The following is a 72,089-nucleotide window of genomic DNA, read 5'->3' on the forward strand; positions in this document are numbered from 1 at the left end:
AATATAAAATTATAACACAATTATACAAATTATCATTGTATCTGACCTTCTCAGAAATTTTTGTGTGTTTATTCCTACAATTTTTTTCTGAAAATGTCATTAGACCCATTTTACTTACAGGGGGCTGAGCCCCAAAGGGTCATGATGGAAACCTGGGGCAAAGGCAGAAGTTACAACTAACTTTAGGACGGCTGCGCAAAATGAATGGCTGGATCATCTTTTTTCTCTCCTGAAGTACTATATGCCACATATACAGGTAGTGAAAACTGATGTAGTTCTACTGAGATTAGGACTTCAGTGACAGGATATATTATTCATTTGTCAGGTCCCCCATGAGTCAGATATAAAGTAGGTTCATAAAAGAGCTAGCTGGTGAATGAGAAATATAAGACAAAGAATTATGAACCATGCTTCTGATTATTTTTTTTCAAATGTAACACAGTTAAATCAACAGCAGTTTTGTTCAAGGAAAGGTTATTGAATTTGGCAGCAGTCATTTAAATCAAAGTCATCTGCAGTCTCTGCTTTGGAGTGGCAGTATGTCTGAGTACTCTGCTATAAACTATATCACCCGTCTTAATAGCAGATGCAGAAAGCTTCCTGCAAAGTTCTGCTCTGCACTTTTAGGTATTGGGTGTCATGTATTTACATCCATCCTTCAGACTTCCTTTCTTCATCTTCCAGCTTTAACAGACCTTCAGAAGAAGCTGCTGTTGAGGAGCAAACACTGCAGTCTGTAAAAGAGAGAGATCTTTGTGGTATGTTCCTTAAGTATATTGGTAAACAATGCATTGAAAAAAAATTTAAAGGAGAGAGAGATTCCCATGTTTATATGTAGCTCATCAATGTTTACCTAGGTGCTTCTCCAGGTTGTTATTCTTTTCATGGAATTCCTTAGAGGAAATTTAGGGTTCTTGGCTCACTGAATACAATGAACAAATAACAGAAAACACAAATGGTTTCGTACAAGCTCTGGTCCTCCAGTGCAGTACTGTAAGCTACCCTGTCCTTTCACTCAATGACTTCAACTGTCCCTTTTTTGGATTAAAATAATCAGAAATCCCAGCTTTGCGTTTGATTTGGGATTAGTGTTAACGATCTAAACCAGGTAAGCTAGAAATTCCTTTAGAGTCACCAGGGAAAATGATGGTTCAGCCTGTACTAATATATAGTGATGTAGATAGGTAGCAAAGGTGGAATGGCCTGAGATACTTCCCTGAGGTACCACCTATGTTGATTGCTGAAGGAGCTGGTTTAGGAAAAAAAATCATATTGGTAAAGCCCTGCATTTTCTCAAGACAAGAGAAGGGGTTTTTTGTTTGTCAGCTGACATTCAGTCATGCAGAGCTTTAACATGAGTCTGGGACTCTCACCAGCAGCAGGGGCTTGAAGAAATATGCCAGATACCATCAAATGCATGATAAAATCTCAAGTTGGTGAACCTGCTAGCTGCATAGCAAATTACCAATTTCCAGCTGTCCAATGGCACTGAAAGGCTGCCAAATAATCTCTGTATTGAAATAAAAGGTTCTAACCATCTCAAAGAACAAACAGATCCTCCAAAGGAGCCTTGTGCACAGATAACTTGCAAACAAAACACAGTCTGTGTCTTCCAGTGGATTAATCACTACAAGTACTTGCCGTGTTTGATTCTGTAGCCTTAAGGAAAACAAAGCTTTCATTGCCTGCAGTGATGCCTGAGATGGTCTGTTTGCTGGTGTAAGGAGTGAAGGATTATTCCCAGCGATGCTTACTTGCACACATGCAATTGATCACAGATCCCTCTTAACGTTAGCTGGGTAATAAATGTACAATGTGCTTCTCGGTCTGACAAGTCCAGATATGATATTAAATAGTGGAGTCCAATGAGAAATCAATGAAACTTTGCCTTCAAAAATTGCATTTTTGATCGTATTATTGCAAAAGAACAGGTGTGTTTAGATATAGATAGTCAGGACTATTGATTGTGCAGTCACTTACACCAGGCTAAAACACAGATGGTTACAGTATTGTTTGATCTGCAATATTTCGGTGTGAAAAATCTCACTGGAACTACCTGGACAATGAAAGTAACACAATACCGCAGCTTGGTTTGGATAACTGAGTACCCAACCGATAGAGACCCATGAACTCTACTAGTTGGTGCTTCCACCGATGAAAACTCACTGAAGCAAAGGGAAACTGAATCAAAGCAAAATCTGTTCTTCTGTGTAAAAAACCAAAGTCAACGTGTCTACTTGGATTGCACGTGTGGATTCTGACATTTATTAAGTTGAGCACCAGATACTCTGCTCATTTTCACTGTTTTTGGTTAAACCACATATTTATGAATATTAGAAACCTTGATGACAAAGACTGAATTTGTCCCCCTAATCTTTCAATGACTATATTCTAAAGTGAACTCTGACATCCTGTGGGTGCAAAGAAAATGACCATTATTTAGCTACTGGTATTTAAAGAAATGCTTGCTGTCAGAGTTAACAGTATGAGTAGCTCTTGCGCAAATATATATATATTTAATATTTTAAAATAGATAGTATACTAACAGGAACTTAATGTTTGCTCTTGAGTAGGAATCTCAGAATCTTTCCAAAGAGCACTTTCATTTTTCACAGTTCATAGTGTCCCATTTCTGTATGGCAACTGTCTCATATCTTTTGTCATATCAGAGAAAGTAAGAGGATAACATGTTGGTTTTTACAGTGTTAATCTTTCGAGTTTTCTCTATAGAAGCAGAGTAAATAGCTTCATTTCTCCAATTAAGGCAAACTCTTTAAATAGTAGAATCCTTTGAGTTGCGTGTTTGACCACTTCTCTTATTTTTTAATTAACTGAATTCCTCTTAAGGTACTGTGAATAATCATTGCCAGCAAATTTACCATGACACAAACTGTAGGAAACACCGACATCTTGTGGAGAAAAAATTACTTTTCTCAACTGATGCTACTGTCAAGTACTGGGGACAGACAGCTTTAGTCAAGAATTCAGTAGAGCTACAGAAACCAGAAAGTATATAATTTCATATAGACATAAAATTACCTATAAGCACCTCATATACTTAATGTAGACTGTGTATATACATATACAAATATACACATACACATGTATACATATGCATGCACACACACACACTCTCTCTCTGAGAGGAAAAACAGTGCTTCAAATATTTATTTCTCTGTTTTTTTATTTGTTTGTTTCGGGTTTTTTGAAACAGTTGTTACTGCGACTTGTGACTACATTTCTGCTAACTTTATGAAATATAGTGAATGGTCTCTGTGATTCTCAATAGGGCTAATTCCAAATTTTCTTCTTTTTTTTTTTTTTCCTTCTTTTTTCTTCTGCTGAACCGAAAGAAATGACTGACCCTTTCCTCTCAGAAGGTATAAAAAATAGCATAACATTGAGCAAAAGCAGAACTATACAACGGAAGGAGCTGGTCTGCTGAATAAATAGGGTATAAAAATACACTAAATATTAAAAAGTACCACTGAAAATGTGGTTCACAGCCTATTCAATATTTCTCCCCATACCTCATATTTCAATCTTAAAATATATAAACTAGTACACGCAGCAATTCACGGATGGCAAAGCACATGCGGCGTCTGCGCCTCGGTGGCATGGAGCAGCAGTGGCACCTACTGGCCACAGCCATCTCCCAACGGCTAACAGGACCATCAGGCAGGAAAAAACACAACTGAGAAATGATCCTTGTGTGGAAGCCTTTCTAAAAGTCCTCTCATGTCACAGAGAGTCTCAAAGGTCTCTAGTGTCACCCTTTGATGAAGGTTACCTGGAAAAAAAACAACAGAAATGTGATGAGCCATGTCCCCAGAGTATTTTGCAATTCTGGGAAAACCAAGGGGCATTTATAAAAGTAGCCTGAGAAGGTTTGTTATGTGCCTCATAGTCTCCAAACTCCTGACACATAACCTGGGATGCATACAAATTTGATGTCCCAATTTTAGGTAGGGAACTGAGCAAATGTGAAAATGTTTCTTATTGTTTAACGGTGGGACACTTAAAAAGGTGCCTTTTTGTGAAGGAGAGTTTTCTTTACAAAGTTTCTGGAAATAAATGGTTTCCTACAAAGTTTGACTCAGTTCAGTTCACCCAATATCCTAGATACCTATTTTATGATGTGGGCTAAAATATTGATTTAATTCTTTTGGCTAGAAAATAGCCTAGGTATTTAGTTTTCATGTAAATATTTACATTGGAGATGTCTACATTTGGTGAGACGAATCTCATTTTAGATGTCTGGTTAATGCTAGTCATTTAGGTCTTGATTCAGCCATGAGCCATTTGAATCCAGCTGTATCTTGTCCTGGGAGGACCCAGTTCCCTGGTTAGCTCAGGGGTTGTGTCCTCCAGCATTGTGCGGCTTTCACAGGCAGCTTGCAGTGTCTCCAGGGACATTAGATGTTTACACTTAGTTGAATGGGGCCCTTAAACAACCTCCACAGTCAATAGAGAGGTACCTTCAGAGGACAGTTCAGAAATTTAGCAGCTAGGATCACTCAGTCTGACATACATGATCTAACTCTGTTGTTACTCAGGTTTCCACATTGAGAGTTTGAGGAACTGAGTCCTATGTCAATTAATAATGGGAGAGTTTGGATGGAAGGTAGATTTTTTTTGTTTGCTAAATATTAAAGAAAAATAAATGACTGAGCATAATGACAGTAATACTGAGTCAGACCAAAGATCCTTCTAGCCAACCATCCTGTCTCCAACAGTGGGCAAAGGTAGATAGCCACTCCTTACACAGAGGGGTTGAACTGAATTGTTTGTAACACCCACGCGGTACCACACCTTGTGTTATGAGTGTATCTAGGAAGGCGGATCATAAAGAGAGTTATAAGAGGTGGGTAAGTGTGTCGTGATATTTTCCCAGATTACTCTCCCAGGCTCCAGTACGCTTTGGTTCTGACACTTCTTGAGCTATAGGAGACAATTTCATGCATAAAAACCCCAAAACAAAACAAACACACACACCCCCCCAAAACTCTAAAAAATTTGATTTCTTCTTCCTTTAAATTGTCCAGGTGGTATTTGAACTCATGGTAAAAAAAAAAAAACAAACCAACAACCAACCAAAAAAACCCCAACAGGATTTCATCGGCATTTGTTCACTCAGGGTAGAATTGGGTAAATACTAAAAAACATTTCTGGCAAACTTTCATTCAGATTTCAAACAGGTGCTTTGTGGTTTTGATTCCTCTTTGCACTGTTGCTCATGCAGAGAAATAATTAGAGAATATTATGAGAAACAGCTGCATTCACATGCAAACAAGGGTACTTGCTCCTGAACCCAGGTATTCATTATCACTGTATGGTGAGCATTCTCCCCAACCCACCAAAGCATTTCTGCATGTGTTTAGTTTACATCAAAGAGATCATTTCTGTTTTAAAGCAAAGCATGAATATATTTTGCTGGGTAATGTTGCTTGTGCAACATATCGCTTTGTACCAGGAATATTCTTCAACCATTCCGCTAACCTTAGTGGGCTAGTCGCGCAAAGAAAAGAAGACAGATGAGCAACAGATAGTAACCTACTGCAGTCTTAACTGCAGGGAACAGCTTGTGAATCAACATAGCTGCTAGTTATACGACCTCTGCTAATTCAAAGAAAAAGGGAAGAGTGACATCATAAAACAGAAATCCCCTGAACTCAGAAAATCCCCTGCTGCTTTCCTGCACAGACAACACACCAACCTTCAATGTGATTTATATTCTTCCAGTATTAGATGCCTAAAACTTGGTTGTATAAATCTTTGTTAGTCACCTAGGTGGTTTGTACTGTTATAAATCAGCATCTTCCACAGAGGAAACAGTATGGGTTGTTTGAGGAAAAAGAAAACAAATCTTTAGGGCAATAAATCAAACACCTGTCCTAGAAATATTTAATATGATAATGCCTAACGCTCCATCAGAAACTAGACCTACAATAAAATACATAATCTTACCTGCCTATTCAGGAAGCCTAAGCAGGACACATTAGCAAGTGCCTGACTTTTTGTCTTGTTTACTCTAATTGCAAATTATTTGGTTTCCCCCCTTATCATCAAACTTACTTGTAAATGAAGGTGCTGTTATCATTGCCTTTTCCCAAGTGGTTAAATTAACATGTTCTTTCTCTTATGGGGTGCATGTGCCTTTGTGGGATGAAAATTTTGGAAAAAAAAATTATTGTGATTTTTTTCTTCAGCTCTCATCATAATCATGGCAAGTTTTGCATCCAGTATCTTTCCCTTATTTACATCTATCTCTCTTCCCAGGAGGAATTAAGAAAGGTTAGGTAGCATTTAAATACTTAGTCTTAAAGCTATTGGTAAGTACAACCACAAAAATAAAGGTGTGAGTTTGACTCAGTTGCCTGAACACAGGTTCTACTACCATTTGAAATAATCTAGGGAAGACAGCATGTCTACGTGGGTTTGCATGCAGAACACATACCTATGAGAGATTAGTTTTCTTGTAGATGCCAACTAGGATATTCCAGGATACCCAGATGCCTGATAGATACTACATTTATGAAATGGGATCCTAACCAATGCATGTATGCATGTGAAAGAAAAGAATGAGGAGGGTAGTGTGCCCCTTAAGATATCAGGAAAATGCTAAATATGCTATGTACATCCTTTGCAGGAGGGAAAGTGAGTTTTTTGCAGAATTCATGGTACTGCATGAGGTGTTGAAGGTATACCTGTTGTCAAAGCTTATAAAGAAATGTGTTCTTGGTATGCCTTCCACTATAATCAATGGAAGGAAATAAGTATTCCAAAGGATAGTCTGTTTTAGGAGATTATTTTAGATGTTCAAGATTTTTAGGAGGTATTGCCCAATTGGAACTGCTGAGACTTGACTTGTAGAGTAGAGTCTAACAGGAATTTAGACTGCTAACTTACATGAACTTGAGCTCAGCTAAGGTGGTATTTAAGCCAAAATTAAAGGCTCATGTCTAAGTGCCATCTGAGAAGCCATAGCCACTGATAGCATCCACAGAAATGTGACCGATGTGATAACTGGCCTTTGCGAGACCAGTGCTCACCAGAGCGCCAGTAGCAGACCAGGCAAAACACCCTGGAATATTTCAGCTGGCACTAGTTGGGAACTGAATGAAGTCCTTAAGACACCTGCCTTTAGAGTCTATGTGTGGATGTTTACTGGCTTTCTGGGTGTCCAGCGTCCATTATAGCTGATGAAGATTCAGTCAATATCATCAAAGGAGCCTAAGGAGTGAGTCAGTTTACCCCACTGTGGATACCATCTTATGTAGAAACACCTACACATAGACACCAAGACCTCAAGTCAGTTGCCAAAACAAAAGCATATTAAAAAAACTCCTGGTATTCAAACCTCAACATGGCAGATAACACAGGCTCTTTGTATGCAAGAACCCTCCTGGAGCAGGAGATGGAGACAGCAGAGTCTCTGACACCCTCCAGCTGTGATACTTAACACTCACATGTAGGCAAAGCATTTCCATTAGGTGCTTAAATTTAGACAGTGGTAATGTTCCTGAAAGACACAATAATTGTTACTGTGAGGAGGAGTGTTCTTTGGTTATCATCTGTTGGGATTTTTATAGGCACTTTGAGGAAGAAGACTTGGAAGAACTCACACATAGCAGTTAGCATCTCTACTGCTGCAAAATTTTGAGAGGAACGATTTTTCCAATAACTCTTTCTTAAACACATTGGTCACCTCATCTCTAAAAGAAATTTATTCAGTGTAAAAAAAGACAGCAGTTTGTTTTGATGCTGAATAAAAGACATTGATCTTCTACTATTGTATTACTGTTTACTGGACCTTTCTCTGTCAGTTTATTATGCACAGTTATAAACTCCTCCAGCAGTGCTTTTGGAATAGCTAAATGTTGTTAGTGTAATAAACTTCAGTCAATAATTAAAATATTTTCACATTGAAGTGCTCTTTAGGCAATTAATTTAAAATAAACTTGTGAGCATGGAAGAAAGATCCTAAATGCAATGGGTTTTGTACGTGTGTTTTGGTTTGTTTTTTGTTTTGGTGGGTTTTTTTTTTAATATTGCTATTGCTTATTGAAAAATACAATTCAGGGACAGCTGAAACTCTTTACGAATTTGTGTCAGATTTTTCACATAACTTCAGCCATGAAAATTGCTGGCCTTGTGGAAAAGATCTGTTGTGGTGCTGAAGCAACTGTTGGTATCTAGATATAACTGCTATTAGATATCCAAAATGAAGAGCTGGAGGAAAACAGGCTCCAGCCCTTTCTATTGCCATTCTGCAGTTGAACAATCATGTGCCTTAGCCGCTGGGTTGCTGTGGTCTGCCTCCATAAACAGAAAGTTATTGATGCAATTTACAGGGAATATCCTACACGCCAAATACTTCCCAATTTAGCAGTTTGTCTACTGTATTGTGGAATTAAGAGCCCAAGGTTCTAGATTTTCCCCTGAATTAGGGAGGGAGAAGCTATTCTTCCCCTCAGGACAGTTCTGATTGACTTTGTGGCATCTAGAGCTAGAGTTAATTAAACTCTGGTTTCCATTCCTTGTCTTATACAATGCAATCTTCTCAGTTAAACCTCCTGTCTCAAAATAACACCTGTGATTTTCATCTGCTGCTGTGGTGGAGATTGTTGCAGGATTTCCATGATAATGTTGACTTTGACAGATATAAATGTTGAATTTGATAGATACATTTTAATTTGGGAAGCCAGCTTATGAGATGAGTGGTGCCATGAGTCTTTGATATGACCAGTGCTTTAAGACATGGCAGACTTCAATATGAATAAAACCCCAGAAGAAGGACTGAAAACAATCTAAGATATTGTCACCTTCAAAACAGTGTCAACAGTAACTATCTAGTTCTTGATAGATAATTGTTTAACCTGGTCTTAAAAGCCCTCTGTGAAAGATTCAATAGCATGTGTCAACAACCTATTGTGACTAACTTCTCTTCTCTTTAGAAAACTTTCCCTATGTAAGTTAGATCTTCCTTGTTTTTTATCTTACTCCGAGAGATCAGAGAGCACAAATTGCTCCTTTTGTCTTTGAAATACTTTTAGTCACATCTTCAAGCACCTCTTTTTCTATGAAAATAACTATATCTTGCCTTTCTCCCCAGCTGGGGCAAAATTTTTAGAATTTCTCCTGGCTTGGATTTTCCAAAATACTCATCCACTCTGGTGAGCACTTTAGGGAGCATCATCCATTCAGGAAGATGTAACTAACCAAACATTAATGAGAGCTGACAAAAATTCCCCTCTGAAAATTGAGTAATGTGCTGTTTACTGGAGTATGGAACTACTTTTGGTCACAATTAATGAAATGTTATTAATTATTTAATGCATCTTATTTTATCTTGTGATATTATAATTCTATTATATTTATTATATATTATATATACGAAATTATTTTATAATGGTATATTGTGAACAAGAATTAATGAAAAATAATTACTTTTTTTAAACTTCCTGGCGGTAACAGAATGGTAAGACCGCTTTTAAAGACAAGTCATGATGAGAAGATCAAGTGTAGTTCAGAGAGTGAAGTGTTCAGAAACTTATTTATATCTTCAAATAAAATAGCCAATATCTTTATTTTACCTACCTCTTTCCAGAGCAATGAATCACTCCTTCCAGCAGATGGTGATAAAGATCTTCCAAAGAAAGACAACAGGCTGCTGAGGACTTCCCTTCCCTTGTCTTTGTGGTTGTGTGTGCAAAAGTGGAATCTGACCCCAAATCAGCATCGAAATAAAGAGAACATTTGTTTAGTGGTCTCATGATGGGACAGCTTGTTGGTTTGTGAACTGTTTTATCCTTCCTCTAGAATTCTGGTTTTATTCCCTAGAAGTTCAGTTTTACAACATAATCTAGAAGGAAATATGAAACTGGAATTATTATTATGCTGAACAATTTTTGTCCAGCTTCGGTTTTAGGAAACATTTCAGCCTCTTCTCCTTCTTTTCCTCTGAGATGGCAGGATGGTGTAGGTTATCAGTTTCTTCATTTTGTTTCAGTTTGAATTCAGAGTGTTACAGAAATGCTGTGTTTGCTTTTAGTCCCAGCCTTCATGTAGTATACTTCTAAACAACTGAAATAAACATTTAAAGGCTTCAAATATGTAAGAATGAGGGAATTAGGTTTATTAATGCAAAATTCTATAGCCATCTCAAATAAGCCAGTAATTCTTTGTAGAGAAAAATGTGAATTTTGGACATGTCATATTTCACGAGAATTACCCTCTCTGAGGGGAAAAAAAAAAGAAAGGGGGGGGGGGGAGAACAAGAATAAAAAATGCCACTTCTTCTTCAGCAAAAGCTCCAAAATGAAAATATATTTATACATGGGATGAAACTGTGGTTTGATGTTTCAGCCATGTCTACTAATCTCCTTAGAATTTATGGACAAAAACATCAAGAGTTTATGAGCTTCAGAGGAAACATATCATTTTGCACAAGCTCAAATTTTGATAAATGCATCCAAGATCATCTCTTAGATGCTTGACTAGATACCTTGAAAACTATCTGCCAGAAATAATGTGGCTACAGGTGACATACAAGTACCAGTGACATACTCTAATGATTATAGCATTGATGAGGATGGTGGGAAAATATGGGCTGAACCTGAAAATCTAGTGAATCCATTTCACTCATATCTTAAAGTCACATCAGAACAAGACATAGTTGACTGCAGTGAAGGTACATGTCCTGGCCAAAGTGTCAATGCTGCCCTTATGGTGTTGTATTCACATGGAAATGATTATGTCTCTCTGCTTTTTGTTCATAATGCTGAGAAGTTATTAGGTTCTTATAAACTTTCAAAGGCCTGTTTCTGAACTTGTATAAAATCATCACCGTAAAAGAAGGATGTAAATTACTGTTGTTCACTGTAATAGAATGAACTGAGAAACATGGTGGATTTTTAGCTTGCTTTTCTGAAAAGAATAACTGAAAACTATTTCATGTTTGTGCAGATTTTCCTTAGAAACCTACAGTATTTTACTCCCGCTGAAGGAACTTCAGTAATCTTACCTCAAATCACTGTGATTTGGAAAAGATTATGGGAATACTTCAAAACAAAGATAAGATCAAAATAAGATCAAACCAAAATGTCTTAGTTTACCAGCCAAGCAGAAATGATTTACTTAAGGTCAGTCTAACACTAATCTCACTGTGCCTGAGGTAACCTTTTAGCATTATGGGAACAGTTCTTCATTGACCCAGCCTTCAGTTCTATATTATTGGATAGACTTACTAGCAAAATTATATCTCCTAGGTGCTGCTATATTTGTGTCTCTGAGGACAACGGCAGAGCATGATGGAAGAAAAAGGTTGGAAGGGAAAATGTTGACCAGTCATACTCCTGGTATATTTTTTCTTGATTTTTTTAAAAGTCTTTTTAATCTTATTTGCCTCCAGTAGTTTGAACACGAGGTTCTAATTCACAGGATCTTTTAGGGTGAGAATATACCTACCATGACTCCAAAGCATTTAGAGAGTTGCCAGGAAATGATTTAGCATCATTTTGAAGTGAGAACCTAATGCCAGGCTAAACTAGTTGAAAAACTTTCATGAGCAAAACTAAAAAAGCTGTTTTGCATACCTGAGCAGATTTGGAGAGCGCTTTAAGATTTCCACCCTGCATTATTAACTTCTTATTTGTTCTGATAAAAACCCAGCCCAAACACTCTGTTGTATTGTCCAGGGCTTTAACCACAGCTTGCCATGTTGCAAGCTGCCCAAGTGACAGGAGACCACTATTGCAGGTTAAAAATGTGATAATCTCCCTGCTCTGAACATCTTCATTCTCTTCCAAATTACCATAGGAACATTAATTTGATTGTGTACTTCCTACAGAACTGTTAATTAGTTATCTCATATTAATTATAGTAATTACATACACACCTATCTATAAGACTAGAACTGTCTATAGGCAGTTCATAGGAAAAAAATGAAACAAAGTGTTCTTGATGCAGAGCAGCTAATTGGCTAACGGCTGCTGTTGGTCCCAGAGTTGTTAGTTAACACTTCAAATACTGTATAAAGGGATACTTTCAAAATTCCAGCTAATAAAACCTTTTCAAGTCATTGCTAAAGAAATGTGTTCTGTCTGTGTGCTTCCCTTCATCTGCTAACGTAACCAGGGATCAGAATTAAATACTAATAACTAAACAGCAGCACAAAAATCATGAAAGGGGTGTTGTGAGGACATATTACCAGGGAACAAACAGAATGTTTTAGCGGAGGAAATGTAGCCTTTGCAAATCTAGGTCAATAAACTTACTTTTAAAACTACAAAATATGAGTTAAAGTGGTTTATCTGCAGTCTATGAGTAGTTTTGCTCTGAGAATCATTTCTGTCCTTGCCATGATTTTATACACTGGGGTGGGTGATGGGAACAGAGAGTCATTCTGCCACATGAGCTGTCATATGAAGTCCCCAAAACAGGATTTTCATCAATGGGCTGGAGAGCAGCGCATCGGCTAATGTGTGGTTCACAGGGGTGCCCCCAAACTGCCATCCAGAGGGTGATGTTCCTCCCCATCAGCCATGAAATGCATTCCTTTGTTTTACATAAGAATCTACAAAAAATTATGGACTTCGTTCATTTTTATGTTTCTGTTCCATGCTCTATTTGGTGGCCAGAATCACAGACCTGGTTCCTATTCCTTCATGTATTATACAAAGATGGCCTGATACAAGAATAATGCATTCTACTCCTGTAAAATTCATGGTCATCAGCTGTCGCTGCCTGTGGTGCTTGCGATTATGAGGCACTCAATGACAGATTCACTGATTTTAAGACCAGAAGAAACCATTAGATCATCTGGTCTAACTTCCTCTGAACTCTAGGCCAACAAGGTCTACCTGTGGACTCTTATATTGAGCTCATCAAGATAGCTCTCTCACGAAAGCATTAATGCAGCATTGAAAGCTGTGACGATCCCACATCCATTTTTCTCTTTTTTTTCACCAAAGCTACTAGCCTCCACTGCCACAAATGTTAAGCTTCAACTTCCAGTCTTTGGTTCTGGTTCTGCTTCCTCTGCTGTGTTACAGCCTCCCATCACACCTCATCTTTCCTTCCTGTGAAGGACATGGACCAGAGTAATTTCATCTCTATACCTTCAAAGCATCGAGTCTCTAGTGGAAGGATTTAATGCAACCATTTTAATTTTTGTGGCTCTTTTCCTTCTTACAAGGCAATTAAATTGTTTGTGTAAACAAATTGAATCCCCTGCTTTGCTTTTTATGCAAATCAGAGCTCTACCATGATGGAAATCACATTTATACTTATCACTAAATTCATCACACAGCTTCTAGCCTGGAAGCTGCATTGCCTTCCCACTCTCAAGCAGTTGCTGCATTGCCACTATTGCAGACCTTTATTTTTGTGTCTTCTCTTGACAGATCTGATGAGGATTATGCATATGAAAAGAAACATATAGTGTTTGAGGTAAAAAAAGACCACAAAATTGTTTAAGGAAATGTGAAATTGTTTGGTACCACTCAGGTCCAAGGCCCAAGTAAATATCCTGGTTGTGTTCCACTGGCTGCCGAGGAAAGTTAAGCCAACTCATCTTTAGCTGCTGGATCAGGAGTCTACAGTTATACTGGGGTCTAAATCTGGGTCTAAACCTGCAATAAGTCTAATTTTTCCTAGGTGAAGAAATGGCAATAATGACCAGTATTTGACATCCAGGTCCACAACTTTAACAGTTCCTCCTGAGTTTTGGAAAACATTACAACTTTCTGATTGTCAGAACAATATGTCTTCCTGACTGTATTACTTGTTTGTTATAATTTAAACCATTCTAGTTGCTCTTCTGAGAAGCAGATAAATACCATGAGAATTTGATGGTCACCAATTTGCAAAGCAACCCATGAGCTGATATTTGCTTTTCAAAAAATACTCAGAGAATGCATCAGAAGAACAAATTTACTAAATAGCTCAGAATGGTATTGGTCAAGTTGCACACTTTGCTTTCATAACTTCTGAAAGCCTAGCCATCAGCCTTATCATTCTTAAAAAAAAAATAAAAATTAAGTCCTTTAGAAAAAAAAAGCCTTTAACTTGTACTGTTTTAGAAAGCAAACGCACCGATTACAAGGGAAGTAAGAGGGAAGAACAGGGAAATTCCAACAAGAATGCATAGGACACACAAATGTTTGATCCATGCTTCCTACTCTTTGAAGGCATCTGTTTCTCTCCCCTGAATAGGAAGAAGTTCAGAGTGATTTCAGTCCCATTTTATGTACATACCTCAGTTACAGGCTGAAATGTAGATGGGGTGAAATCTGATGCATAAGGCTGTTTACACCCCATCAATTTCTCTCATTCCCTTTCAAAGCCAGTCCTCATTAAGAAACCTTTGTTTAAGTAAAATATGTTTAGTGGTATTATTCTGGAGCCATAACCCTTATCTTTAGCAAAATTAATAACAATCTTAACCAGGAAATCTTTCAGAAATGCAGCCAGGGTATATAGGCCTTTTAATTGCTCATGCCAGAGAATTACTAATGCAATTGAATGAATGCTGATGTAAAGCAGGCTGTGGGCACCATGACTGCAGCACAGTTCATGTAATGTGAACTAACTGCCAATCAGAGAGGGGACGGATTTAGGAGACTGCATTGAAGAAAAAGATAATTTCATATCATTCTCTGTAGGTAAAGATTAAAAACAAGCTTGTATAGGTTACTGAACTGTAGAGAGATTAAAAGAGTGTTAGAAAACAAACTTTCAAACTTTCAAGAAAATTGTTTTCTGTCAACTTTTTCTAAATTTATTAATTGTAGAGTACCCTTGTCACATTAGATGACCAAGGTAGGCTTCACTGACCTTGCCTCAGATGTCTGTAGTAGAGGGAGGATAGTGTCTACAAGGGTTAGCATCACCAGTGGTCAAAGTGAAGCTGCAGACAACAAAAAGATGTCTGGGTAGTTATAAAAAAATATTAAATAGTTTAAAATTCCATATTTATTCTAATTGGAGAATTGCACTAGTATCCAATGTTGTCTGAGGATATTGACAAAACCAGGCTTGTAGGCAGAAGTACTCCCTCATACTACCTCCATTAATATATTTGGGAAAAACAGATGGTCTTTTGAATATACAAAATCTGAAGAATAACATGTGTGCCTAACAGTTATTTTATTTTCTAGGAGCATGTCAGCTGGAGAAACTATAAAATAAGTTTATGACCTATATCTCTACAAGCTTCTATATCTCTATAAGCTTCTCCCTATAAGATTTGCATCATAAAGTTTCCGCAAAGAGATCAACTATTAATTTTATCCAAAGGTATAAAAACATTGGTGATGAAGTGGTATGAAAACCCCAGGTAATTTCAGTGTATTGCATTACATAAATACTGTTCTTAAACAGCAAAGTTCAGGTGAAGATTGCCTCTGAATACAATAAAAAGCCATTGCAAGAGTTAATATCCCACCTAATGTATTCTGAGTATTTAACTGGTGTTTAGACGGTGCTAAACATCTGTATGTGAGTTAGTTCTCAACTGTAAGCAAACCTGTGGACTTTCAATAAAGTCCTTGATTGACAGCATCTGAATTCAAGGATTATTTCTGAGAAATCTAGTATTCTTTGATGATGATGAATTTAGGTAGATTTATTAGATGTTGAAATAGTCATTACCAAAAGTAAGACACTGTAAAAATTTTTCAACAAGCAAGTAATCTTCTGATACTCAGCCCTTTTCTTCCAAGAGAGTAGTCACGGCTTTCCTACCAAAGAACAAAATTTTTCACATTCCTATAAAAGATACAAATGGAACAGGAAAGAAATGGGTGAAAATAAATTTCTGTTCTGTTCTCCCGTCTATCACTGACTTCCTTTATGTTTTAAGGCAAGTCTCTTAATCACACATGCCTTTTTTTCTGATAACAAAATAGCCAACATACTTTACAACAAGATATGAGGCACCTTGACTCGAGCAAATGCCTTGTCTTTATCCCATGATTCCCCAGGCACACCTGACTACAACTCTTGTGTAACCTCTCATTCAGGCACCTTCCTCTAACAACCTCCCTTCTCAGTCAATGAGAAACTTTTGAATGAGTAAACTGACATTATGACATTCGACAAATTTCAATTTTGTTCAGTCAATTAGCAGTAGCTTCAATCTTGTATTTCAATTGATTAGGGTAAAATTACCATAGTGAATTTCCATCCTGGAGGGTATTAAAAGCCCTCAGACACTGAGTGTACGTGTATCTCGTGTATCATTCCAGATTGAGTTGCTGTAGCTAATACACTAAAGAAAAGGTTATGTGAGGCAAACTGAATTTAAAAAAAAAAAAAAAAAAAAAAAATTGAAGACAGAAAAGTTAAATAGGTTGCTTTAAACTTGTTAATAGAAATGGGAGACTGTTTTTTTTTCTCCTTCTAATAGTAGTGAACGTCTTTCTGTAAGTGGCTTCTTGCAGATATTAAATATAACAAATACAGCAGGGAGTGCTTTTGAAATAGCTGATGAATTGAAACAGTGGGAAGAAAAAGGAATAGGAACGGGAAGGGGGATAACATACTTCAGACTTAATATATTACAGACAGAGATAATTCTACAGGCCAAAAATATCAATCTGCAGACTAACTTTGTGCTTCATAGAATGCAGAACTCCATCCTCAAAACAAATAAAAATGCATCCTCTGTCATTTTACATATTTTATTTTACTTTTTCACATGAAAAACAAACCCCACTTGCAACCTCTTTAAAAAAAGCAGGAGAGACTGTAAACTATACAGTGGGAATGTTGTCTGCTGTGGAATCCCGGATTTAAGAGAATAAACAATAACTCCAGGACCAAAGCCACTGGACAGAAACCATTCCCAAAGCTTCATTCTGGTTTAAGCAGTATGGAAGGTTTCTATTCATCGAGGAAACTTCCTAGCATGATTCTTTGTCCTTCCAACCCAACCAGAAGGACACAGGGATGGCTAGAAATTTTTCAAACCTCCATTATGGAACAAAGACAGGAAGAAGTTTAACTGGCTTTAAAAGTTGATGAGGCTTAAAAATTCAGCCTAGGTTTCTTCTGCTTTCAAAAGTACCTTTAATTCTTAAGAATAAATAGGAGCATAGTTTAGTGTAAGAATAGGAGCGTGTTGATCTTGCACCACCCTGCTTTTCTGATGTAGGTCCTCAGTTTTAACAGTTTAAATAGAGTTTAAACTCAGTTTGAAGTTCCTTTGGGATTGATCCAAAAAGAAAGGAGAATAAACTGACAAAGACAGCAGCTTAATAAAATACTCAAAAAAGGTCAGATATCCCTATCTACTAAAACATTTTCACTTAGGATTATTAGTCTTAGTGTTAGTGTTAGTGTGTTAGTGTTGTTTTGGGTTTTTTTTTATCCCCTGACATTCTGCTGCTCATTTGTGCCTGTTGACTTAATAGTATTGAACAACATAAATGAACTTCTCCTTACAGGGAGATTATAACAAGACCCTAAAGAAGCATATCAGGTGTTTATGAACTGAAGGAAATTCCAGATAGTTACAAACCTTGAAAAATTGTTTTCCCAGATTTCTGTTGCACTGAGGCAGGATGAAAATTACTTTTGAATCTAGCCACACCAGTTGTTTTTATATGATCTTTCATCTCAGAAGATGATCACATCCTTATTGTTATGCACTTCAGAGTATGTATGTGGTTACAATAGATGGGTTCATATGAGGAGCTCAGATAGCTGAACTGCATGTATCTGGAGCCATCATCGTGTCATTGTGAAAAAGTGCAAATCTTGTCTTCTACCTGTTGTAAATCATAAAATCATGGAGGGGGAAGGACTAGATTTTGACAGGCCACCTTGTTTACCCACTGCCAACACAGTGCTGATCCCTACAGCCAAACTGTCTGCCAAATTATTGTTTGCTGCTGACTTTTATAGGTTTTCCTGACAAATAAAAGGAAAAGCATATTGTATTTTTAAGTCAAAATGTAGCATTTTCCTAGTGGTATATATAACTTCTGAAAAAGGAACAGGATATAACCATGAAAAAGTTTCTGGTTTGGTTTGGACAAAGATTTTTTTCTTGCAATTTTATTCAAGGTTTGCTTTATTCTCACAAAAGATTCTGTCTCAATGACCAAGGTAGTAAAAATCTGATGTATCTGTTTTCTTCTTGGGAATTATTTGGCTCAGCTTTACAACGGTGTGGAGGAACAAAAGTATTAATTGGGATCTTAATATGATTAAACATAATCACATAGCTACAATGAAAAATGCCATTTCTGAAAGTCTCTTGGAGAATAGCACATCCTCAGACCAACATTACCCTTTGACAGTGCAGGTCCAGACTTTCAACTTATGTATAATGGGGTCATTCCCCTGAAATTGATGGAGCTTCTCTAATTTCCACCCATAAAAAATGGAAACCCTTTTTCCTCCTGTCTTCTTGGGTCACAGGAATAATTTCCTTTTTAGAGCATACCTTTCCTGTTGTTCAAATGATTTCATATGCTCTGTCTCACCCATCTTAGAAATGTATCATTAGCCATTATAGGCACTTTCAGTGCGTGGGTGGGTTGTGTGCCTAATGTTCATCTGTTAATATTCACACTGTCTTCTGTGGTGTTCCTGCCATGTTGCTAAAATCTGCTTTGAATACCATTAATTCAGCTTATATTTGGAGGTGTTTTTCAGTTGTCTCTATCCTTTATAAAAATAATGCTGTATTTCATTCTGTGGTTGCTGTGCAGGGTCTTTGTGCTGCAGACTATGGCAATGGAGTTTGCAGTCTATTCAGTTTCTGGATGAAAGCAGCATACATTGCTTGTTTACTCAGGACCTGGCTGTTTAGGTGACATTCTCACTCCAAGGAAGTCAAATAAGATTTTTTCCATTTGCTTTAGCAGAGATGAGTTTTCTCTATTCATTTGCTTAAGTGATGATAAAGCATTGCTCAGGAAGAGGAGAAAAATAAATTATATGTTTAAGAAAAAAAGTTTTAAAATTCCAGGGAGAGCCAAAGGTGATGATACCACAAGATAGTTAATTTGTTAGCATCATATCACATGGTGTCATTAAAACTTTGTGATCTTTTCTAAGCAGCTTGGTTTGGAGCTCCCCTCCCCTCCCTTCCCCTCCCCTCCCTTCCCTTCCCTTCCCTTCCCTTCCCTTCCCTTCCCTTCCCTTCCCTTCCCTTCCCTTCCCTTCCCTTCCCTTCCCTTCCTTCCCTTCCCTTCCCTTCCCTTCCCTTCCCTTCCCTTCCCTTCCCTTCCCTTCCCTTCCCTTCCCTTCCCTTCCCTTCCCTTCCCTTCCCTTCCCTTCCCTTCCCTTCCCTTCCCTTCCTTCCTTCCCTTCCCTTCCCTTCCCTTCCCTTCCCTTCCCTTCCCTTCCCTCCCATCCTCTCCTCTCCCTCCTCTCCTCTCCTCTCCTCTCCTCCTCTCCTCTCTCCTCTCCTCTCCTCTCCTCTCCTCTCCTCTCCTCTCCTCTCCTCTCCTCTCCTCTCCTCTCCTCTCCTCTCCTCTCCTCTCCTCTCCTCTCTCCTCTCCTCTCCTCTCCTCTCCTCTCCTCTCCCTCTCCTCTCCTCTCCTCTCCCCTCTCCCCTCCTCCCTCCTCCCCTCCCCTCCCCTCCCTCCTCCCTCCTCTCCCCTCCCCTCCCCTCCTCTCCTCTCTCCTCTCCTCTCCTCTCCTCTCCTCCTCTCCTCTCCTCTCCTCTCCTCTCCTCTCCTCTCCTCTCCTCTCCTCTCCTCTCCTCTCCTCTCCTCTCCTCTCCTCTCCTCTCCTCTCCTCTCCTCTCCTCTCCTCTCCTCTCCTCTCCTCTCCTCTCCTCTCCCTTCTCAGATTCTCCATTTCATTAAAGGTATATAAACAAGCAACGCAAGGTTCCTTCAAGTTTAGAAAAAGTTCAGAATTTCTCTTGGAAAGGGAAGAAAATGAATGTGGATAAATTGGATGTATTCTCCTTCACCACCTACTAGGCCAGCTGCTCTCTTGTTTCCAGGAAAGGTTGATACCTGTTGGATGCTGAACAATGTCAAAAAGAGACATGCTATGTTTGATATTTCTCTAATGAAAGAATAACTAAAGAATCAAGATGGAAATAGATGCGCTGAACTTGTCATCCTGGCCTTTTATTTTGAGATTGTCACAGAGAAGAAACAGAGAAGGATACACTGCAATGGTGGTTAATAAGAAATGATTCCTTCCCTGTTCTCCTTCTTGTCTTTCAAGCTGGCATTAATATTATATGAATTACCTTTTTCATATTTTCTCAATGACAGGATAACAGCTTGTGCACAAGTATCCACAACATTAAGTTGCGAAGTATCAGCCGTAGTCCTTGCTTCATGTTCTTGGCTGAGTACCTTGGTTTCCTTTCTGCCTTCCAAGTTGTCTCTCTGCTTCTCCAGCACAGTCACCATTGCAGCTTGGTTTCCATAGCCTAGTATCACTGAGGAAGCCTTGGCATTGACAGTAGATAGTTCTGGATCAAACCTTTCCAGAAGCTGTGAAGACACATATCTGAGATCCAAGGCTATGGCATTATTACAGGAATCCAAGCCTGTTCTGGGTTCTGCACAGCAAAGACTTTCTTCAGTCTCTGTCAGACCATGTGGGTAATCTGTAGTGTTCACCTAGCAGCTTGGCTGCAATATTTTATTCCATAAAAGATAGGTACAAAGGATTGCATGGAGAAGGGAGAACAGTGCTTTTGGTCACTGAATCTGCATTGCTATCTTTTGCCAGACTGCTCTGCAGGTCATTCACAGAAACACTCAGCTTGGATTAGATACACAGTGAGCCATACGCTTCCTCTTCCAACAACATAATATGACCTTCATTTGAAAGCCAAAAAATTCTCATTCTTTGTACTTCAGGAATACCTTATTGCAGTATTATAGTTGTAGCTATAGGTAGTCAGACCAAGAACAGTCATTGGTTTGACTCAACACTCATTGGTTTGACTCTGTTCCTAATTACATCAATGGAAGGGATTTAGATCAGAACTGTGAATTTTCTGAAGGATAACACATGGTTCATTTTGGTAAATGGGATATATCCCTCTGCCCTTGACTGTGAATATATTTTTTCAGCATGCCTGTGGCTGTGTAGCAAAAGGCTTACTAAGGAAGAATTGTGTCTTTTCAATATTTGTACAGAATCCTGCAAATGAATTTCCCATTAATACAACTGTTATGTTGCTATGTTATATTTACTGCTAATAGTATAAAATTATCAAGGTCCTAAAGACATCTATGTTTTCTCTTCATAAGATACAGTTCACATATTGATTTCCTTCAGCGGACTTTTAATATTTTTGGAAAAGTCTTTCTTTATTTTGGTTGCTGGTTTGCTTTTCCCATGGCAGGCTTGTGTTTTATCCTCAGCTATTCTATGTAGCAGATGTAAAAATAAGGACAATGTCTGACACATGAGGTCTTTAAAGTTTGAACTCTTAATGTCTGTGACTAAAAGAAGTAGGTCAATCTGAGTCTGGAGTTGTATTTTTGCCACCCTGGTCTTCATTGCCTCATCAGGGTCAAGTTTTAAAATAGGTTGAATGACGGCATGACTGTCCATGAGTGGACAAGAGGAAAACATCATTCACAAGGTTTTATGCTTGTTTGGTTTCATAAAAGAAAACGAAAGTTTTCTTCCAAGATGTATTTGTCTTTAACCTTTCTAAAATTGGTATGGGAAAACGATAATATCTCCTAGGAACCTGTTAATAACATACAATACAATATTGTTAGATTATGTATTACTTTTTTTGAGAAAGAGTATTTTTGATGAAACAAGAACTGAACACTTTCCTGTAGTTGTTTCCATCTAATCTTTCTTTCATCCTTCTAGGAGCCCTCTTGAAGCAGAATGTCCCATAGCCCAATATTGTTCCTTACCACAAACTTCCAGATGCTTGATGAGATTAAGAACCTACACTGAGAGGTTTATTATTTATCATAAAGTCTGATGTATCAATGAGGATACACATATATTTTTAATTTTTAATAATAGACTTGTTATTCCTATCAAACTTTAAAGAATTCAGTCATAATGAGATCTAACCAAGTGAGTTTAGGAAACTTCCAGGTCAGATTTTGTTTATTTGGTTATTTTTGGATATCATCTACCTTGTGTCTTGACTGGAGGTCTAACCCCTTCTTAAGATCTGACCCCGTGACAAAAATTTCCTAATGTATTCATGTCCTGCCAGAAAAACAAGTGAATACATGATAATTTCTCTTTCCCATCTGCAGATATGGAGATATGAAGGGATATGGGTCTAAGTGTTCTTTAGCTGATGTTGATAAAGTCAAGGAGAATGGTAAAGTCCTAAAGCAAGTATTTTGACTTTGCTTACATGGGAGGACAGAGGGAGTCCTGGGGTTACCCACATTGCAGATGTCAGTAAAGGACAGAGAGCAGCTCCTGCAGAGCTTCTTGAACTCTTCTTAATTATGTGGGCAATGACATTGTTAGCCCTCTGCCGTAGGTATCAAGAGGAGTAATCTGAGCTAGCTGAGGTGATGAAATAGCCTCTTTTTTGAACTTGGTCAAGAAACACAAACTTTTTGGTTACAGCTGCTATGATTGTATTGAGAATGAAACGGCCTGCCTCCACTCCATCCTCAAGACTCAACTCCCTACAGTTACATCACCCTTGCAGCTAGCCTAAATTCAGATTGCCTACAGTTCCCATCTGTGGTTCCTCTAGGTAACACTGGGGCCTCCCTAGGATGGACTGCCACCACATGTCTGCCCAGGGCTGGGTGAGTGAATCACCGTGAGGACAGATGGGGTGCTTGGAGGACCAGAAGGCAGGCACAACATATGATAACCATCTGCAGGAGACTGCCCACTTGACTGTGCATTAAAGCAGAGGAAAGACTTGGAGTATTCCTCATGTTGCAGAGTGCCTTAACCTTTCTCATGCTGAGGGCTTTCCGTTTCACTTGTGACCCCACTCTGCCACCTTCACCTATGCACCCTGGAGCTGCTGTGGCATTTTTACCCTTGCATACCTCACACTGTTGTTCTTGTGCATTGTTCTCATGACCTTGCACTTGCAAATCCTGAGACATATTGATTTAGTCAAGTTTTTACTGGAAGCAGTCGTCACTCATGAGAGAATGACTCTTTTCTTTCTCCCCCTTTTCCTGCCCTTTGTTTAGTAGCTTTTAGTGTATAACTTTATAGTAGAAGAAAAGAAGACTTAATGAATGACTTCAGTACAAAATAACCATTTCAATAGCCAATAATCATTATCTAAAAATATGTATGCACAAAGTTTAGTGATTAATTAGTGTGCAACATGTGATCAAAGCTTGTTCCAGGGAGTGCTAGTAGCATCATAGGCAGGAACCATCAACTAGGAGATTTTGCAGGACATGATGGATGAAGGAATATGTGCTGCACTGGAGAGGACATCCAGGAGAGGTTGCCCATCTGGGGGACATCACTGTTTTTTTTCCTGGCTGTCCACTGGGGAGAGTTTTCACTTTTCCATTCTCTCTCTCTCTTGCTCTCTCTGTCTATCCTGAGAGTAACTTTATCATTTGAGTCAATGTATGCCATCAGCTAGAGATCCCATGAATAAAACTTTGTCTATGTAGGCCTCCCTCATCTTTCTTTGAGCAACTTTCTCAGCATCCCAATAGATTCAAGTTAAGACCAAATCCAAACAAGAACCTGTGAAACAAAGATCCAGATAATCAGCCAATTCTGCCCCAAGCCTGGCCTGGAGATTGTATTTAAAACACAGCAAAGAGTGAGACAGGGGGAATCCTTGTGTGATTTTGATGCATTTGGTCCTTGTTTGAGGCTGCGACAAAGCCACATTCAAATTCAATGTTAACAGCAATTTATATCACTTTTGCATCTATCAAGTCTTAAGCTTATATTTGTGTTTCTGATTCATGCTCTTGAGGATGTACAATTTGCAAGGCTTCTTGATTATACATCCTATGGAAAAAAAATAAAAATCCTTTCTTTTCTTTTTCCTCATTTTTAAAAAACTGTGGTTAAGATGAGTATTGCAGGGTGTCCAATAGTTGTCAACGATTTTTTTCTGTTATGCAAGACATATTCCTAACCTTTCTGAATCTATGGAAATAGCAGTGTGTGCTCAAACTATTTATATCTCTGAACACATCATTTTTCTTATCAAGTTGTCATTGCATTTGCTGAGCTGCTTGACTGGTTATTGCAGACAGAGCAAAAATATTCAGCTGCCAGGTATGCCTTAAAAAAAAAAAGTTATACAAAAAAAATAATAGCAAGTTGTTCTACTATTCCACACTTTTTACCCTACTCCTGCTGATTACTGACAGTGCTGTTGTGTTTTTGAAGATATATTTAATTATATTTTTAATCTGCCAGCTGTAGTGCGATGCATTAGAACATTTTTTCCAATGAGGTTTTTTTCTTTGCAAATATATTCTATCAATGCGATCTTGATGGGTAATCTTGTAGGGTGGTAAGAACATTCTGCACATCAAATTGGCCACCCATTCATGAGCTACACTAGATGATGCCTGAACTTTGATATAGATATTAACAATCTGTGTCAATATACTAGCCTGTGTCTAATTGGGAAGAGAACACAAATTTGCAAGTACTAAAAGATCTGTTCGACAGATATTCCTTACTGACTGTCTTTTACATTGAGTTGATCATCGGAGATAGCACAGTGAAAATTCTCTTAGACAACCATATTTGCACTTGCTATCACCATATGCTAAGTAGTTTGTGCAAATGTTACTCCTACGCTGAATAAATCGCCTGGCTAATTATTGTATTAACTGTTTACAGTCTGAATTTGCATTCTCTCTTTCATTTATTATCAGTTCATGGTTCTTGATACTTCCCTGTTTGATTTGCTTCCTCACAGATTAGAAATCTCTTCCTGGGTCTGACATGGAAATCTGTGCTATGATAAAATAATCACTGTTTCAAAATGTGTAAAAGTAGAGATTTCAGTAATCAGTTATGCAAAAAAGTAAAATCACAGTCTTTCTTTAACTAAACTGTGTTATTTATATGTTATCAATTAGCCACTCTGTTTTTGCTGCAAAATCTTTTGTCTTGCAAAACTAAGCAAATTCTACTAGACGTTTTAGGTGCTTGGCAGATCTGTGAGCTAATGATAGCTGTAGCAATCACAGGCCACAGCTGAGTTGCACTTCAAAGGACCCACAAATTATTGACTGGAATGAAAATATCAAGAAATCACTTCAGATTTGTTCTCACTGATCAGCATCTAGTCTGACATTTTACCAGACTTAGCTAATTGCTTATTCCATTAAAATCAATAGAAATTTTGCCTTTGTGGCCACCAAGATCAAGACTTGCCTATGAATTGCATTAGTGCTGTCTGGATTATAAATCTTTCCTGAGAGGTGCACTACTATAAAATATGTCAGGGATTGGTAGAATTTAAAACAAATAGTATAGTTTTTTTTATGTCCTTGTTACCTTACCAGTAAGCCTTGCAACTTGGCTGTTACTTTTGTAATTTTAAAGTCTGTGTCCCAACAAGGCATCTGCTCTTGGTCAGGAGAAAGAGCATTTCCCTCGTCACTGTTTTCCAATAGTCAAACATCCTTACTCTTAAAAGAAAATGTCTAACTGTTATTAGCTTTCATCTGGTTGAAGCTTTAAACTTAGTGGTTGTGTCTTCATGAGAATAAAGAACCTTTTGGCACACAGCACACTTTCTCTTCATGAAGATATTGCATGTTGTAAAGACGTCGCCTCTTGTTCTTGAGAAGCTAAACAAATCAAGTTCTTCAAGTCCCTTGGAGTAAGGCTTCTCCAGCCCTTAAATCACTTTTGTTGATTTTTTTCAAAATAACAAGATGAACAGCTGCACTGTAGTAGTATTGGTCTCAGTGCAGAATCCTTACAGATCCCACAATTCCATCTCTTGTTTACAGGTCAAAAGACTGAATTAACAACTTGGGTCCAAGATTTCCTCCAATTACACTGACTTGCTAAATTCTTTCAGCTGTTGATCTCCAGGACACAGTTTTTCTTTTTATAGGTATGGTCTTCACTGCCTGTTCCTCTTTGTTTAACACTGTGCTGGCTGTGTCTAAACACATGAATCCAACTTACCTTAGTGGGCTATATTTCACTTGCAAACTGATCTGACTTCATCACAATTTCCCACGCTTTCAGTCATGATGTCACCTACCTTTTTTCTTTTGATTTTCTTATGAAAATACTGAGTGGCAAAGCTCATCCTTGCAAATCTGTTTCATCTCTTCTTCCTCCCCAGGATGACAATAATTCTCCACTGAACTTCTTTCTGAGAAAAGACAGTTAGCTAGTTCTCAACCCACCTAATGCGTTTTCTTGACAACTTTTAACCAGAAGGTAGTGAAATACTAAATCCCACACTCTTCAGAATTCTTAGTATGTTTGCAGTTGTCAAGCCTGTTTGATTGCATTGATTTTACTGGGGAAAAAAAAATGTATTGACAGGCATTAATCACCTTCCCAGCTTAGTCATTTAGGAATTTATACCAGGATCAGCTTTTCCTTGAATTTTGTCTGTGACAGATATCAGGCTAATTGTGTCCATATTATCCTAGACCACCCTGCTTGCCCTCTCTGAATCAAAACACGGTGCTAGGATTTGTCCAGCCTGCTGGTGTTTTCCCTCTATTCCTATCTATTCCTGCTATCTATTAAAAATTCAGAGCATGAACTAGAGATGTCCTCCATCAACTCACACAGAATCCATCCGTGCAAGTATCTTGGCCTGCTGATTTAAAATTATTTATCTCTGAGAAATGTTTAACACCCTCCACAGCTACTAATGGACTGGAAAATACTTTACCATGTTCGTATGATTCAAATACATCCTCCTGCTTCTTTCAAGATACAAAACAGAAATATTGAATAAACACATCTGTCATTAAAAGTTCTGCCACCCCCCTAAGCATCAGAATTTTATTATAGCTATTATTCAGAACCTGCCTTATTCCAACTAGTCAGAGATTTTGCTCTTTTGCTGCCTTAATTTCCTACAGCCTATAACTTCTCCTTCTAGTTCCTAGCTGTTGCTTCCCTTTTCTGTGTGCTAAATATTGCCTTTTAATTTCTAAGAAGTGCTGCTTCCTGTCTTTTGTTGAGCCTGGAAGGGTTATATAACTAATGTTGTCCTCTCTTTTAAACGTGTATTTATGACATTTTAGATATTTCAGTTCATTTTACAGAGCTCCCAGATTTCACCTGCTTTTTTTTCTAACACTTTTCTCCTAATATATTTCCTTTCATTTTTTTCTCTAGTCTAGGAAAGTAGCCTTATATATCTGTTTTGACTGATGAAATATGCATGGATGGTGGAGATGTGACACTGGCCTGTTGTCCTGTGAGTACCTTCTAGTCTAGTGTGCATTTCAGGTCTCTTAATTCTGGAGTATTTATTCCACTGCTTAGTGGATGAATGTGTAAATGGATGTACAGAGGCAATGGTGTGGTTTGAGGGAAGACACTCTAAGTCCTACCAGATCCTCTCCCTCCCAGGTAGAATTTGCCCATTGAGGTGCACACAGCTCCATCCATGATACGTTGGGTAGTTGTGAAGCTCTTGTACTTAGATTGGATTCAGAAATTAATTTGGGAATTGCTTTTTTGATTGTTTATTCTAGTTCACAGAATGTATAAAGTTGTTTCACAAGGCAACCAACAACTTGCAGTACACTGATCAATTCCTTTTTAACCATAAAAATAAATCAAAATTTCTTAGCCTAGAAACTGGGCAAAATACTTTTGAGCATGGGTCTTTTTTCATTGTTAAAAAAAAGTCTATTATGTTTTAAAATTGTACATATGTTTTACTTCTGGCTACCTGAGATTTACCACATTTATTTTCAGCAAAGAATTTGTCTTGCACTGAACATGGAAACAGTGCATTACCCACTTACCCGCTCCTTGTAAGCTTTAGATGAGGTGTGTTTGCTGTGATGTCAATGAGGAATTGGCCAACATATGATGGTTTGGTTCTGAATCAGCCATGGACCATTAATTTCATTTTTTTTTGCTTTTAAATAGAAAAGTCATTTCCTTCAGTAGGGCGTCAACTTGTTCAGTAGCTACCCTGTGTAATCTTCCTATCTTTGCTGCTGTCATCCTTCTTTCTTACATTCCTGTTACTGTTATTTATGGTCAGCTACTATCTTATTAGCTTGTTAGAATAGGGGGTTTATCTTCTTACGTATTTGTATAACACCTACAGTGACAAGAACCATGATCCTGACATGCTGTATAAATAACAGCAGGAACCCTTGTTGTTGAGATCGTAGATATTGGCTAAGGCTTTTAAAAGGAGGCTGAGGGACAATTGCATTGCTCTCTACAGCTTCGTGGGGCGGGGAAGTGGAGAGGGAGGTGCTGATCTCTTCTCCCTGGTAACAAGTGATAGGACGCGTGGGAATGGTTCAAAGCTTCACCAGGGAAGGTTTAGACTGGACATTAGTAAACATTTTTTTACTGAGAGGGTCGTCAAACACTGGAACAGGCTTCCTAGAGAGGTGGTCAATGCCCTAAGCCTGTCAGTGTTTAAGAGGCATTTGGACAATGCCCTTAATAACATGCTTTAACTTGGTCATCCCTGGATTGGTCAGGCAGTTGGACTAGATGATCGTTGTAGGTCCCTTCCAACTGAAATAGTCTATTCTGTTCTATTCTATTCTATTCTATTCTATTCTATTCTATTCTATTCTATCCTATCCTATCCTATCCTATCCTATCCTATATATACGAAAGCTGTATTTGGCCACCCATAATATGGGTGGTTTTGTCTCCAGTTTCTTGAAATGGTGAATCCAAAGCCTATCATTGATTCCAACAAGATTTGGATCAAGTGCTGTAGAAATACACTAAACGAGGGTATAACAAATGGCAGCACTGGTCCAGTGTGGGTCCCTTTCCTCCAGGCACTTGTTTAATGTGAGGTTGTTTCCATTATGTTGTGGTTTCACCTCAGTTGGCAACTAAGTCCCACGCAGCCGCTCACTCACTCCCCCCTGGTGGGATGGGGGAGAGAATCACAGGACTAAAAGTGAGAAAACTCGTGGGTTGAGGTAAAGACAGTTTAATAAGTAAAGCAAAGCAAAGTGCGCAAGCAAAGCAAAACAAGGAATTAATTCACTACTTCCCATCGGCAGGCAGGTGTTCAGCCATCTCCAGGAAAGCAGGGCTCCATCACATGTAACGGTGACTTGGGAAGACAAACACCATCACTCCGAATGTCCCCCCTTTCCTTCTTCTTCCCCCAGCTTTATATGCTGAGCATGATGCCATATGGTGTGGAATGTCCTTTTGGTCAGTTGGGGTCAGCTGTCCTGGCTGTGTCCCCTTCCAACTTCTTGTGTATCTCCAGCCTTCTCAGTCAGTAGAGCATGAGAAGCTGAAAAGTCCTCGACTTAGTGTAAGCACTACTTAGCAACAACTAAAACATCAGTGTGTTATCAACATTATTCTCATACGAAATCCAAAACACAGCACTATACCAGCTACTAGGAAGAAAATTAACTCTATCCCAGCTGAAACCAGGACACATTAGAAGGGCCAAAGTAAGAAAAGCACCTAACAGTCATCGGAGACCTTTTCAGATTTCTCTGCAGAGGTGGCATAAAACATGCCATTTCAATTTATTCATCTCTTTACAATGTGGCCTTGAGAACAAACACTTGTAACGGTCATTGCACAGGGTCTGACCCTACATCTCCCAACAATGCCAGGAGCTCTCTTCCTACCTGTTCCCCAGCAGTCCAATACCTGATACCTGGCCATCAGTTCCTTTGCCATTAGGCATCTTGTCAGGACAAAAATAACTCACAGCAGCACCTGTCTTACAAGGCGCTAAATCTCAGTAACTGAGATGTCTCTGAGTCTGTGATCTATGAAAAACTGAACAGGCATTGTTAAAAACTAACCACTTTTGTTTTAAACTACTAGTATGATATTCAGCTGATTTCAGAAGTATGTTATTGAAGTTGGAAGGTCTATGCATTTTGCAAATCTCACAAAGTATGTCTAGTCCCACAGCATGCTTACAAATCTCAAAACAGTTTCACCAATTAAGTCAACGAATCCCGAATGAAAAACTCCAACACTTTCACTTGCAAATCCTGACTTTCTTCCTACAATACAGGGATAAGGAAGGATTTACAAAGCCTGTACTGTCAAGTACTGAAGCAGTTTTGATTCTCAATATGCCTTGTGGCTATGTTTGAAAGAATGAGCAAGCAGAAAGTTACTGACATGATCTCAAAAATCCAAAAAGTAAAATCCTTCCAGTAGAAAGGAAAAGGAACAGAGGAGGAAGCTGAATACTGTCCATGAGGATTTTTCCTCCCAATGATGAAAGTAATTATTTGTCCACTCATTGGTTAGGGCAAGATCAAGGAATAATGGTATAGATCTCCTTAAAGCTGTTAAAACAGATGCTGTTATTCCCCACAAATAAGACTAGAGTAGACTAGACAGTCTAGACTAGACTAGAATAGTGCAGTTGGAAGGGACGTACAACAATCATCTAGTCCAACTGCCTGACCACTTCAGGGCTGACCAAAAGTTGAAACATATTATCGTTAAGGGCATTGTCCAAATGCCTCTTCCACTTAACAGAAGGGATGTTAAGCACCATAGTTTTGGGTGTATTTGTCACTGGATCTGTGAAACATATAGTCTCAAAGGATCTCTAAATCAGAATCCTGAATTACAGAAAAAGTCTTTTCCCTAAGTTACTGCTAATTTGAATGACAGTAGTATGCAACATTTGGTTTACTTTTACACTTGATTGTTATTGTTATGTATTTCAGTAAATATACATTAAATTGTGCATAGTCTTGATCCTTGGCCTATTTCAAACCTGTTTATTGTTTATTTCCCAGAAAATTTTCTTAAACTTTCATTTAGTAGACATAGTTCATAAAAAGTGAGGCAAATTTTATATTTGTTCACTTGAATCTGCATGAAAGCCATGAAAAGAATTTACGTCTGCCTAATTTTATGAGTTTCTAGTGCAGCTATCCATATATTTTCAGGTATACTCAGTACAGATATGTACTACTAATTTTAAACCATCTGTGTAATAATGATGCCACAGATTCCGTAGACTCTGCTATAATGACTACACAAATGTGCCTAGCACCATTCAAGATGCCCCAGATATCCTGCCTGACTTCCCATTTCTGCTGCAGAAGGACACAGGGCTCCTTTAAGGCTGTTGTCATATCTGCCAGATCAGTGTGGGTGTCTCAGCTACCCTTGGTATCTCTGCTGTTGTAAGACACCCATGTGGGGACAGCTGAACTGAAGCTCAGATCTTGAACCCTATAATGGGAGTGAAGATATCCATCTGACCCAGAGGCATTATGCTGCAGACCCATAAGTTAGATGTTCAGTTTGTAACTCAGCTGACCTTATATGTTTCCATTTATTTATATTAAGTCCATCAAAATTTGAATTTAGTGGGAAAAAAGTAGGGAAACCTAAAATAGAAGCTCATCAGTAGGACTTATTTCGAGTACATCCAGTCAACCAGCACAGCTTGAATGCTAGATTTCAATGGCAAATTTTAGAGTCGTGCATGAAAACCATATCAGAATATTACCTAGTGTTGAAGAAATTTATTTGTTCACAGATACATCCTCAAATTATTCATTGTGTGCTTTACACATAATTTTGAAAACTTCAGTCCTTAAACCAGTAGGTTCTGACATATTGTGGATACTTTACTGTATGTGGAATCTATATTGTATTTTCCAGAATCTCAGTTTATATATAGGTTTCTTTTGTTATAGCCATGGCACTGAACCCTTACTAATGTACACAAAATTTGACTGGTGTAGAGATGATTCCATTAAAATCCTAGATCCATGAGAAATGTTAAGTCATTTGCTCATCCTCATGGTGGAAATGCCAGGTGATGATCATTTTAATGTTAATATTGTGAAGTGAATCATTCTTCCATATTGTGATAACATATGGGATGAAGCACTTCCAGAAAGCCAAGCCAAAGAGGTCCAGCACTGCTGGTGAAGTTTAAGGACTTTATAGCTATTCAGATAATTCATGTTATCATACATCAAAATCTGCACTCTGTTAGACAGTAGTGTTTCATACTGGTAATGCAGAGGGATAGGTCTTAACATTGAATTGGTCTGCCTTCAAGTGTGTGAGCAGGTCATGAGATCCCTGAATGTTTAATTCTGTCAGTAGTTTCAGAATAGCTTGCCTACACCTTTTGCTTGTGAAGGTCAGCGTACGAGGAAGGTTTAAAGGAAGGCAAAAATGCAGTAGTTAGCAGTGACAGTGATTCCTCCTTGCCCTCACAGGTAATCACTGCAATTCCTGATACATGGAATTAATACAGTATAATATACAAGTAACAATCTGGAGCATAAGCTCAAAAAAGAAATAAATTTTATTTCCTTATACTCTATCACATACCATTTTGATAAATCTTGAAGTACTCCTTTAGGGAAGAGAGGTATAATTTATTCTTATAAAAGTATTTCTTCCCTGGTATTGTACAATAATCTTCAGACATTCTCAGCAAGATTAAATAAATGTTATTTTAAATAATGAATGACTAAGTACCAACATGGTAAAAATCAAGGTAACTGATGTATTATTCAAGTACATGATCCACAGCTATTTGAAGCCAATCAGCTTGTTGATCTTATCTAGTTCAATGGCTTTGGATCAAACTCTAGTATTTACAGGAGCTTTTATTTGCAAGGCTTTTAGAAACAAGTTCAGATAAGAATTTGCAAGGGGCATGAATGTTCAGCCTAGTGATAAATTTAAGCGAACAGACAATGCATAAATAAACATTTATAGGTCAATGTTTATCATATTACATAATGAAACTTTGTAGAATTTTCTGTTAATAGATTTTTCATCACAGCTATATCATTTAAAAAATGTTTTTACTTATTGCTTAATATCCAAACCGGCAGGGAATTAAACAGCAGTAGCAAAACAAAATGTTGTTATTTGATTAAAGAAAATTGTCTTCTAAGAAATTTTTATGTTGCCACAGTGTTCCTACTGGCATTATATTATGCCAAAAATATAGGACTGAACTAAGAATTTAACTGAACAGCATTAGATGGCAGTCTTGGATGTTTTGTACAATGAGCATTGAATGTACCAAAATTCAGAAAAATGGTATGCTGGATTAAAAGCTGCTTCTGCAGTTGTACTTGGCATCCTTGTTTAAATGGGTTTAGATCCCATAACTTCTGTCATCTGTCACAATAATAAAGCTCTGGTCTGAATAGCACAAAAGGAAACATTAGAATAGAAGTTTTTCAGACCCCTTGGAAAAATATTCTTTAGAATAATGATACTTCTCTTTTTTTTATTGTTATTTGAGTAAATGGCTGTAGGTACTTTTCATGGGCTTTTCTCTAGCTTTCTTTGCTTTTGTAAATAGCCATATATTCTTTTAAGGCCTTCAGAGACTTTTCTGCTACAACCCCCTAGAAAATCCTATAAATATCAGTTGTGTTGCATTAGCCCGTTGATACTGGCTGTTTCCTTTGAAATGGTTTTCCTCAAACTTGTTCATAGTCCCCAATCCTGAGAGACAACCAAAGGTCATTCAGAGTATAGATGAAGAGGGCAAAGGTGGCCTCACATCACATTTTTTTTGTGTGTGTAGAATCCTCCAATTATGGCAGCTGCCAATGTCTGTTCCAGCATCTGGCCATCACATACAGTTTCTGGCCATAGCTCCTTATCCTTGGCTGGTGTCCTTGCAATAGCAACTTTGAAAAATGGTGGACTGTCAAGCTTGGATCCTGGAGACTGCTTATACACACAATACGTTCAGGACTGGAAGTAGTGATGTTTATCTGCTCTGCCCATTCTTTGATATAATTCAAGCTCGGTGTGCGGATCATTCATTCCTGCACCATATTTTTCAGCTACTTGAACTTCCTACAGGATAGCGGTTCTAGAAAGTTTTGTGACGTGGTTGCTGAAGTCAGATTTATAGGTGTATAGGATGGAAATAGGCATCAGATTGCCACCACAAGTTAGTGTCTTAATGCTTAGTGCAATACAAATCAGGAGTAAGGTTTTGAAGTAAATCTGATCATCCATGCAGACTTCAGCTCTCACTGTGGAGTGGCATTGGACCTGGAGTCCTTATTGATGAAACTCAGCTGGAGAAGGAGCTCCAGCTCACACCTGATGTGCTCAAACTGCCTGAAGGCATTCAGTCCTTCGGACCAAGCTAAATACTCATAGTACAGAGATGAATGCACAAGTAAAAGAAGACAAAGAAAAAAATTGTAAATTTATCGCAATGAGCTTGGTTCACTTTTAAAAAAATACTAGGTAGCTTATCTATATTTTGTACAAAAAAGTTTGTTTATTTTCTTATAATTTTATTAACATTAATATTATTAGTAATAATACCTCCTAACTCCTACGTAGAGCTCAGTACATCTCACAGTGCCTTCAAAACAGGATCCTGTCATTATTCCTACTGTACAGCTACAGGCACATAAAAGATTAAGTGATGTCAGAAAGGTGTCCTTGCAGGCCTTTATTAGAGCCAAAAATAAAACCAAGACCAATGCAATTACAATCCAGTACTCTATCTACTAGGCCATAATCTCTTTTGGCACAGCTCATTTGCCTGGTCTACACAATATAAAATGCCTTATTATTGGCATTTATTATTTTTTCTTGCTAGTGGATCAAATATTATTCGTATGGGGCAAGCTGTGCTGATATAAAGCACAATTTAACGTTGTATAAAGAAACTCAAATCTGACTGCGTCCTGGAAGCATAGAACCATAGAACAGTTTGGGTTGGAAGGGACCTTTAAAGGTCATCTAGTCCAACCCCCCTGCAATGAGCAGGGACTTCTTCAACTAGATCAGGTTGCTCAGAGCCCCGGCCAACCTGACCTTGAATGTTTCCAGGGATGGGGCATCTACCACCTCTCTGGGCAACCTGTGCCAGTGTTTCACCACCCTCATGGTAAAAAATGTCTCCTTAGATCTAGTCTGAATCTACCCTCTTTTAGTTTAAAACCATTACCCCTTGTCCTATCACAACAGAGCCTACTAAAAAGTCTGTCTCCATCTTTCTTATAAGGCCCCTTTAAGTACTGGAAGGCTGCAATAAGGTCTCCCTGGAGCCTTCTCTTCTCCAGGCTGAACAACCCCAACTCTCTCAGCCTTTCCTCATAGGAGAGGTGTTCCATCACTCTGGTCATTTTTGTGGTCTTCGTCTGGACCCGGTCCAACAGGTCCATGTCTTTCCTGTGCTGAGGGCTCCAGAGCTGGACACAGTACTGCAGGTGGGGTCTGACCAGAGCAGAGTAGAGGGGCAGAATCACCTCCCTTGACCTGCTGACCATGCTTCTTGTGATGCAGCCCAGGATACAGTTGGCTTTCTGGGCTGCAAGTGCACATTGCCAGCTCATGGCCAGATTTTCATCCACCTGTGCGCCCAAGTCCTGCTCCGCATTGCTACTCTCGATCCCGTTATCCACCAGCCTGTATTGATACTGGAGGTTGCCCTGACCCAGGTGCAGGACCCTACACTTGGCCTTGTTGAACCTCATGAGGTTCATGTGCGACCACTTCTTGAGCTTGTCCATGTCCCTCTGGATGGCATCCCGTCCCTCAGGCATGTCAGCCACACCACTCAGCTTGGTGTCATCTGCAAATTGCTGAGGGTGCACTCGATCCCACTGTCTATGTCATTGATGAAGATATTAAACAGTACTGGTCCCAGTATGGACCCCTGAGGGACACCACTCATCACTGATCCCCATCTGGATATTGAGCTGTTGACTGCTACCCTCTTGTTGTGACCATCCAACCAATTCCTCATCCACTGAACAGTCCACCCATCAAATCCATCTCTCTCCAATTTAGAGAGAAGGATGTAGTGGGGGACAATGTCAAAGGCCTTACAGAAATCCAGGCAGACAACATCCGTAGCTCTTCCCTTGTCCACTGATGTAGTCATGCCATCATAGAAGGCCACTAGGTTGCTCAGGCAGGACTTGCCCTTGGTGAAGCTATGCTTTCTGTCTCGAGTCACCTCCCTGTCCTCCATGTGCCTTAGCATAGCTTCTAGGAGGATCTGTTCCATGATCTTCCCAGGCACAGAGGTGAGGCAGACAGCTCGGTAGTTCCCAGGGTCCTCCTTTCTACCCTTTTTAAAAATAGGTGCAATGTTTCCCTTTTTCCAGTCACCAGGGACTGCACCTCACTGCCATGACTTTTCAAATACCATGGAGAGTGGCTTGGCAACTTCATCAGCCAATTCCTTCAGGACTCTGGAGTGCATCTCATCAGGTCCCATAGACTTATGTGTGTTCAGGTTCCTCAGATGGTCACGAACCTGATCTTCTCTTACAGTGGGAGGGACTTTGCTCCCCCAGTCCCTGTCTTGCAGTCCATCCACTCGAGAGGTGTGGGAAGAGAGGTTGCCAGTGAAGAGTGAGGCAAAAATGTTGTTGGGTACCTCAGCCTTCTCCTCATCCATTTTTACTAGTTTGTCAGTCTTGCTCATCGCAGGGGCTACGCTTTCTTTGACCTTCCTTTTCTGGCTGATGTACCTGTAGAAGCCCTTCTTATGATTCTTTGCATCCCTTGCCAAGTTCAGCTCCAGCCGTGCCTTGGCCTTCCTGACCCCACCCCTACACAATTGGGCAGCGTCCCTATACTCTTCCCAGGAGACCTGTCCCTGCTTCCTCTGCCTGTGCATTTCCTTCTTGCCCTTTAGTTTGACCAGCAGGTCTTGACTCATCCATGCCTGTCTCTTGCCTTGCTTTCCTGATTCCTTACACCTGGGGATCGAGAGCTCTTGCACTCTATGGAAAGCATCCTTAAAGATCTGCCAGCTCTGTTCTGCTCCCTCGTCCCTGAGGGCGGTTTCCCAGGGGGTCCTATTGACTAATTCCTTGAAGAGCTGGAAGTTTGCTTCCTAAAATTCAGGGTCCTGACTTTACTCTTCACCTGACCCATATCCCTCAGGACTGCGAACTCCACCAGTGTGTGATCACTGCAGCCCAGGCTGCCTCCAATCTTGACTCCACCCATTAGCTCACTTGCATTGATGACCAACGAGGTCCAGTATTGCATCTCCTCTGGTAGGGCTGTCTATTACCTGGCTCAAGAAGTTAACCTCAATGCATTCCAGGAGTCTCCTGGATTGCCTATAGCTTGCCGTGCTACTTTTCCAGCAGATGTTGGGGTGGTTGAAGTCCCCCAGCAGGACGAGAGCCTGCAAGCGTGATGCCTCTTGTAGCTGGAGTAAGAAGGCTTCCTCCATAGGGTCCCCTTGATCGGGCAGCCTGTAGTAGACACCAACCACAAGGTTCCCTTTGTTGCCTCGGTCTCTGGTTCTTACCCATAAGGTTTCAACCTGCTCGTGGCTATTCTTCAGAGACAGCTCTTCACACTTGATCCATTTCTTCATGTAGAGGACAACGCCTGTGCCCCTCATTCCTCGCCTGTCCCTTCTGAACAGCCTGTAGCCATCAATAGCTACACTCCAGTCATGGGATCCGTCCCACCAAGTTTCAGTAATGGCCACTATGTCATAGCTTTCTAGCAGTACGGTGGCTTCCAACTCCTCATTAGCATGGCTTTCTAGCTGGGTTTATATATCCTATCTTGCTAACAAGGCTAGATTGGGTATATTTGCATAGTACGAGGTAGATGTAACAGAAAGGATATTCCTGAAGCCCACTGATTTTTGAAGGAAGCAAAACTGATCCCAAAAGCCCACATACATCCCTGTAGCTTGACTTCTCATTGGCTGGTGTTTTGGGTATCTTGATGAGGCAACACCTTACATGGTTACAAAATAAAACAAACACAGTACACAAAAAATCGAGATTATAAGTACCCAGAGAGGTTAAAAAAGTAATAGTCCAGATCCGTCTGTTTCACTTTTTTTATCTTGTAAAAGGGGAACAATGACTCTTATCTTTATAAAGAACTTGGAAACATTTACTTAGAAAGTGCTGAATAACAGCTAGATATCATTTTCATAAATGAAAAATTACGTGAGCCTAAAATTCTTAAAAATTTTGTTAACACTTTATGTTCAAATTAAGAAGCTTTAAAAAACACTAATGAGCCACCCTTCGCAAAATAAACTCTTCTTCAAGTGACTAAAGACTTGATACTCAAAATCTGATGGATGCTGAAAACTTTCAATGACTTTGCCACATTTAGGTTCAGAAACACATGCAGAGCCTGTTCTTCTCTGGAACTGTAGTTCAGGTTTGACTGAAATACTGTAAATCTGACAAATGCAGTGAATCCCTTTTTTTTCTGATACAGCCTCCTTTTTTTTGGAGGGGGGAGTGCTGTACATTTTTCAAATTGAGTTTTTATTTAACTTCTCAACAGGGAGAAGGTGAAATTCATGGTATCCCAGCACCTGTATGACTTTCTGAAATTTGTGTGGTTTTTTTTTTTCTTTTTTCTTTCATTCCCCCCCTTACTATTATCTATATTATCAAATAGCCTCATGTATTTGTCACATTCCAGTGCTCTGCAATAGTTGATCCAAACTGCACTTTAGAATACTTTTGCCATGGATACCAACAGCTCTCAAATAAAGCATTCACAGGCTACCTGCTCACAATGAAGATATAGGTGTCGTGGTTTAAACCCAATTAGCAACTAAGCACCACACAGCTGCTCGCTCACCCTCCCCCCCACCCCAGTGGGATGAGGGAGAGAATTGAAAAAAAGTAAAACCTGTGGGTTGGGATAAAGACAGTTTAATAGCACAGCAGAGGAAGAGAAAATAATAATAATAGTAGTAGTAGTAATAATAATAATAATAATAGTAATAATAATAATAATAATGAGAAAAGAATGTACAAAACAAGTCATGCACAATGCAATTTCTCACCACCCACTGACCAATGCCCAGCCCAGCCCCAAGCAGTGATCACTACTCCCTGGCCAACTCCCCCCAGTTTCTATACTGAGCATGATGCCATATGGTATGGAACAGCCCTTTGGTCAGTTTGGATCAGCTGTCCTGGCTGTGCCCCCTCCCAGCTTCTTGTGCACCTGGCAGAGCATGGGAAGCTGAAAAGTCCTTGACTAGTGTAAGCATTACTTAGCAACAACTAAAACATCAGTGTGTTATCACATTAGTCTCTACTAAATCCAAAACACAGCACTATACCAGCTACTAGGAAGAAAATTAATGCTATCCCAGCCAAAACCAGGACAATGGGTAAGCCTCTTTCGAGGACAGTCAACTTTTCAAATGACTCAACAACTTGGATTACATGGAAAACAACATCTAATTTTAGTGGAGCAATCCTTCTATGTGATTTTAGACATATAAATAATAAGGGAAGCTGAGAACAGAAAATCTTGGTCAGTGATATAGCAATTAGGTGGACATGAGCATAGAGGAGAACCGTGCAATAAAAAAGCTGATCAGCAAACATAAAAGCCTAGCAAGGTGTCAAGAGACTGTGCAGTAACAGTATTTTTGTGCTGACTTATGTGTTACCCAACACAGGATGGAATAATAGTTTAAAGAAGATCAGTTAAAACAGAAGTGCAATCTTCTTCCACATATGGCTTTGCTGTCACATAAAGGTGTGAGTTTCTCTGAGCTACACTTACCTTTAATAGGTTGGTTTTATTTGTTTAGATTTCTGGTTTAAACTTCTTGTAGGCTTCATCTGCAAAAAAAAAAAAAAGCTTTTCTAAATTTTACACATGCAAAAAAGTTCTCAAGGGGCAAGGAGGGGAAATTAGTTTCTCTTTCCTACACACAGACAAGTATGAAATTCTGGTTTCCAATAACTTTAACTACCTTCATGGATAAGGCCTTACATAAGAAAATCTTCCTATGCCTCAATTATAGTCTGTATCTATGTAGCAGAAGCATCTGATTCAACTTCTTGATTCCTTTTTGAATGTGGGAGAAACATAAGGTGGGAGTTACCAGTTTTAACATTAGATGTCTACATTTGCATTAGCTGCCTAAACAACACTTATAGTCAATAGACAAAAGTAAGACTTTCTGGACATGATTTGTTTTATCCTAAAGTAGACTTCTAAAGTAGACCAGTTGAATCAGACTCCTAAAGTGCCTATTTGTCTACCTCTATTAACAGTAAGGTTTGATTGTCTCAAACCCAAACACCTACATAATAGACAGCTGATGTTACATGAGATTAATGCCACTCATGAGTGACCTAACCCTGAAGCTACAGTGGGATGGCATGTTATTTTTGGACCAAAATAAATCCATTCTGTACCCAAGGTTTTTTCCTAATTGAAATTAGCATGTTCCCATGAAGGAAATTTTAGTTTTGATGAACTAGCACTTTCTAACATAACTTTTTATTTTATTTGACCAAAAAAATTTTTGCTTAACTCTCCCAACAAGTATGAAAACACAGGAGTGACTCATCCTTAATGGACTTCCCAGCTCCAGTGCATACTATACCCTCTAATTTTGTGAATTCCTGTATTCTATGTAGTTGTGTGGAGGATGGTATGGTCCTATATCTAGATGTTAATGAAGAACATTCAGATACATATACAATTTTATTAGGGTGGGTCACATATTTTACTTCCCTGATTACAAATTTTATTTTCAGCAAATAAATATATTTACAGAAATGCTCTTTTTTTCCTTTAAAAAAATCCATCATTAACAAAAAATAAATTATTTTTTTCACTTTTACTGAAAGGTTTTGGTTTCTAGTTGCTGTAAGCACAAAAGGTCATATCCTTAAATAACTGAAAACTTCCAGAAAAATAGAAAGATTTAAAAAAAAAAATCTAACTCCTAAGTTGTAGTTATTTTTACATATTCTGAATTTCATTTGCAACTTAATTTAGATTAAGACTAAAAATACTGGTAATACTCTTTGTAACCTCTTCCAAGCCTTGAAAATCCTCTGAAATTCTGTGGAAATGTCCGTACTTTACATTTTCAAAAATAGAAGTTAACTGAATTCAAATTCAACTTTAAAATTACGGCAGATTTTGTAGGAAGGAGACTAAAACTCTAAGGTAACTAATGTGAGTTATCCTCAGTTTAAAAAGTAGATGATAGAATGTAGCAAACGGATCTTAACCTCTTAAGGAACCAAACCAGATTCAAAGACTAATCCATGAGCACCAGGCAATGGAACATCTGATATTCAAATGATGTCCAAATAGTCTCTGTTTTGTTTGTTTGTTTGTTTGTTTGTTTTGTCATAGGCTAATGCTTGAGTTTATGGGTTACAGCTAAGGTCTATACAGTACTGTTTTAACCCAGATTCTAAAACAGGTAAATCTCATACTTACTTGCATATCTCAGAAAAAAAAAAGGGTTAGGAGAGAAGGAAAACCCAAGTAAACACAACATAGAGTTAGATAATCCCCATAGATATGCTAAAGCTTTTCAGATTCGTGAACAATAGAATTTTGTAACAATTCTTCATTTGCATTGTATAAACTGCAATCTTTGCTTTGTTGGCAGAAACACTTTGTATTCATGAACTATGTTTAGTTTAGTACTGCTTAGAATTTCCTTTTTCACTCTAAATGCCAATAGAATAGAAAGACAAAGTAGTGATATTAGGCTAACATAACACACAAGCTCTTGTTTTGATTACTCATCTGTCTGCTAGCCATTATGTTTGCCCACCCAACTACTTTCTGCCTGTTTTACTTTGTACAGTCTTGTGGAGCAGCCAAAACAGCCAGTGATATTTCAAAGCGGTTCACAGTGCTGACACTGGAAAAAGAAAGCTTATGTATAAAACAACAGCAGTGTATTTGAGAAGGGGGATGCAGACAGATAGTTTCAATTCTCATTCATAATGACTTTTAAGGGGTAGTATAAAAGCTCATATCTATAACAGGTTTGTGAAATTACAAAATAATTTTCTAGTTTCATGTAGGCCGATGGCCAAATTTTTAAACTCACATCCTGGCAGGTTTGGAGCAGGTGCTTAAATGTATTATGACCATATTTGAAACTCAGCGATTAATTTCTCCTTTGAAAGCATGATGTAAATTTTTGTAGGGAAAAACCTCTTACTATCTTTGTTAGACTCAGTATTTTCACACTGAAATTTTCTAACCTGAGTGCCCCAAATTAGATATCAAATTTCATAAGTCACATAATTAAAGAATCTGGACTATTCAGAGACACTGAACAATTCCAGCTCTTGCTGACTTGTCTAAAAGCAGTCCCATGAGCAAACACCTCACACAGGAGAGTGAGAGCCATTCAAGCATCTCCATCTTCTAACAAACACTGGATGTACTTTCAAACCTGAATGGTACAGAAAGGTAATGGTGGAGCTGCGGCAGCAAGACTCGAACTCATACCAGAATTGATTGTCAAGCTCAAGTATTTATGCAAGGCACCTATTTATTATTAATTCATTAGTATTTAAAACACTCTTGTGACAAGTGCTTTATATCATACATTTGTTTCAATGTTTTGTGTTTCTAAGGAGTACATTGGTAAGACTGTCCAGTGCTACTCTTGCCTTGCTTGAAATGCATGTTCCACTAAAGAGCACAGATCTGTTACAGATGATGCTAAGCAGAGAAGTGTGAAGAGCTGATTATTTCCACTAATAGAAACATCTCATTCAACATGAAACACTTGGCTTTGTTTTGTGGAGATTCTTAATCCATTTTTAAAAATTAAATTTAAGTAACTATTTAGATGGATACTATTAATGACCCTTTTTTTGGTTGAAATTCTTTGCCAAAGTCAATTCAAATATGGAAGGAATTAATGCTGAGCATTTTTTGGCAAATAAATTCTTTGTTAAGCATGTATTGGCTCATTCCCGTCCTGTTTGGAAATTGCCTTCCATCATCTACTTTGAACACATTTTAATTCACCTCCAAATAATCCATTTACTCTTCCGAAACTCAGAGCATTGGAAGTATTAAAAGGGTGATTAAGTAATGCCCACATATGGAACTGCAAAATTGTTAAGCTGTATTCGAGTCAGACATATACTTATGCAATGAAAAAAACACCTCCTATTGCATATAAGTCTGTGACAGAGTACACTTAATGAACATAATGACTTGGAAAATTGTCTACAAATCTTTTGAGTCCATTACAAGTAACACTATGTCAAAGGTGATTGTTAGCTGTGAGGAGGAAATGTAACAAATAATAGAGAAGGTAAGATGATGTTTTATGAAATGTTTTTCATACATAGATTTCAAAATTCTCTGCGGAAGATTATAAGTAACATTAACTGGTTTTTAGATACAACTTCCAAGAGCAGTAACCTGATTAAAGGCACATAGCAAGTTAAGGGTAGAGGTGTGAATAAAACTGAAGCAATAGAATATGAATTGGGGCGAGAGGAAACCTCTGGTCTGATAAAGAAAAGCAGGAGGTGGTTTGGTGGGGGTTTTTTTTGTTTGTTTTTTTTTGTTTGTTTTGGTTTGGGTTTTTTGTGTGTTTGTACTCTCATTTAGTTTCTGACTTTTAAGTCTTTAGGCTTAAATTTGTTAAGGTTTCCCGCTCCTCCACTCTAGTCATGAGGCCTCCATGCTGGCTTTCAAGGCAAAGGTAATTATAGTCTTCCAAGAATTTGGACTTAATGGCACTGCTCTCAGACCTCAGACTTGAGCCTATAATACTAGACTGTCAACTTGTCTAACAATCCCATTTCAGACCTACAATGAAGATCACATTGTAGGTGTGATTAGCTAATAGAAACAAAAAGATCATGATGCTTTTGCAAACCTGGCTGCTGTAGTCCAGTGTTTGATTGGCAGTGAATTATTTTAGAATTTGGCAATAGATAGTATTTTTCTTAAGCTTCAGCAGGCATACCCTGATCCTATTGCCCATGCAGTTAATAAAGGTGTTAGAGCACCTTTACAACTGTCTCGCATGTTCATTATTCATTTAACATTACACCTACCCCAGTACTTTTTCCCCTATAGAAAGCAAGTTCCTGTTGGAAAAATGCCGAAGTGTGATTGAGTGACATGCAGAAGCTTTTGCTATTGTATGACCCCCTGACACTCAGTAATGAAACCAGTCTTCGATGTTTGTATAAAAAGAACATTCAATTTTCAGGGAAATGTCAGTAAGATTATTTTCTTTCCTTCTCTTTTAATTTTTTTTTTATTTGCTTGGTTTTTTATCATTGTTTAGGTCCAATGTGTATTTCAGGAGCTGTATTTTTAGGTAACAATGAACAATTCTGAAAAAAATATACTGAAGTTTTGACATTTTTTCTTATCTTTTGAATAATTTTGCTTGTAGATAGGAATGAGGGAAAAAACAGGTAAAGGAAATACATGTAAACAGTAAAAATGTCTCTCTAGTACTCATAAACTGACATTTTGCATATGCAGAACAGTAACCTATGTGCACTTACAAGCTAAGGAATGCATCCTCGTAGCTCACAGAGGAAATCACAAATACATGGGATCTGCATTAAGGCTACATTCACACACAAACACCAAAACAAACCCCGCTGCACAAGATTCACATAGAGTTATGAAAATTGAATTAATCCTTAGTGGTAGTGGTGACTCTGGACTGATTTCCACTGGACTGGCTCTTTAGCTATCTTTTGTGATCTAATCATGATGATTAGAGCCTGCTCAAATTAGTGATGCTTTGATGTGAGTGCTGAAGTGAGAAAGGGGAGGGGAGAGGAGAAGGACTAGTAAAACCTATATTTAATTTGGTTTTGTTGTTGTTTCTTATCAAAGAAAAATCTGAAATATATAACTGCACTGCAAAAACTCCATGCGATGTTAGTTACCTGTAAAAATGAAAACAAAAGGAAACCTAGATTCGTAATGGTCTTCTAGCAAAGGCAGTCCCCCAGCTAAAAGAAACAGGGGGTTCAAATTTCCATCAAGCAGATGAAGGAAACAGCTTGGATCTCTTGGCTGAGTGTCCACTATGGTGTATTTTAGCCACTTGTGGGAAGATTTACCCTTTTTTATTTCATTCATAGATGGTGTCCTACTATGTTGAAATTAAATATTCATTAGCATTGAAACTAAAAAACAGGTGCCCCACTTCTAGAGCATACGTCCTGATTACCCTAATAAGGAACAATTCTCTTTGTCTCAAAAGATTTTTAAGCATTTAATGCAAAGTAGAACAGCACTAGCGGGAAGAACTGAGAAAGAATGACCTTGGAGCATCCTTGTGTCAGGTTCATTCTCCTGAGAAGTCAGATACCTGCATTCTAGTCTATTTTCCAGGGGAATGCGAAGATTTTAATAAAATGGAGCAATGTCAACAGGAGACTCTGAGCATATCCCTCTTTAGAACAGTTTTTTACATAATACCTGTAGGATATGCTCACTGAAGTGTCTTCAGATGGAGGGATGTCTGAACTGCGAGATATTACTGGACCAATTAGTTCTATTTTAAAAAAAGTACCCTATCACACTCGAATTTGAAAAGAGCTTCAGGATGTTCAAGATTGCCTTTTTCGAGTAGAGAAAAGATGTTATGTGAAAAGCAAACCCTCTGGATCTAATGATAGTAATATGACTTGTATTTATTACAGATATTGTTTAGAGTCCCTTTGCTTGTACACGGAGACATGAGGAATGGAATCCTGGTCCCACTTTAGATCTAACTTTAGAAAAATAAACACTTTTATAGCTTGTCTTAGCTGACCTCTCTTAGATCTCTTAAATCACAATGACATGAACTGAGCTCTTTCATTGCCTGTCTCCCTTGATTACTCAGAGTTGAGACTGTTAGACCAGATGTTGGGGAAGACAGATCCGTGTAGGAAATGTACACTTCTGAATCTCACAGTCACTAACTCGTCCACAGGGTTTCATCCATACTTCCTACTCATCTTTCCTTCCAGGAGAGCCTATGCAAAGCTGGCTGGAAAACCTCTTCTCCCACACACACACTTTGGAGGTCTGTCAAGTCCCTACAGATTTCTGCTACTTTGGGCAGTTTCCTGTTGCTGACCAAAGATCATGCCTAACATCTACTTAATAACCCTACATATCTGACGCTCAGTGTAACAAGAGCTGGCGCAGAATAAAAACTTAAACTGAAACAGATGAAGACATGCTGTTTCTTGCAGTGAATTGTGTGCAAAGAGGGGATTATGCAAGGTGGACAGAGTAGCCAAAAGAAAACATAACAAAGGAGAGTTATAATTGCTGAATGAACAACCTCGCTGCCTTAAGAGTTGAGTAAGGGAACAAATACACAGCCAAAGGGGAAAATATCCTTCCCAGCTCTGTCTTAATGACACCCAAGAGCAAAAAGATAAGTGTGTTCAGTATTTAATTTAATTTAAAGCTTGGCCATTGCTATAATCCTTGTGAGAAGTATCGCATTAGTTGGAAAAGATTGTAGGCTTAAAATTATGTGCATACATGTGTTTCTAAGAAGAAATGGATTTAAAGTTGTGCATAAGTGGATGGTAAACCAGGACCTGGTAGACAGCATATAGGAACTTCCTATTTAGTTCTCTGTGTTTCAGAAATAATATAGTGCATTTACAGTATGACCCTGAATCACCGGAATCAAAGCAAATGTGACTAATAACTGCAGGGCACGTAGAAAGTCTCCATTAAGGTTTGATTAAAACTCATTCAAGTCACAAAACTCTTGTTAGCACCAAGCTTCAAGCTGTCAGCAAATTGTTTAAGAAAATGACCTTCATTTCATTTTGGTATTTCAATGTACTTCACAGAAGTACTCATGCATTCATTACACACTCAGATTGTCAGCAATACAAAAAGTTGTGTGGTGCTCTGTGTTGATGTGAAGTACACGTCACAAATATGAGTAAGCAGTGCAAATCTATGCCACAGAAGTACAAATGTTATCATTCATACTGTCACTTCAGATTGTCTTACTGCGTCTTGCTAGTCAGGATCAAGTAAATATAAGGTATACAGTAATGTTATTTCTTTTTGCACAGGGCAAGTAGATTCTATGCAAGACCGTATATCATAGTTTCATAACTTTTAACTAATTATTGCCTCAATCCTGAGTGCCTCAGATTTCTATTGACCCTCAGTTAAGATGAAAAAGTTGTATTTCAATCCCGTGAGGCACTAAAAAGTCAGAATTATCTACTGGCAGCTTGAAATGCTTTTCTACCATTTCCTCTTAAATATTTTCTGACAAAGTTTTTATATCTTGTGGAAGTTTCTTTTTGCACCTTACTTGATCTTCACTAAATGCTTTCCACCAACAGCAATGTATTTCCTAAATGACTTTCATTGTGAGAGAAATTTCTTCCTTATCTTAAAAGGAAATTTGGTGAACCATTCTGAAACCACTCAAGATGTATTGTTAAAGTGCATGGAGAGGTGTCTAAAAGATCATGGAAGAGCTATCTTCCTATGCTTTATGTATGAGGTCATCTAGACTGACCCCAGCAGAGCCTCCAAAAACTATGGTATGGAAGGTTTTATGTCCAAGCTCATGGGCTCCTCAAGCAAGAAACATGCTTTCAGTTTGAAACATGATTTACAGTTTCCTTCTAGCTTGGCACCTTCCATACTGCTTTTGATTTAGACATCCAGACACACAAGTCACACATTTAAATAAGACAGATGTGGATGTGGAAATTATCTTACCTCCTAACCCAGCCAGATCTAGGAACTACAGTGGGAATTCAAACAGCACTACAAATCCTGTTGGCGTCTTTACATTTGTACACATACACAAACACATACACAGATATTGCCCCTCACCCATGTAATGAATGTATAGAAAGAACATGTGCATGACATTTGCATGTCATGCATGTCCCCATGCATAGGATTTATCCTCGGACACCCCACCCCAAAAGTGCTTATAAGTTTGTTCATGTTTATTGTTGAAATATCTGAATGTTGTGGAGGATTACAAGGTTATTACAGCACCTAAGAAATGCTTTTCTTCACCCCTAAATGCTTGATTAAATTCTTAAGGTCGAGGTAGAATTAGCTGGAAATTTGGTCCAGGATGCTCCAAGAGATCAAATTGAGATTTAATTGAAAGCTACTGGCACAGCACGAATTACAGGCATTCTCTTCCCAATGTAACTCTTCTGGTGTATAATTATTTAAAATAAATTTGACAGTACTTATTGTTTAACCTTTGTCAAGTTAGTCAAAGCTACATAGAGATCTAGGGAGAGGAATGGCACACTGTGAATTTAATATCACTCAGATTTATATTGGTTTTCTCCTGGCCTCATAGATAATAAGGAAACACTGCTGTGAAAGAGCAAGCAGTCAAAAAAATAAAAAAAATAAATTTTCTTCCCTGCTGCAGCTCTATACAGAGGATTTGGGGCACTGACTTATCTTTCAGTGAGGATATGGGAAGGAGAAAGTGGGAAATAGGCAGGAAAGCAGTTCTGTTATTTGTTTTCCTTTGTTCCAAGAACTACTTGGTGCTCCGACATTCTCTACACTAATATGCACAGATGACTTCACAATCCAGTGTTCTCAATATAGGAATTAACATCCTCTAAATCAAGATGTGGTTCCTACTAAATGTATTGTTCCCGCCTATAATTCTGCAAGTAGAGAGATGCCTCGCAAAGCCATTACAGAAACTCTGATGGAAAAAAGTTATTTTATAATGTTCTTACCAAACTACTCACAATGCCTTAATATCCCTTGTGGTTAAGATCATTGTCTTTTCTTCCAGAGTTTAAAAAATCCATTAGGTTTCTATCACAAAATATTGAAAAAGTTGAATTTGTTGGTACAATTGTGCCCTAAATTACACCACACACAAATCCTAAAATGAGAGAAATCATGGATAAATGAGATCCGAAAAAAAGGCAAATTTGTTCTTTTTTAATAAATTTGTTCCTGCACATCTCTTCTATTAAACAATATGTTTTAGAACTGGGCCTAATATTTGTAGCATATTGGACTAAAAGAGTCCTCAACTCAAAGCCTGTGTGCTTTATCGAGCTATCTAAGTGTGAGAGAGTGAAAGAGTTAATGTCCCAAACATTGTGGCGAGGCGAGGCGTGACTTGCATGGCGACGGCCGGTCGGCGAGCACAGGACAGGGGAAAGTGGAGAGCAGGACGTGGAGAGCGCGTCGGAGGATGAATGGTTCCGGGTTCCGACGGACCTTACCACATATGGCCAGAGGTCACAGACTTTATCTAAGGAAGGGGCTTGCAACCACCCGAGAGACTCCTCGCAACCACAACCCTCCCCCAGCGCCTGTGCAGAAGACTGAGAACTTTCTAGAACAAGAACCATATAAGGCTTCAAGGGGCGTAACCCGAGGTGGGGATTAGTGTACAAAAGACATGCCCCCAGGGAACCACACGTGCGCCCATCACCGGAGGATTGCCATGTCTGTCATTGTCATCGTGGGATCCAAGGGTGGTGATACTTCTCCTTTCTCTATCTTCCTCTCTTCTCCTTTTCTTTTCTTGTTTCTCTCTTCCTCCACTCTTCCACCATAAATTGTAATGGGTTGCCAGGAAAATAACTCCATTGCCAAATTGCCTCTGTTCATTGAGCTTGCCAGTTCATTAAGCTTGTCTGCTTGTTGAATTCGCCAGTTAATAAAGTTGCGTCAGACTGTTCTTCTGAGTCATTGTTGAGATGCTACCGGCCCCGCGGCTCTGCCGAGCAGAGATTGGCCTTTGTCAGTACACAAACCCTTGGGGAATCCAAGATTCACCCATCTCGCAACCCACTGAGTGGGACAAGACACTAAGTCACTCTGCTTATGATATGCAGACTATCCTTTGAGTAAGGCTGCTACACAGCAGCCAGTGATGACCTTTGTGCAGTGAATTATGAGCTGATAATTTGGGATCTTTTACAGCTACTGGATCTGTTGTATTGAGTAAAGAAATTTCTATTTCAACCCTTAAGTATAAAATGAGATTTGTACCACTTCATGCTATCCTGAAAGAAGAGAGAGGATCCCGGCCCTGCCATTAAGCTGGAGTTCATAATTCAAAATTATGTGGTGAAAAAAGGATGGAAGAAAGAGTAGAAGACTGCCTGAGACAGCACAAGTTTGAGATGCATCCACAATATATTGGTTTCAGCAGCAATGTCGCACACCACACCTGACCAGGATAGAAGCTAAAAGGAAACTGAAGATGTGCTCTTTCCCTATGACCTCAGAAACCTTAGAAAACACAACATCATAGAGAAATGCATCATTATACTCATATGAAAGCCTGAAAAGCTTCTGAATACCAAATCCCAGGTGGATTCCATGCCTTTAGCAAGCATGAATTACATATTTGTCGAGCAAACAAATCCTCAGTCCTTGCTAAGACAGTTGGAAATGGACAGAGAACAACAGAAGTGCTAGGGAACTGCCATGATTTCAGCAAGTCTCTTCTGCCTCTTAGAGCAGCAGTTTGGTGTTAAATCAGGAAAAGCCACCCAGACTATACAGGGAGAAGTGGGAGAGACCTGCAGTACCCACATTAGAAGTGGGCAAACACCACTGATTTGTGTTTACCCTCAATTACACCACTGCTGTGGAGATGAGCAGGATATTTATGAGAGTGCCTACCCAGACCATTACTGCTGTGCATGAAGCATGTGACAGCCTGTAATGGAGATGTGAGGTGAATGCAAAGAGATGCTCTCTAATGAAAAAGGGATTGGATTCTGTTAAGCCTCTGTCAGCACCAGTCTTGAAAATATTAAGAGAAATAATGAAATATAATTAAAAAATAATTTTCTTCTAATGAAACAAAATTAAACACTAAGCTGGCACTGCTGTGTAGGAAAATAAAGCGTAGGAGTATCAGCACCAGGATGGCTTAGTGCTTAAGGGAGGAACAGGGTCAGTCATTAAGCTCAGTCATGCTGCTCACCTCCAGAGCCCCAGGCAGCATGCAGAGGTGAGAGGATGGCCCTGCCCTGGTGTGGAGAGACTGCAAAGTGCAGAGCACAGGGCTGGATGCCCACCAGCTCCAGCTTTCTGCTTCAGCTTTGCTACCAATCCTTCCTTGTGATGTTAAGCAAACCTTTCCCTCTTCCTCTTTCCATCCTATATCTGCCTAGAGTGTATAGACTGCTGGATCGGACCATCAGAGTTTGTGTAGCCCTTGGCTCTGTAGATGCACACAGAAGTCAGAGAAATGTCATTTCTGCGAGGATTTGGAGCATGTGATATCCTTTAAGAGTTAGCAGCAATGAGCAGAACAATCATGGTGGGTCCCTTATGTCCTCACTCTATGAAGAGCTGAGCTGCTCCAGTTTTTTGCCCTATTTATTTGATTTGTCACTTAGGATATGGAGATGGTGAACAGTAATTTTCTAACAGTAATATCTGGAAAACAGGCACTCTTCTCTCCTTACAGCACTGTAGTGTAACATAGTCTTAATCCTAAATAAATCTTTCCCTTTTATGTGAAAGCCTGACCTCTACTTAGCAGCAATAGTAGTAAATAGTAAGAAAATATATAAACCTATTTCCCAGGCAGAGCAAGGTAGCTCCTATCAGCAAAAATGTGTTTGTTTTTTTTTAAATTTTGTTCAATTTTCCTGGTTCAGGTGACCTGCTTCCCTTTGTAATGAAGTGAACTTTCAGTGGTAAAACAATGAGCTCAACAGAGTTGAAGTCCTCAAAAAATACAAAGTCATTTCACTGTCCGTCCCTATAATAAACAAAAAAAAATGCATAAGTTGGAAGAGAGATGGCTCTCCCTGTGTCCTTTTTACCTCCCAACTACTGGACCTATGGGACTCTTCCAGCCTCAATGACGTTTTAAGTTTCAAAAGGCGTCACTGAGTCGAGTCAAGCCAAACTAATAACACATCCTATTGTATCAATAATAGAAAGGTCAGGCTGTCCAGGCAAAAGCTACTCAGTGTCACTTCTGAGGCCAAAATTTGGAAGCAAAGCTCCCTGTGCCACATGCTGTAATGCAAACAGAGTTATATTTGGGGCATCATAAACCTCTCTGAGGATGTGGTTTCCAGCTCCCGAGTGCTGTACAATCAGGGGAATAATGGTAGAATTTCAGCCTTAAGGGGGAATTGACTTTCATTTCTGTTCACATGGTTGCTTGTTGTATTTACCGAGACATAAATATACACATGTGTATACAATACACTTGATTATTGCAAACTTCAGCTTTCTGCATTTGCTTTTTAGATGTTGCTTGTTTGCAGAATTCCACTGTGTTGGGCTGGTTTCCTGATGTCAAAGCAACCTACTTTTGTTGAAGAGTTTAACATAATAAGCTAGCAAATCATTCCAACTCTTTTATATGACATGGAAGCATCAGAGTGAAAGATGGTGCAGAAAGTTATTAAAAATATTGAAGCAGATGAGAACTTACCTTTCTAAGTATAGAAAAAAAATCTATCCAGATTGTCATGAACCAAGTTGAGAAGTATTATCTAGGTTTTTTTTAAATGTTTCACATTTCCTGTTAATTGTCCTCAAGGAAAACTGTATCAGCGATTTCAACATGAATCTGATGAAATGCATTTAATGATACCTAACTTTGGACTGATGACTCCTTAGGGAGAAACCCATGAATTCACTACTCTTTGAATCAGATTCCAGATGGGAATTAGCAAGCAGTCTATGGCTCTTGGTTACTGACACAGGCTTGAAGCTGTGCAGAAAGGCTTTAAGTAGAGACTACAACTCCCATTGATGTAGGGTAAGGCCCTCACACCGTATTTCTGTGACAGAATTAAAAAACCCACATGTCCAAACCACATCCACAAATCCTTGCCTGAATCTCCAGCTTTCCTAAATAAATGAGGAATGCATCTGAAAATTCTTATTCTTTTATAGAAAATGATTATATAAGAGATACATTAACACAGAAATAAAGGGTTACATCCCATGGTTTTTGATAGGGAAACATATTACCAGAAGTTCTACAATGGAATATAACTCTGTCTTGAAACACTGACCGTGGCAGCAGGAAAGAAATATAAGTAAAAACTTAGATTCTGGTGAGAACTTTGATGGCTCTTACTGTCAAGAATGATTATACAAGGATAATACAAGACTTGCAAATTTCAGTTATTTCAGTTTTAATGTACATAGATTGATGAAAAAATGAAAGTGTGCTCTACAGCTGTGGAGGTAATACAGTCCTGATCCCAGAAGCGTCTGATTTCTCATTTAAATTAAACAAGTCTGGTCTTGGATGTCATTGCATTTTTTGTTTCCAGCATAATGGGAAATGGTCCCCACTGCTCTAGTGTGTTGCAGATCAGACTCTGGTAGACCTACGAGTGACTCCATCATCAAGATTTCTTTTGGCAGCTCTTGGAAGTTATCAGCGGAAGCTACCCTGCTGATTACAACCACATCTATACAGCCACATTAAGTGAATATTCCAAATGACTCACCAGTCACAGATATTGCAGACGGAGAGGGGTTTTATATTATTTTAATATATAATTTATCATTTTCACAACAGAAGTTACAGAATTATTAATGATAAACAACAGCATTTTAACTTCAGTAAGAATTTTAGCTGGGATATGTACAAGACTTGGCCTTACTTAACTTCTTCATTAATGATCTGGAGGAGAGAGAAGCAATATGTTAAGGATACTCACTACCTGTGTGAAACTGGGAGATATTATCAGCTCCAGCAAGGACAGAGACATAGTGCAAAGGGACCAAAAGGACCTGACGAATACGAATAAGCACTAGAGAGAGGAAGAGAAGAAGTAATCCAAAATGGGCTGCAATAAAGGAACAGATACAAAATAGGATAAAAAGCATAAAAGGAGCTTGCAATATTACATGTGAGAAAAATAACAATAATAATATTAGAAGTAAAAATGAGCAGACGCATATTTTGCTTAGCTGAGACAGGAACGCTCTCAAAATGTCTGAGTCTTAAATAGCTGGCGCTTTATAAATGTTGATGTCTAGGTAGAATTGATGTCTTCCCTCCCTGCCTTTTCTTCCCTCCCTCCCTTCCATCCTCTCTTCTTTCCTTCTCCTTCCTTCCTCCCTTTCTCCCACATAGCCAGCCTTTCCTTGGGCAGCTCTTTTCGTCCTCCCAACATTCATGTATTCTCGTCTTCAGCAGGAAAGGTGAGCAGTCTCCCTGCTCTCTCTCTCAAGTCAGAGGACCTTGAAGAGGTCCTGGGATTGAAGGGTGTCCCTTTTCCTTGGTGAATGCTTTCCTGACACTCCTGTTGCCCAAAAAGTGGGTAGTGGTATCCCCTCAACCAGTGCTGCAAACTAGACTTAACGCCAGAGTTTAGGCTTCAAAGTGATACGTATAACGGATTGAATCTTTCACAGGATATCTGCACAAGAGGTAGTATTGAACTGCTTCAAGATAGGTGTCTAGCGGCTGTGAAGCACTGAGGGAAATCTTGCCTGATCTCCAGTGGCAACTCCAGAAAGGTGTGGGTCTCTCCTAAGTCCTGTGTCATATCTGCAGCAATATGCAAGTGTTTGAGATATTTTAAGGCATCTCAGCTGCCTTTAGGTGCCCAAGTTTGGGCAGTTGGATCCCACTTAAGGAATTCCAAATTATTTGAAGTGGCAAATGTACCTACAAATATATTACCATGTGAGACCAGTTCCTGTGAGGGTAGACAGTGGAAGAATTTTAGACGTCTATCTGTTCTTCTGCAAGTTAAATAGAGTTTCTGCAAGTATTTTTTCCTTTTGAACTTCGGTAACTGAATGCTGTCTAGCTGTCACTTCATACTTTGAACTATTATTTTGACTCTTCTTCTAGCCTGCCTTTCCATGAACTTCAGCAAGCATTGGCTCAGGTCTGTTTGTCTTTAATTAGACCTTGAATATACTGCATGGGGTGGCATATTCAGGCAGATGCTGATACTCAGATGATTATCTCTCACTAGAACCCATCTAATTGAAGGATATATTTGGCTGATATGATAACTGCGAATATAAGAAAGAGGATCAAAATTTTAAAAAGACATTTCTAACTCTTTATACAGTTTTAAAACATCAGAAACTACCATCTGCAGCTAAATTCAGAGAACAATAAATACAGAAAGATATTCCTAACATATAAACTTAAGCAGAATTTCTTAGTCATTTCTTACTGATTACTTCCCATCATAGGAAGCTAGAACTTTCTAGGCCAGAACAGAATTAAATTATGTAGACAGGTTCTAGCATCTCCATGAGAGACAAAACCAAGAGCTGTCTCTATCAAATTAAGCATGAGGTGGTAGAAATTAGGAATAAATAAATAAATATGTATACATATACATATACATATACAAATACATATACATATACATTTTTTATATTTTTTCTTAAAGTAGTTCTTAAAAACAAAGGTATTACTCTGCATTAATAGTCCTCTAATACTATTGCAGAATGTCAAAAGATTTCATATCTTTATGTTCAATTACAGTGGCCCACCCAAAAAACCTGAAGGAAAAAATGAATTGTGTGTACTTTTGTCAGTCAGCTGAATCTACCATGTTGCACCAACATTTTATGAAATAAAGACTCCTCTCTTCATAAAAAAATTCTTAGGATATTACAATTCACTTTTAAGGTATTAAATGTTTTATTTTTATTAAAAATGCTGGAATATCCTAGGTTAACTTCTCAATATATTTAAAGTACTAATTGCTAAATTGTTTGGAGCTGATGCTGTAGATGACTGAAAGCTATTATGTGAGACTACCTGCAAAACTTAAATGTGATTAAAATAATTGAGAAAATGTGTGAACATGTGTTATATTTCTCTAATTAGGTTACAAGGGCAAACCCACAGTATAACTATTACAAGGTGGCTTTTGAAAAGAGCTTTGTTACTTTGTTTTCATTTCTTCATATAGGGAGGAATCACTGCCATAAGGATTCTTGTTAGGTGGCCCTCCAAATTCTCAGTCCAAGAGGTCACCAAGCCCTGTTAGATAAGAGTTTAAATAAAAAAGGTACAGTGAAAAAGAGGAGCCAAAGCTGTCAAAGTTCTCTACTATTTATGCTGTATAGTCTGTTAAAGTACTGTTAAACTGAACCAGAGCAAAAGCTAGAGAAAAGAACACGACCTTTTGGATAGTATAAGATCATACCAGGTGGATCTACGTTAGCATTTCATTTCAGATGACGAGCATGTTTTTAAAGTGGATCTCTGTTCACAAATAAAGATCTTGCCATGCGTTGGTCTGCAACTCAGGCTGGCCTCAAAGCACACAAACCAGATTCCTTAATTAGATGAAATTAAGCCAGATTATTTCCTCCAGCTGCTAAAACACATTCAGTCCGTTGGACCAGGCTAGAGCTGGTCCACAGTAAAATTCCCAAAGATACAAAGTGTGAATGTCATCTCTGATATTCAAAAACAAGAATCCCCAATCTGAAGACGTCAGAGCTGTGATTGCTTAACTGTAACTTCTGAAAATAATGACGCTTGATGAATGAGTGCTTGTTTGATACTAAAACCAAATGATGAACTCACAACTGCTATTCTAGCACAAGTGAGTGTTTTGCTTTTGTGGGAATATTCAGGTAACATTTTTCAAACCTTCATTCTGGCAAAACCACAATTTTGTGAATATGGATGAAGAAGTGAGTACAGAAGGCTAATGCATATGACAAAACAAACTCAATTAGACCCTTATATGACTGTTTGCCAGAAAGACAAGCTGTATCTCCAGCCCTCCCAGTCTGCATAACATTTACTTTCTTTATGTTATCAGAAGAATTAATTCTTCAACTATATTCCTACATTTACCTGTCTGAGTTGGTGTAAATACACTCATTCTTACGCAGATTTCATTCACTCATGCCCTCAGACCCATTTACTCACAAGGACCAAGGCACGTGTGTCCAGATGGGTCTAGCCATGATCGCCTTTTTGGTTGTCCTTGGCTGGCAATGACAAACTGATTTTTAGATGTGCCTTCTATTTGGGACCTTTGACATTATTATTTTATCTGACTTCTCATAAGTCTTAAGCAAAATTCCTAAATTTCACTGCTCTTTTGTTTTCCTTCTGGAGCAGTTTATGGTTCTAAACCTCTTCTTGTCACCACAACTTTGGATCAGCTTGCTCTTCCTCTTCTTCTTATCTGGTCATTTGAATGACACCGCAGAGTGCTCTGTATCAGTTAAAGGATACTATTTCTATAACTTTTTATTTTTTTTCCATTATTGCTGGTGCTTTCACACACGTGCACATTTCTAGTCATACATTATCCAGATCAGTCTTAATATTCCTGCTGATAATTTATACATCTATATGCCACCTGTCACCTTTCATGTGCTACCAAAATGTTTTGAGACTTTGCTGTCAGAACTGCTGGCTCTTTTGGTGCCCTGTTACATCCTTGATTTCTTTGTCCCCTCTTCCATGTCACCCTTCAAATTTGACAGAGACTACCAATATAATCCACAAAGCTGCCTCACTGCACTTCCAGTGACTAAAAATGCCCCGGTGCCTAAAAATGCTTAACAGCAGTTGTGCTGCTGTGGGGAATGCTATTACCATTCTAGCTATCGCTGGCTTATTTTTTCCCATATCTCTTTTACCTCTGCCTCACCTCTTAGATTGAGATTTTTAGCTCATTGGGGCAAGAGCATCTTTTTAAAACTGTGACAGGTACTGTTTTCACAGCCAGAGCTCTTCTCCGCTGTTGGGTGATAGCACTCCTGGGGGAATTTTTAATGAATACTACTACATTTTTAAGGCTCAGTCTGAAGCTTCATATCTGTGAACAGTTGAAATTAATTGGGCACTTGAAATTGAGCTGTTTTTAAGGAAAACATCAGCATTTAAAAATAAACCATACCTTTAGTTTTGACTGGCCTAATTTAAATAAGTCTTAATTAAATTAGTCTTAAGGTGCTAAAGTAGATGATTATGACTTGGTTCTTAAACTAGTTTCCTAATTTTCTTGGCATTTCATATAATAAAGAGGGGGTTTCTTTTTTTATTTTCCTTTTCCGTTTTTCCTTTTTTAAAAAAATTTGCTATGAAATGTTTACTCTTGAAATATATATCTTGAACAATATAAGGTAAATTCTGAGTCTTGTTATTAACCTCAGCGTTCAAACTACATCACAGTTCAAACACGGACATACTGCAGAACCCACAAATTCAGTCTATGGAATCATCCTTATTTTCTATGCCAGGGTGCTTCTACAACCAAGAGAACCAAAATCGTTCTACTAGGCTTTATTAATCCATCAGAAGTCTATGTCTGCAGGAAGTAGCATTATTTCTTGAACATATTTTTTTGCTTTTGCTTAAAGTTCTTGTTGATGAAAATTTAGGTCTTATATGTGTAAAACTTCCCATTAACTTTCATAAATCATTAAGAATTAGGATCCATCTGCCACAACTGAGACATCTTAAGAATATGCTCTATACCTGAGTTTGTCCCTAAAAGGAAAGGATGTAATGGAGAGGAAAAGGGAATAATAAAGGGTATTCTTGTATTCTAAAACTGGCAATGAGACAGATTTTGTGAATCACCCTCTGAAAATGCCTGTTTTTCACTACTGACTATCAAAAGAGCCCACAATGACCTGCTCAGATGTAGCTATTTAACTTTTAGATTTCCAAAATTAGGTGAGATGAACTGCAAATTACATGACTAACATGGAACAGCATTTTTTGGATTGACAGAATTCTAAAAATAAGAGTTTTGAATATAAATGCAGCTTTAACAAATTTCCTGCAAACTTGTTACTGCAAAGTCTGAATAAAATCAACACTTCTGGTAATAATAAAGTTATTCACTTGAATTCACACTCTTGGTAAGGATCAGTACATCCTATGCAAAACCTGGCAGTAACCTAGAATAGCAGAGTTGAGAGAATTTATAGTGCTGATTAGTTATTACATACAGTCATTGGTAAAATATAAGTTGTTATTTAGTTGATTTTTTTATCATGTTTGATTCATTTTTTGGCAGACTATACAATTGCTTTACAAGCACTGAAAACATGGAGGTTAAAACAAATGTTAAATATGCTTCTTTAAGAGTAACATTCTTCCTAGAGAAGAAGGAGAAGGAATTATATTTGCCCTGAAGCAGTGGATTATGCTATGTTAGCTCTGGGGTCAAGACTTAGCTTTCAATATTTACTTGAAATTCTTTCCGTATATTAGTCTGGTACATGCTGAATAAGACACCAGTGCAGTTGTGACATTTAACAGAATGTTTAATGTAATCAATTGGCTCTTTTTAGCCATCTTAATCTAGATGATGGCTCAAATTTTAAAACCAGTTTTATAAAGCCTCCTCCTGCATTAAAGCCACAGATGCAAGTAATCAAGTAATTTTTAAATGTCTCCATTTGAGACACTTTGAAGGTTCTCTTGTGCTACACATCTAACATAAATTTCTCACCTTTACTTGTGCAAGAAAACCACAATTCCCCTACTTTTTCCATTCCACTTTGCACTGCCAACAAACAGATCTCCTCTAGCAAACAACTCCATGCTTCTTTCCATATTAATCTTTTTACTTGGAAAAACATCCTACAAAAATGAATTTATCAAGTCAACTCCCTGGTGACAAAATTTATCATAAAGTCTCACTTTTCTTGAGAAGCATACGGGGAAGGATGGGGAGTGAACACAAAAGTGATGGGTTGTCTTCATACAGACATATCATTCTCAGCAAGCAAATGCTGATCTTCTCTTTTGACGGCCTGAAATTACGCGAAGCATTTCACAAAACAAACTTGCATTTTTGTCTTTAGCTGGAATTCAAACTAAATTCAAGATGACACAGAAAATGTCTAAAGACAGACAAGAGTAAGGGCAAAGAAAAAAGGTGGATGAAAATGACAGTAATAATTCATAGACATGATGAAGGAGTTAAGAGGTGCAAGATGTAGTCTGTCTGCGTAGCTGAACTTGTGTACTGATTGTAGATAGCGGGAATAACATTTAAGTAGATGTTAAATAAGATTGATACGACATTGGCCCCTGTGGAGAACTTTCATTCTGAATTACTGGCCTTGTCACTAAAGCATACCCAAAAACTTTGATTAGAGATCAGCAAACCAACCTTTGGTGCTACTCAGAGTGACAGCAGTTCTGATATTTTCGTCAAAACTCTTACATGACATATAGTCTCACATGCAACTCCTGGATCAATAAAAATCTGCACTAGTCTCCAGTTGTGATTGAAAGCCATTCTCTGTGTAAGTTGTTACTGTGAAAACCTGTTCAGTGGTACTGGGGTGGAGAAACAGGCTTGGTGAAGGGTAAATGAGCTGTTCATTATCAAGTGGATTTGATTCATTATTAGTCATTCAAAAAGCTCATACTCTGAAGACAGGTGAATGTCTAATGTGACAGATTGGCTCCCTTTTTCACTTTGGGTAGAGAAATTATTCTCTGCTTTCATCGTGACTTTGGCACAAACACTCTTCCTGGGAAAAGTGTCCTTAAAAGAAATGTTCCTTCACTTTGCAAAGAAATCCACAATAGCCGATAGCCCCATATCCATCTTCAGGTACCCTCCTAAGGAATCCCTTTTTACCTTAAAACAATAAATAGACACATTCAATGACACTTTTACATATCTGCTGGAGATCTACTTACCTAAAGAGCCATTTCAGCAAGCTGTTAAGGGGCTCTGTGTTTCCAGAAGTGTCATGCTCCTGTTGAAGTACAAACCCCTCAGCATTTGTACTCCTAGCAGGAACAGAAGCATGCAGACCAGTCTCCAGCCATTTGTTCCTTTATGTAAATGTCACATACATGTGCATTCAGTGTCATCTGAAGTGCTTTGAGGTAGCCAAAACCACTTCATAAGACTGGCAGAAATAACACAGAACCTCTGGGAGACCCATGCCCTACCACAACAGCAAGTGGTTGCTAAATATCTAATGTTCAGGCAACTGAAGTGAGACCTTGTCATGGAGATCAGCTTGAGATCAAGACACCCACGTTTTGGTGTCCGTGTGCAGATATCTAGAGGTCTCCTTTTAGTCAGAAGACATCTAATCAAGGTACAGAACAAATCCTAGTGAACAATTCAGCTCACTCTAAGGTGGACACCTAGGGCTGGATTCAGTTGACTTCTAGTGCCATTTGAGATACTTTACAGTGTCTAAGACAAAATAGAATTGAAGCTGTGACATAAGACCCAGGGTACACCATCTCATTCTGGAGCAGCAGCTGGAAATTGAGAGGCAGGGTAATGGAGGGAGGGTAATTAAATGTAGGTGCCTGAAGCAGAATCGCATCCGTACTGGGTCACAGTGAACACAGTTCGCATTCTGAGCTGAAGGTACAGGTCTTAATTTGCACTGTGGGATGCCTTACAGAGTCATAAATATTGGAAAAGGGAAGTGAGCTTCAGTCAATCATTAAAAACATGTGAATAGTCAAATAATTCCAGATTTTGTTTATAGGTATGTGTTGCCTGTCATTCATTGTAAAAGCAATACCCTGGGAGAGGTTGCAGTGTCATTTCATTAATTTTTGTTTCTATCCCTTCACAGTTTTTTGTCTGTTTGAATCAAATGACCAAACCAGTCATCTTTCAGAATCTTTCCAGCTTTCTTATGGCACCTTTCCACTTCCTCAAACCAGAATTTAGTGCCTTCCTCGCTCTCTGTTTCCTGAATCCACGATTTCAACACCATGCTCATCACTTTGACCCCATTATCTTCCCAGACCTCTCTCTTATCTTTCCAAACTTGACGTAACACCTTTCTTTCTTACCCCCAATATCCTATAGACAACCTTATCCGCATAGACAACTTACAGCAGTCCTCAGTCCATGACCTCGATGGCAGCAACACCTGAACATCATAAGCCAAATCCAACTCCAACACCACAATGGCTCCAGGCCCTTTTTTGTGATCTGTCCCTCAGATATGGCTAGATCTCATGCATTTTCAGTGTCATGACAATTGTTGGTTTTTTTCTCTTTCTTTTTTTTTTTTTTTCTCTTTTGAAGTATGCAAGCTGGAAACAAGACATGGCTGAGGACTAACTCTAAGGAAAATTGGGTTTAGGTGGTACATGAGAAATTTTAGGAATCCTTTATCTTTTGCCTCCTTTTTGAACTCCTCCTGAAATGGATAAAAGCACAGCTTTTCAAGTTCTCTGATTGAAAAACATAAGAAGAATGAGATTCACAACTATCTGTTTTCTGTAGTCACAGGAATCTCACCCCCACATACTGTGTCCTTAAGTCCCTTTGTGTCCTTCACAATCACTGTAGTTTTAGAGTGATAACCTTAATCTTGAGCCCAAGAGGAAGAATTGACCATATGTTGAATCCCCTGTGTATCTTCAGACACAAGAAGCAACACCTCAGAAGCTTCTCTTCTCTTGCATTCCTCTTTTGCTTTGTGTTGTACTAGATTTGCCCTTTTAACAGCTTATAGGAAGGTAAATGATTTACAGCTATTTTTTCCAGCTTCTGTAATCCTCTAACACTTTCTTAAAAAAAAAAAAATTAGAGAAGAAGCTTCACCAATGAAAGGACTACTCTAATTAATACTGATATGGTCACTTTTTAATCAGCTATCAAGTAACAACATTTCTGGAAGATATATAGAAAGCATATAGACAAGACTAAGATGCTCCAGGAGCATCTTGGGCATACAGCTCCCAGCCCTGCCAACTGAATCATAACAGGAACTTCTCTCTGGGGTGATTTCTATTGTTGTTGTTGTTTTATGCCCTCTCTTTTCTTTTATGATTTTTGTATTTTTTGTTTATTTTATTTTTTTATTGGAGGTTTATAGGGGTGTCTTAAAGCATATTGGTGTGAAAATAGTGGCTTCAGAAACCAGTTGTAGGACATGCCCCTGTTTCATAAGTTATTTTTCATGTTTATAGACAGTCATCATATCTCCTTTCTCACCTTAAACTGGCAGTGTTGTTAACACTGCCCTGTTCAGGCACCTATTTACTTGCTTCTGGTGTAGGTTTTTAAAGCTGCAGATGTGTTAGGCTTGCATCAGTTTCCAAATTTGGGTCATTTTGGCTAAATGGGTTTGAAGATGCACACATGAGTAGTTCAGGCAGCATGTCCAAGAGGATGGGGCAAACAAATTGTAGCAGAAGGACAGTAGTATGCAACTGAGACAAGATGGATGTTATAATCTTCTGTTGCCTCAATTTAAGACTCTATCCACAGTTTAAAAGGTATGTGAGGAAAGAGGGGTATGCTTTCAAGGCAAGCTCCTAAAAATCAGTTCTTTCAAGAAGTGATAGTTATACAACACACCAAATTTGATCCTGGGTGTTGTGGCTCTGTAAAAGAAGCATAGATCAGTGGCCTTAGTGTGATGAAATTTAGATCCATTTTCTTATCTTTCTGATGAAGATTAGCAAAAGCTTGAGAATACCATTTCCAATAACATTTCTCAAAAGCAGTGTAATGTTAAGACCACTCCTTGCTCCTAGAAACAACATGGGTCCACGTTCACATTGCCCAAATTCTACCAAATTCCTCTTGAAGGCACCTTCAGAAGCCTAGAGCCAGCCTAGGTATGGGGGCTTGTATGATGAAAGCCTAAATCCTGGTAATTTTCCAGTTTACTGTTATGATTTTTTTAGACTTCATCCGAAGTGTATCATTCAGCGATCTGACATCATTCCTGAGAAGTAGGCAGAGCATTTTACGCACCAATCTTCTGTAGCAGCAGTAGCCAATAAGTTCCCAGGCTCTTTAGGACACACTGCAATATAGGTGTGATGTACCATGTGCAGCTTAGTCTCCAGAAAACCTTTCATCGTATCTTAATGCATTCTGCAACTCAGTTCTTCACATATGCAATGGGGATCAGAGTACCCTTCATCTAAGTTTTTTATACGGATAATGTCAGACTGTACAGAAGCAGTATGCAGTCTGGTCCCAGATTTGACCTTAAATTTAAAGAGCTTTCCCCAATATCTTCTTGCAACTTTAGTTGCTTTCTTCTTCTTCTCCTTGTACTGAACAAGGAAAACATTTGCTTACTATCTTTGTAATAATAATTATTATTAATAATAATAACAATAACAACAACAATAATAATAACAACAACAACTATCTTCTAGTTATTAAAACATTATGATATTTCCTTTCCAGGAACTTCCTCTGGACAGTGATTCAGTTGCCTACACACAGACACCTGGCACCATTTCAAATGCCTTAGCAATCCTGCCTGGCCTCCACCTCCCAACCCCGAAAGTCTCAGTTCTTCCATAGGTGTCACATCAGTCTGTCCTTTACAAATGCCAGGAATAGCAGAAGGCATCTCCAGTTTTCCTGGGCAGCCCACTTTCTTGCAACTGAGTCAAGATTCCCTTTTCTAGATGAAAAAAATCTAGCTCCTTCACAACTTCCACAGTAGTGTTGCTTTCTAGATCTTTCATTGTTCTTCTCTTGACCTTTATCTCATTTCATCTGCAATGCCTTGTAAGCAAGGCTCCAGCTGAGGCTTTGCCCACACTGAGCATATTAGCTTAATTGTCACCTGGGGCTTACATACAGCAATCCCATCCATACAGCCCAGAAGGGAATGTGACCTTCTTTGTTCCAGGACTACACCACTCACCCTAATCCTAGTAAAGTTTCAACTTCAATCTTTTCATTCTCACGCTAATATCTAGCAAGTTATTTCTCATTAATACTCATGCATTTGATTTCCTTCTCAGAAGTGTAGCAACTTATACCTGTTTTTATTAGTATTGAAACACTCCATGAATTGGGCTTCAAACCATTTCTTCAAATTTTTTGTGTGACTTTCCGTTCTGGTCTCCCCAGGGCTCATAATCTCTGCATTTTCCCTTCCCACCTATTAAACCAGAATTTACAATTCCATCATCCGGATCAACACTGAAAAAGATAACTAGGCTCAGGTTTAGCACAGACTTATTTGACAGTGTCCTCCCAGTATGGCAGAGAATCTCTCACTATAGTCCATTGAGACAAGTTGATCAACTGCTGAAAATTCAAGCCTGGCCAATGCAGAGGAAAAGGAGCAGAGACACATGAAACAAATTGCCTAAAAGCAAACAAAAGAGCCTCTTAATGGGGAAAAGTATCTAAAAAAACCCCTTAAGCTGGAAATCAAGGTTCAACCTTAACACTGCATTAGCTGTCACTGCTTCATTCTTTTATGATTCACTGCTGTGCTGTTGCTGAGAGGAAATTACCCGAAACAGAATTTTGCAAAGAATAAAGTAGTACTTAAAGGAAGCTCCAGAACAACTGGGAATCCTTTCAAGCAAAATCTGTTCAACCGCTCACTTCTTCCAAGCACAGGCAGACAAAATGGTAATAAATATTAAGCAGAGATAACTAATTTGTATCCATCATGGTTTATGATTGCAAAGCTTAACAAACACAACAACCCAAATACAGTGGGCTGCTCTTTTCCAGGGTATTTTTCCTCCCTTCTACTCTGTGCTGAACCATAAATGCTGTTCTGAGATGCATTATTTTGTTGGCAGTAAGTGCTGCCAGTGTTATTACAGAATCGTAATATTTTGAAATTGAGAAGATCTATTAGATCAGCAAGTCCTTTTTCTCTCCATGGAAAGGTTAGAGTCTCCCAAGAGGGATATGTCTTATATTAAACTAAGGCTACCTATTGATTGGAGCAAACACTGCCCCTTGCTGACGTCTATGTGTGTTACAGTTTGCTTTACCCCATCAAAGTCCTTCTGTATTGTCTCCTGAAAAGGTTTTATCACAGGCTATGGGTGCTTAACCTCTGTCACACAGACTGCAGGCAGCCCAGCAGGAAAATGAACCCAGATCACAGCCATCTCCTCCTACCACCCTTTCCTGGGGTAAATAATGAACAGGCTGCAAAAGCAGCCTGCTTGTAGACACTGGACTTTTTTGAGGGTCCATTGCATTAGACTCTTGTCTATCTCTTACTACATATGTCAAATGTGATGGTACTGGGCATGCAGAGTATAGTCCTGCAGCACACATTTTGCATGCCTAGTAGTCCTCCGCATAGCCAGATTTACCACCCACATGCAAACTGACTTTCCCTTGAATTTATATTCCTGCCAGGATGAATTTCTCACATTTATGCAATCTAGAGCTTTGAGAAAGTATCAGTGCAACTTCTGGGTTTGCAGTGGAGTTGCAGGAAACTCATTAATCTGAGCAGCACAGGCTGAGATAGTTCCTCGCATGGGTTCAGACAGCCCTGCAGCACAAGCCTCTGCCAGTCTGGAGGTAAAACCTGGTGTGGGAACTGCACTGATTGCACCTGCAAGCCAGCAGAAGTCAGACAACCCACCTAGGGCCTTTTGATTAAGAAACTCCCTGAAAGATGGGATATGTGAATTTAAAAGTCTCAGCCTTACAGGTTAAACCTTGGAGTCTCACATCTGGGTGAAATCAGGAGGAACAGCAGGGAGAATGTATAACCCAATGACTTGTCTGTAAAACCTGAGCCACGAACAGGAGTTATTTGCAACCTACAGTCACTTCTGCTGTGAAATGACCCTCAGGGACTGAGTTGTCAAAATACATATATACATTAGTTACCAGATGGGGAGAGAAAGAAGCTGTTCTGCAATACTCCCTGTTCTGCACAATAAACATGAGATAATTCAGAAATGGCTCTGAAGTTAATTTGAAGAGGATCACAGAGAAAACTAACAACTGCAGTCACTTCCACATTACTTTATTCTTCCAGAATGGTAAAAGTTGGTTTAAATATGAATATATATAAATCCAAAACTGGAGAAAGGAAATCTGACTTATGTTTTCATGTACCCTGGTGCCAAAAGCTACTGCTGATAGTGCTAATGGACAAATAAGTCCCCTTTTAGTAAAACTAATCTCCAAAGGTAGGTGATACAGTACATTTCAGAACAGAACTGAGATTAAAGGTGACATGCTGGAAAGATCTCACTTGATCTGTGAAAAAGAGGATAAGGCCAGAAATCAGTATAGTAGTGGTGCTTAACAATTGTTAGTGATCAGTCAGTACAAAGCAACAATAATATTATTATTTTCCACTGTGGCATCTAGATAAGGCAGTTTACAATGAATTCTAGAGCTCACTGCCTTCATTTGCTGATCATCCCACATTCACCCTTTCAAGCGAATCAGATTCCTTCATCGTATTTGTGCACGTTGTTGGCTCTCTGAAGATAATCTGTCACTTTGCTGTGTTGTCCGTTTAAATTATCATAACTCGTAGAGGCTTCCTTAAATCTTATGCCTTTTTGTCGCTATCAATAGACTGCTGTGATTTTTTTCATATCACTCTAGCACCAAGAAATGCTGGGAAACATTATCAGTTCTGTCTGCAGGGAAAGGAAATGATAACTGTCAGTCTGCCCTATATTCTAGAGAGCTCTTCTGCACCTCAGAAACAAAGCATTTGCTGGCAGTTTGACAAGCCCTTTTCTTTTAGTTAAAAGGAAAAATAATCAAAAAGATCAATAGGAAGTGTGAACTGCATGAATTTTACTGAACTGGAATTACTTTCCTGTGTTACTGCAGGCAGGGATTGGCTACAGAGTCATACAAGGGTTTAGTGCAAGCTTTGGACATGGTTGTGTTATTCAGAGTAGTCGCCCTTGGAAGTTAGGGGTGGCAGAAGAGGGTTAAGTGACAGCTCAGATTTTGCATCATTTTGTACACCAAAGAAGCCATTAGGCAAGAGACTTCCATTGGCACAAGGCAGCAAACACACAAGCACTTCTCACATTTCTGTATGCAGAAGGTGTAGGGGGCATTCCCATTGACCACTTTCTCCTACATTGCTTTTCAAGCCCATCAAGACCATGGGCCTCATGAACCTGAGATCAAGAGTCTAAGACCATGGGGATGGCAGTTAATAAAGTTAGAGTTTATTACTATTAATCATTATTTAAGTTAAACACCATTTTTCAACTAATAGAAAATTCAGTGGAAAATGGACTTTTAAGAGGACTGAAAACATCTGCCTGTGCAGTTAGAATCAGGGTGTAGTTGCAGCTGCACAAAGGAAAGGATGCATGAATATGGGATAAAAATACATTTTTATCAAATTGAAGTTATGCAGAAAGGGGGCTAAGAACTCAAACACAACTACACAAGTAATTTTGCGTCAAATATGATGCTGTGCGTTGATCCAAAATGCATTTTTTCTTATTCTGAAAAAAATATTTTCTTTTTCACTTCTTTGTACTTTTATGTTTGCTTTATCCAACCACTGACCTGAGCACCCTATTCTATTTTGAAACATCTTGTAGTGACAACTATTAACTGAAAGATAAAGCCTCTGTAGGTGCTATTTAAACACAATGCACATCCCCTAAAGAGCTTAGTCTGAATAATGTAGGGAGAAAGGATATAATAAACACTCAGCATCCTATATAGATGTGATGTTCTGCATCCTTGTACTTTCTCCACACCTCTGATTACCTTATTCTTTATTTTTATGCTGGGCACAGGATTTCACTTTTTAGAAGTACTTTACCAGAACAGCTAATGTTATTAATTGCTTCATTGACCATCGCAAACTCAGGAATAGTCCTTTTACTGGAGCAGGAACTCAGCATTGTCACTGCTGTTAGCACTATTCTTCATTGTTTCTTAGCATTTTATTGGGATCTGCAGGCTTACAAATATTCTTTAACTTTCCTGCATTTATTGCCTGTAAACACTATGCAGAAATATTCTCCTTAAAGAACAAACAATGCAAGACACAAGATTAACGGAGGTTAAAGGAAATATTCAGCTGACTGACTAATGGAAGGAAAAATCAATTATATGGACATATCTTCAAAATCCAAAGCCATTTATGCTTTTTTTTTTGTCCTTGGGGATGTTTTATCTGATGTAACATTGCTATTAAAGTACCTCAGCTCAACTGAAAATAGTATTGACTAGCATATTGTAAACTCTTCTAGGCTAGCAGCACATTTCTCTTTATGTTCAAGCAACTTAATTGTTATTAGGGCCCCTGGATAGTGCTTTTAGATAAATAAAAGTGCACCATTGCAAGACAGTAGGGAATTTGAACAATAACTTCTGAGTATGGCAGGACATAATGTTAATTCACTGTTACTTGTAATGTTTTCATATGAAAGTGGGGATGCAAAATGAGAATAAGCTCAGTGGAGGTATGGGAGAACTGCAACGAGAAAGTTTTGTTTCTCTCAGTGTTTTATATTCCTGCCCAGCAACTCAGCTTCTGAACCCTGTTCTTGTAAGTTCAAAACCAATAGTAAAATCATAATGGACACCATGAAATCAACAAAAGGTCCCTTTAGGGTCAAAATTCCTTTGTGGTAATTCTCAGGAGACTTATTTACATGTTTTCCCACCTTTTTCTTTTTATATTTAATCAATTTATTCCATTGAGTTCCCAAAATTGCTCAGAGACAGTCTAAATTTTCTGACTTAATCTTTTGTTGCCTGAAAAATGCTGAGTTGTCAAGATCACCACAGTCTTCCAAACAAGCCTCCTTCAAAAAAAAATGGTGCTTAGGCAAAAAGCTGAAACAGAGTTTTTCAATCTCGTCAGAATGGAACATTTGAATTTTTCCTTAACAGTTGCATTTTTGCTTAACTAAATCACCAATTATAATACCATTTTTTTTTATTACATGTAATATAAAGGGGAAATAAAGTTCCCATGGGTTTTTGGTTGGAATATAGTGTACAATCTGGAACACTAGATTTCAAGAAAGAAATCTACTGGAGCTATTCAGTTGAAAAAGAACAAAATTAATAGTCTAGAAAACAGAACATATGAGGAAAGACTGATGAAACTGAATGTATTTAGCTTGATGTCTTCAGATATGTAAAAAGATTGCTGAAAAAGGGAAAGAGACTACAATGATTTCTGTTTCAAATTTTAATGGGTACTCCATTGTAGACACCACAAAAAGTACAAACTTTACTGTAAAGAAAGAAGGATTCAGGTTAAATGTGAAGAAAAAGACTTAACGTTAGAAAGGCTAATAAAGCATTGAAATAGCTTACTTGGAACGGCATGGAATCTCAGTTGCAGGTGGCTTTAAAAATTTGATCAGAAAAAAAGAATGTGAGAAATGACAGATGGTACTAACTTTGCATTAGAAATAAGGAATTAATAAGACTTGTCCTAGACCTCTTTTTGATCAATTTTCTATGATTTTTTGTAGTATTTGTTTCTTACCACAATGTATATATAACAGTGACTGTTTATCCCAAGGCTTTGAAGTTCTTTTCATTCCATTTAAAATAACAGAATTTCCTCTGTAACAGAAGGTTCAATTTTGAACCATTTCTAATGGTACTGTTAGGGATTTAAAGACAGAAAGAAGGGTCAAAGGGTTATATGCAGCTAAATAAACGAGGGTTTCTCAAGGAGACTGTCTTGCCAGCAAGAGAATTAAAAGTCACTGCATGGAATGTTTTAGCAACTCTTGTTATTCGTTAATAATAAAGAGAATATTTATCCCGTGCAAAGACAGTTAAAAGGTCATGCAATAACACTACTGGGAAAAATAATTTTATGTATTTATAAATATATCACATTCCATCTCAAAAGAAATCTCTCTGCAATGGTAACAATTAGCAGATGCTTTGACTGAATTACAAAATTTATTAGTTCCCTTAGATCAGTATATCATGCCTGGGACTTCACAAAGGTTTACCAAGGGAATAAAAAAGGGAAGTGGAGAATGTTCAGAAACAATTACATCAATCGTTCTCCAGAGCCTAAACATTCATTTATGCAACAAATAAAGTTAGCACTAATTGCTCCACAAAACAGACGTTCCAAATTTGGATTGTATCCAAAGCATGGGTGTCTGCCTCAGTTTGCTCTGCTGCAAACTGGTCCAGTTGTCTGCCTAGATGCAACATCACACATCAATGTTGATGCTTCATCTTCCTCTTGATCATCTGGTTTCCAAATGATTTCATTTGGCACTTCAGAAGAAGATCAGGAAACGGGTATTACGTGCTGAACAAACACAGAATTAATATTATCGATACCTCTTAATATTATGTCACACTGTTTTTAGAGTAGACAGAAAGTGACAAGGAGAGTTGTAAAAATGGCAATATTACTCCTATTACCAACAGTAGGGTTTGGACTCAAGGATGGTCAAAACAGGGAGGAGCATGAGCAAAGACAACATAAATTAGGATGTGCACATAGACCTTAAACTATCACTATATGCCTCTAATTGTTTTTTTTTGTGTTCAGGTGAGTCTTATCTTTCAAAATTTTCTAAGTAGAATTGAAGCAGTGAAATCAGACTAATTGCCAATTACTATTCATATTATAGCAGAATAAAGTGACCCCCATCAAGCAGGAAACTCCAGTGAGACAGTGGTTCTTCAGGCACAGAACAGAAGATTCTCGCTGCCCTCAAACATGAAGCAATGCTGGTATTATACAGTTGATGCTTTATAAATACGTGGGATAATTTTATTTCTGTATTTGCAGTAAGTGGCAGACAAGCCCTTTATTTTGTCATATATATCTGAAAATCGGAAAAAGTAAAAACCAGCATCTATTTTATCTTTTGTGTATCGCATACACATTGAAATTCAAAATTATGACTAAATTATATTCAGGTTTTATTGTAAATGTATTTAAAAGACTTTTGCTTGTCTTCATGCCCAAGAAAGTGTTTCACTTACCTACTATAAAGTTAAAAAAGACAAAAGTGCAGCTTTCCTAATATGTTCATTGTATGGAAAAAATGGTTCCTTGGATTACTTTTACCAGCACTCATTAATTAATTCTCATAACACTCCTGTAAGTATTAGCATCTGTTAAACATTAGCACACATAGACAGATGAATCCTTTGTGACTTTCTTTTGTGTATTTGTTTTTCCTCAAAGACACTTGAGAGTTATCAAGCTTCTTTAATACTTGGACACTAAACGTTCTGTCCAGATTTTTGCCTTACTTAATGCTCGCACTCTGAGAAAGGTTATTTTTTCTTTTGTTCTTTGAAATATGGGCTACCAGCATAATAAAAATAGTGAAAAAGCATATTTCTATGTGTAAACCTCTCTGCATTGTGGCAATACCCCCTCTTGTCCTTGTCTGAACTCCTCCCTCATTACATCTAGCTTATCTTCAGTTTCCTTGCATAAAGGAAGATTCAGGCTTAGATTTTTTTATTACTAGCTCTTTCCTTCCACAGGCACAGCCCTTCTGTTTCTCATCTTTAACAGGAACAGGCCTCACAGCCTCACTTAGGCCACCACTGCCCAAGCATCCC

The sequence above is a fragment of the Ciconia boyciana genome, chromosome 1 (genome assembly GCF_034638445.1).
Source record: "Ciconia boyciana chromosome 1, ASM3463844v1, whole genome shotgun sequence".
NCBI classification, from domain to species: domain Eukaryota; kingdom Metazoa; phylum Chordata; class Aves; order Ciconiiformes; family Ciconiidae; genus Ciconia; species Ciconia boyciana.